This window comes from Hyperolius riggenbachi, chromosome 9 (genome assembly GCF_040937935.1).
Source record: "Hyperolius riggenbachi isolate aHypRig1 chromosome 9, aHypRig1.pri, whole genome shotgun sequence".
In the NCBI taxonomy this organism is placed as follows: domain Eukaryota; kingdom Metazoa; phylum Chordata; class Amphibia; order Anura; family Hyperoliidae; genus Hyperolius; species Hyperolius riggenbachi.
The window spans coordinates 95,673,677-95,745,765 of NC_090654.1; the positions used below are offsets into that span (position 1 = coordinate 95,673,677).

Below are 72,089 nucleotides of genomic sequence, written 5' to 3' on the forward strand. Positions count from 1 at the left end.
AAGCCTAGCACGTGCAGCTGGAAGGGGTGATCAGAACACAGGACAGCTTGAAACGGTGCCTCATGCTCCGTCACCTTCTTTCAACCAAAAAGATGGCTGTCCCCATGAAAAGGATAGTTCCCCGCATGAAATCACAAACATTTGTCTAAAGTGTAGAGAAACCGAGAGCCCAATATAGTGTAGTATGTTAAGCATAAATGAAGTAAAGGTTATCGTGAAAAAATTATACTCACAAACATTGGTTACTACAAAGGCAACCACTGTATAGGCAGGTGAGGAGATTAGACCTGTCCTCACTCAGGGATAAAAAGTCGCTCTCTGTAGATGCGAAAGGGGGTAGATCACCCCTCCACCAGGGGTGGACACGGTATAGCAGTAGGAGCCAGCAGGATAAAAGCGGATAAAAACTTTAAAATTTGCTGGGAGGAAGTGGTGGACTTACCTCCATAAAGCAGACACAAAAGACTGTCTGAATAGCAGCAATCACATTTATTAAATACTATTTAATAAATGTGATTGCTGCTATTCAGACAGTCTTTCGTGTCTGCTTTATGGAGGTAAGTCCACCACTTCCTCCCAGCAAATTTTAAAGTTTTTATCCGCTTTTATCCTGCTGGCGCCTCTGTTCTCCTACTGCTAAACATTTGTCTGTTCTTTTAAAGAGAACCCGAGGTGGGATTTAATTATGTTAGTGGGGCACAGAGGCTGGTTGTGCACACTAAACACCAGCCTTTGTTGCCCCATGGTGTGCCTCCAGGACCCCCATGCGCGCCGCTATACTTCCCGCAGTGCTAGCGACACACAGCGTGTCGCCAGCACAATGTTTACCTATGCCTGTCTGTTAGCGCCGCTTCCCCGCCTCCTCTGTATCGGCGCTACCCGCCAGTGTCCCTTCCCTCCCGCTGATTGGAGGGAAGTGACACGGGCGGGTAGCGCCGATACGGAGGAGCGGCGCTAACAGACAGGCATAGGTAAACATTGTGCTGGCGACACGCTGTGTGTCGCTAGCACTGCGGGGGGTATAGCAGCGCGCACGGGGGTCCTGGAGGCACACCATGGGGCAACAGAGGCTGGTGTTAGTGTGCACAACCAGCCTCTGTGCCCCACTAACATAATTAAATCCCACCTCGAGTTCTCTTTAAAACAGGGTGGGTAAGAGATTATATTACCTATCTATTTTAATTAACATAACTAATGTAACGTAATGACAGTATGTTTGTTTAGGCTGAAGTTCCCCTTTAACCAGACTAAGAAACAATGTAAAGCCTCAGGAACCCCTTTTCAGATGTTTTAAATGAATACGCTGATTAAAGTCTGATACTTTGAGCGTCGAATATTGAACCTTTTTACAATACGCTTAACTTCCTGAGATTTTCATTTTGGGATTCTCATAAGCTGTAAGCCATAATCATCAAAAGTATAACAAAGGCATAACATATCTCGCTTTGAAAGTAATGAGTCTATTTCATATATTAGTTTCACCTTTTAAAGGATACCTGAGCGCTCGTCAGTTGTAAAAATGGGGGGAGCAAGCATGTGTAGGAAGCAGTCCTCATGCCCACTGCTCCCCATTCTCCACAATCCTCCTCCGTTATCTTCTAAAGGCCTCCCAAAGCTACTTCCAGGTCTGCCAGGGCGGTGAGTAGTGTACAGGTGCTGGCCGGCGACGCGCGTCCTTGATCGAAGGAGCGCTCTACGCATGCGCACGACATCACAACCAATATTGCATATTTTCAGAACACTACCAGCTACAGGCGCACAAGGACACAGGTCACCAGGCAGTGCCTGCACACTACTCACTGACCCGGCTAACCTGGAGGTAGCTTCAGAGGGTCTTCAGAAGATAACAGAAGGAGACAGAGAAGAACGGAGGGAGCAGGTGGTCATGAGGACTGCTTCCTAAACATGCCTGCTCCCCCGTTTTTACAATTAACGAGCACTCGGGTACCCTTTAAGTTGAATTATTACCATAAATGAACTTTTGCACAATATTCTAATTTTCAAGTTTCACCAGTAACTACTGTATAACTCATATATACGTCCCAAATGGTGACAAAGCATTGCTTTCAACCATCTTGGTTGAAGAGTGCATAGCTGGCCATACACTATACAATTAGACATTTGATTAGACAAATAAAAGTCTAATTGGGCATAAATTGTGTTTTGGATCGAAATTACGATTGACATCACCAGAGTCCCGCTGAAAGATATTATCACAGTGAAGGTGTTGCTGATGACTAGAGATAGTCAATGAGATTCAGATAATCCTGGCTTGCATGCAGATTGGTTCTTGGTGATGTCGATCATGATACAGGTGTTACAGGTACAGCACATTTATTGTAAGGGTGCCACTTTTTTTTAAAAAGGTGGCCATACATTAGCTGACCAACCAATCGACCATCCAATTCGATTATTATAATCGAATTGGAAGAAAATTGGTGCTACATGCCCGACCGACAAAGCGTCCAATTTCAGGACAGAAATTGTCCGCATGGTCGATCGCGCATGCTGCAAGATGTTGGGCCGAAGTTGGTTGGTCGGGTGCGCGGCGGTCCGGCGGACGATTTGCGAACGAGCGACGAAACCCCCACTGCTGCAATGTATAAATGTATGTAGTGTGTGCATTTCTACATTACCTGTCCGGTGTCGGCCTCCACGCGGTTTCCGTCCATCTCGCCGGGTTTCGCATACACGCCGGCGGCGCATAGCGTCTGATGTCAGACGCTATGCGCCACTAGCATGTATGCAGCGGTTACCCGGAGAGATGGATGGACACCGTGCAGAAGCCGCTACAGGACAGGTAATGTATAAATGCACACACACTACATACATTTATACATTGGGACGGCATCAGCAGGCTCAGCCGATTCCCTGATGAAATCGGACGGGAATCAGCCTGTAGTGTATGGGCAGAATCGTCCAAGAGACAAATTTATCTCTAATCAGATTCGATTAGAGATGTATTTGTCTCTTGGTCAAATCTGCCCATAATCATCTGGTGTATTGGCCACCTTTAGTCTTCATGTATAGAGTTGAATCCCACTTTACACTTGTTAATAAAGTTTCTGCTTTCTTTACAATTCAGAAGAGTGTGTACTATTGCATTCTTTTCACCAAGCTGCTGCTGCTGTTGTAATTATGTGTGATTTTACAGCATCCTCTCTTGAGCCTGTTTGTCCTGCAGGCAGAGCATGATTTAGCATATCCTGTGTTGGTGTTAGAAATTATAAAAGGGCAAGTGTGCATTCATTGGATGCAAATTGTCAAAGCTGGTGCCTGTCCCTTCACTTCAATACAATTCTTACACAAAACAATGTTTCCATAACAAAGTCCTTTTGACCAAGAGTCCTGCTGAGAGATATTTTGGTATCACAGTGAAGGTGTTGCTGGTGACTAGAGGTAGTCAATGAGATTCCGATGATTCTGGCTTGTATGCAGATTGGATGCTGCTAGGGACAGGGAAGGGAAATGGAAAATGCGGTACATTGGCCCACTTTTAAACTGCACACAATTTTCATGCAAAGTAGAATTATTTGCATCTCACCATCTCTAGTGGTGATTTCCAAAGAAATAAATTTCAACGCGACCACTCCTGACTATGGAGGGCGCACCCAAACATGAAGATTACTGTTACATTCTTATTTATTTTGTTCCCTTTAAACTTGAAAGTAATAAAACGTTTAGACACCTTAATAAAGTGTACCTGGCATGGGGACTTATATGTAAAATATACATACCTGGGACTTCCTCCAGCCCCCTCCAGGCTTATCGCTCCCACGCCGTCCTCCGCCTCCTCGCTTGTCCGCAGTTGGCCCCAGAATGTCCTCTGGTCCAGGGCCAACTGCGCACATGCGGCCTGGCTGCGCTCACTCCCCTGTCTGCTCCCATTGCCGGGAGCATGCTGCGCCTGTGCAGAATGTTCCCAGAGCAACTGGATGGTTACCGCCAGTTGCTCTGTCCCTGTGCTTCAAATGGTTACCTCCCACATACCAAAAATATACTAAGTTAATTAATGCCCAACACGTGTGGTAGGAACAGTACATTAGACATTGATTAAGATTATAATAGGGATTTGATTCTGAGCTCCTCTGAGGACAGTTAGGGCTCAGCCCCACTATAATCGCTTTTCTGAGCGCTAGTGATTGATTAGCGCGGTAAAAATCACGTAAAAATTGCCGCATTTTTTCACGTACGTGATCGTGCGATCACCGATTTTTACAGCGATTTTAATGAAAGTGAATGGGAGCAATTTTTAAAAAGCACTAATCAATCACAAAGTTCTCAGATAAGCGCTAATAGTGAGGCTGAGCCCTTAAGGTGGCCATACATCAGGCGACTTGGCGGCAGTAGATCGCAGCTCTGTACAATGTAAATAGATGGCTGGGGGAATGTTGACAGAGCCGAGCTCCGTCACTCAAGCAGGGATGCATGCGCATCGGTGCGCGCAATCCCCTGCAAAACCCAGGACTTGACGCCTTTCGGCATTAGGCAGTCCTGAGGCTGCCACCTTCCCAACACCTATCGGCATTAGGCAGTCAGGAAGGGGTTTTAAATTTACTAAGACACGTTCTGTAAAAAATAAAGGGTCAGTAAAATACCGCATTTGATGTTTTAGACATTTTATCAAATTCACTATGGCTGTTGCCAACTGTCGCGCTGATCATTTTGGCTGCAGTAGAGCAACACACCAGGAACAAGCACGTGGCTAGTCTAGTCACACATCAGTCTGATCGGCATGCTTGTTCAGGGTCTGTAGCTAAAAGACAAGAGGCTCAGAAGGCCAGCCAGGCAATATGCATTGTTTAAAAGAAAATAAATATGTTATTCCTCTCACTTCAGGTGTGGATAAAGTTTCCGGAGCAGACATGCTCTGGTGTCTACACAGCAGAGTTCGCCACTCATCTGTTTAATTCCTGACACATATGAATTATACAGGTCTTGAGGCTAGTTAGATGCAGCTTTAGCAGGCACTGTGAGTAGCCCCAGAACCTGCATAAAAAGGCAAGATTTGGCAACCCTAGCCTACGGCACAAAGGAAATGATGGCATCAAAGCAATCTCACACAAGCAATCTTCAATGAATTAATAGGCGTGCCAGGAGGGACTTATCCTAAGTAACTTGCTATGCTACCACAGTGTTGCTAGGAACAAAGTAGTATACAATGTGCCCCTGTTCTAGTGACTGAATATCACCAGTGTTTAGTTAATAGAGATGATCATTGAGATGGAAATATGAATTGCTTGCATGCAGTTAATGAAAATCATACACAACTTGGAGTTGGGTCAATCAAATGTACTTAATGTTAAATCTGATTATCTCAATTCAGAAATGGATTAAGATGTAATGAGACCCTATGGAAGGTAGTAGATTTGGGGCCCTCTTGTGGTCTTTTTGGTAATCTGAAGTGGAGAGAAGTTAGAGAAGGTGGCAGGTGGGCCCCATGACACTCACTAGGCCCCAGGCACCTGCCTAGATGATGGATGATCCTGCTCTGCCTTAATTCCAAGTTGCATACAAGCAGCATGAAGTCTGCCACTGCGGACGATAAAGACTGCCTCAGTCAAGAATCTCAGCTGATTCCAGTGTGTGTACAGTGACCGCCCGACATCTGCTATCTTAGTAATCCCTGATGCCAGAGTGAGAAATGAGCGCATTGTTCACCCCACTCACACCGCCACCAGTAAACTGCTCCATTGTGTGCTGCTTGTTCCCCCTCGCTAGCCTAAAGGCTAGTGACAGACCTGTACAGTATCGTCTATGCACTGTCACCCAAGGGAACGAGTCCCGATCCCGGCTGGGCAAAAGCAGTCCCTTGGTGAGTGTATGTGAGGCTTAAAGTGCACCTGTAGGGGGAATAAAAAGTTCCCCTATGGGGTACTCACTTCGGGAAGGGGAAGGCTCTGGATCCTAGAGAGGCATCCCCGTCCTCCTTTCCCGGCTCGTTCCAGCACTGGGACCGAAAAAGCCAATGGTCGATGGCTGAGCTAGCACACTAGCATAAAGCCCAATTGGGTCCACAGTACAGACGTCTGCGCTTGCACAGTAGCATGGACCAGATCGGGCTTGGCTGTTTCCCGTGTTACTGTGCAGGCACATTGCGGCTGAGCTTCGATAGTCCCTACTAGTGAAGAGCTTGATGGAAGAAGAGGCTTCCTCCTTCCAAAAAAAGTGTCTATTTTTTTTCTCCCAAGTAGACTCAAAGGTTTACTTTAAAGCGGATCCGAAATGAAAAACTAACTATAACAAGTAACTTGTCTATATATCTTATCTAAAAGTTTAGATAAGTTACACAGCAAATCTATCTGCAAACAGCTTCAACAGTTTGATTATTTATTCCTGTGATACAATGAGGGCAGCCATGTTTTGTTTGTCACAAGTATATCTCTCATAGCGTGCAGGGAGGCGGGGGAGCGGCAGGAGGCACGGCCAGGGAGATATAGCTGCCCAATGGCAGCTCAGGAAACCCTGCAGGAACGCCACTTGCGGGCATTTTAAACAGGGAATTCCTCTCCCCGTGTTTACCTCCGAGATAGCAACAAATATTGTCGCTAATCTCGGGGGGCTGTAGCACGGCAGTGGGGGGGCAGAGATAGGCAGTTGGGGTACACAGAGCCATGTTATTAGGCAGAGAACATGGCTCTGTGTCCCATCTGCCCCCCGAACATCCACCTCGAGTAGTGTAGCGTAATAATTACACATGACATTTAGGGGCTACAGTATGAAAGAATGGGTATTCTTTCATACTGTAAAAGTAAACACATGCAGGTTTTCTTTATCAATGCAGAGGGCTCCATGGGATCAAAAAAAATTCAGAAGGGGTCTTCCAGGTTAAGAAAGGCTGAATTGAGCTGGCCATACACTATTCAGTTATCACATTATTTTCATCCAATATTGTGATCAATTATTTTACAACCGACTTACAAAAAAAAATTAAAAAAACATTGCGGATCTATCTTAATTGAGTTTAGCCCTTAATATGGATCTTAAACAAAACAATGATAAATGAATAGCGGGTGGCCAGCTTTAGGTGCTACATTCAACACTGAATGAAATCGAAGTCTTATAATGGCTGAATTTTCCCAGCAGATCAACTGGAAATTTCCCTTCGTTTGATAATTTCAAGCATGCCCGATCGGCTTCCAATCAAGAAAGGGAATAATTTTGTGCAGTACTAATCTCGAAATCGATCCTTTTCTCAATCGGAATAATGGACATGCTGGAAATTATCGATCAATCTGATGGGAAAATTGTGTGTACCAAGCCTAATCTTTCCTGGCAGAAGCACTGGGGAGCCACATGTGGGAGCAATACATGCATGCCATTTATATAGCTATGTAGTGCATCAGCTGCAGGATCCATGACATTAGATTAAAAAAAAAATGCAAATCTACCGGTGCAAAGCGATGAACCAAGCAAATAATACATTTTCCCTCTGACGGTGTCTTGGCTAACCCCCCGCCTCCCCCCCCCCCCACTGCCAGACTCCTCACACAGTACAATAAGCTGCTTTTCCCCAATAATGACCTCTTCACCTCGCTCTCCTCTCGCTTCTCCTCCTACTCTGACTGCATGCTGTTACAAAATGCTGCGCCTGATGTAAATGTTTCACTTTGCTTCATGAGAGAACCGGCCCTGACCCTTCGCCGACCGTGTCACGCCGATGGGTGTGGACACGGCAGCAGCCCCAGGATCACCTAATGCCAATCGGCGTAAGGTCCTTGGGGCGTGGTTTCCGGGCGATAGTGCACGGCGATGCGCGCACATCCCCGATCTGGTGGCGGAGCTCCACCTTCAGTCTCACTGAGAGACTGTTAGACGGCGAAACGTCTTTTATTGTTGTACAGCGCTGCAATGTAAGGCAGCGCTGTACGGGGGCTGTCCCCTCCAGAAGCAGGGGAGTGGTCAGCTGTCATAGGCTGAAGCCTATGACAGCTGATCACGCTGATTGGCTGGCGGGGGGGAGGGAGGGGGAGGGGGGGCTAGTATAAAAAAAAATAGCCATATTTATTTAAAAAATAAACAAACATCTGGGAGGCGATCAAGTCGCATCAACAGAAAGATCTGTTGGTGGGGAGAAAAGGAGGGGGGTCACTTGTGTGCTGAATTGGACGACCCTGCAGTGAGGCCTTAAAGCTGCAGTGGCCTATTAACTTTCCTGGCGTTCAATTGTTGCGGCCACGCATCCGCGGAAGGGAAATTTTTGTTTTAAATAGTGTATCTAGCACTAGGCTAGCTACCATGTGCCCCAAGTCCCCCGGCACCGCTCTGATCCCCCCGATCGCCGCCGGCTATATTTACCTAGCCGTGATCCCGCAAGAACCGCAACTTCCCTGAACAGCTTCTGTCGTCGCTATACCGATAATCGGACATCATGTCTGACGTCATGCGCAGTCCAGATCCTCCCCATAGCGACGCCAAGTGCGCGCTACATGATCTAAAACAATTTTTATTAAAAAAAAAACCCACCCGGGGCCATGCGATCACCTGCAGTGGTATGGACGAGCTGAGCTCATCCATACCGCTCAGGTGGTTAAGTGAGAAATGGCCTGGTCTTTGGGGGGGGGGGGGGTTAACACTGCAGAAAACAAAAGCCCCATATGCACAGATCACGCCAACACCGCCGTCCTCCACTGCCTACAGCTCCGGTACCGTGTTCCGTAAATTCCTCCAGTCACGGCCAGTCTGCGCGAGAGGAAGTGCGCTCTTTACGTATCTCTCCAGCGGGTGGAGGAAGCCCCAGGTACGTATAAAACTTTTCATTTTCCCAGTCTCTGGTTTCCTTAAGGCTACTTGCACACCAAGACGTTGCGTTAGGTGCTACGTTAAGGTCGCATAACGTGCACCTAACGCAAGGCCTGGTGCTCTTTGATGTTGACATCAGTGAGCCGCGTTTTTGCAGCTCACTCTGGCGTCCGTGATGCGTACTCTTGGACGCATGCAGCATCACGTGGTCCCGCCGGCCAATCGCCGCACAGAGCGGCCGCACCAGGAAGTAAACACTGCACGTCACAACGTGCAGTGAATATTAATTAGCCATGTGCCCGGCCGCTCTCCGCTCCTCCCCAACATGACTGCGCATGTGCAGACAGTCTAACGCGCCTTAATCCGCTCTAACGCCGTAGCATGCTGCACTTTCTTAAGAACGTGCAGTGTTACATGTAACGCAACGTGTGCTGTGTGAACAGCCCACGTGCTACATTGCTGTGCGTTGGGGGAACGTTACAGGCGCACGTTAGTGCGCCTGTAACGTCCCTGTGTGGAAGCAGCCTTAAAGTGTGGTAAACTAGTTAATTCCTGCAAAACAAACGTTTTAACACTACCAAGGTTAGCCCTTTTCAGTGTAAAACAGGCATTTTAAAAGGATCTGTTTTGTAGGGCAGTGGATTGGGATGCACCCATGGGGCATTATAGTTCCCCTGCCCAGGGATATGTAAGCTCACTGTCAACTTCTTCAGTCAAGGGCCGGGTCAACATACTTCAGACTGCTGGGGGGCCAGAATATACATGAAATGATGTAAAAATATAACATTGAGCCTAGGTATTGTCGACAGCGCCTATTAACATGGGCAGCCCTCAGGTCCCCTATTTACCAGAGCAGATGTTATGCCCCCCAACACAATATGTGCAGATGTTATGCCCCCCAACACAATATGTGCAGATAGTATGCCCCCCAACACAGCATGTGCAGATAGTATGCCCCCCAACACAATATGTGCAGATGTTATGCCCCCCAACACAATATGTGCAGATAGTATGCCCCCCAACACAGCATGTGCAGATAGTATGCCCCCCAACACAGCATGTGCAGATAGTATGCCCCCCAACACAGCATGTGCAGATAGTATGCCCCCCAACACAGCATGTGCAGATAGTATGCCCCCCAACACAGCATGTGCAGATAGTATGCCCCCCAACACAGCATGTGCAGATAGTATGCCCCCCAACACAGCATGTGCAGATAGTATGCCCCCCAACACAACATGTGCAGATAGTATGCCCCCCCCAACACGGCATGTGCAGATAGTATGCCCTCCAACACAGAGCAGATATTGTGACCCTAAGGCCCCGTTCACACTTGCGGTTTTGCTAAAACCGCACCGGATGTCCGGACCGCACCGGAGCCGGATCGGACCTGACCCGTACGGTTCCAGTCCGGATCCGGTCCGGATCCGGTCCGGTTGCATACGGTTTCCGTGCGGTATGAACACGGTTGCGGTCCGGATCCGGATTCTTAAAGAGATAACAACCTGTATAAATACCTGGGGTTCTGGGAGGTCAGCAGAAGCTCTGGGGTCATTGTTGGAGACAGCTGGACGTGTGGAGACCATCCTTGGATACAGAGACAGCAGTTGGGACCATGGATCCAGTCATTTTTTACGCTTATTACCTGGGAATTCTCTCCTTCCTGTTGTTTACCTACTACTATGTGGGGAGAAGGCGTGCTCCTCGCAGGAGATGGTGGGTGCACCCTCTACTAGCCAGGAGGCAGAGGAAGGGAGAGTTCCAGGCCCTCTACCGGGACCTCAGACGACACCCACAGAAGTTCTACAGCTACACTCGGATGTCTATTCCCCTGTAAGTATCTAGGCCTAAATACACCAACCCCCACCATCCCTAAACACCCCACCCTCACCCCCACAACACCTCATCCCTGTATACCTAGCTAAACACACCACCCTGACCCCCACACCCCTGTATACCTAGCTATACACTACACCCCCACCCTCCACAACACTCCCAAACCTCTGTAAACACACCTCCCCCATCCTCCACCCAACACCTTGTCCCACAACATAATTTACAGCTTCTTCCTTTCCATCTCCTGACAGGTTTGATACCCTTTTGGAGATGGTGAAGGATGACCTTAGGAAGAAGGATACCACGTTCAGGAGAGCAGTCACACCACAAGAACAACTACTCATCACACTGAGGTATGTAAAAACAAATTTTTTTATTGCAAAAACAACCACTTTCCAACATGGAAACATTCTTCCAACATGGAAGACAAAAAATAACATATCTATGGTATAGCCCGGTCAGTTTTAAGGAGCACCAACCACCAACTTTGTGCTGGAAGAGTTGCAGGGCATAGCTGCCCAAGTGTCTTTCGGGGACACCAGTCCCTAATATTAAAGTGCTTCAAAAACCTAACCACTGGCACAGGACCCTCTGAGCCATGGATGAAGGACACAGGTCAGTGAAAAGGCTAGGCCTCTCACCGACCAGTGTAGGTGTCCTTCATCCATGGCTCCAAGGGTCTTGTGCAAGTGATTAGGAACAAGAACAAAGTGAGGAGCAAGAGGAACCGATGGCAGAGGAGCAGGACTACAGGTAGTGTCTTTCGGGGACACCAGGCCCTAATTTTTTAGTGCTTCTAAAACCTAACCACTGGCACAGGACCCTCTGAGCCATGGATGAAGGACACAGGTCAGTGAAAAGGCTAGGCCTCTCACCGACCAGTCAAGGTGTCCTTCATCCATGGCTCCAAGGGTCTTGTGCAAGTGATTAGGAACAAGAACAAAGTGAGGAGCAAGAGGAACCGATGGCAGAGGAGCAGGACTACAGGTAGTGTCTTTCGGGGACACCAGGCCCTAAATTTTTAGTGCTTCTAAAACCTAACCACTGGCACAGGACCCTCTGAGCCATGGATGAAGGACACAGGTCAGTGAAAAGGCTAGGCCTCTCACCGACCAGTCAAGGTGTCCTTCATCCATGGCTCCAAGGGTCTTGTGCAAGTGATTAGGAACAAGAACAAAGTGAGGAGCAAGAGGAACCGATGGCAGAGGAGCAGGACTACAGGTAGTGTCTTTCGGGGACACCAGGCCCTAATTTTTTAGTGCTTCTAAAACCTAACCACTGGCACAGGACCCTCTGAGCCATGGATGAAGGACACAGGTCAGTGAAAAGGCTAGGCCTCTCACCGACCATTTAAGGTGTCCTTCACCCATGGCTCCAAGGGTCTTGTGCAAGTGGTTAGGAACAACAAAGTAAGGAACAAGAGGAATCAAAGGCACAGGTGCAGGACTACAGGTGCAGTGCAACAGGCACAAGGTTGTGACCCAGGTAGTGTCTTTCGGGGACACCAGGCCCTAAAATTGAAGTGCTTTAAAAACCTAACCACTGGCACAGGACCCTCTGAGCCATGGATGAAGGACACAGGTCAGTGAAAAGGCTAGGCCTCTCACCGACCAGTGAAGGTGTCCTTCACCCATGGCTCCAAGGGTCTTGTGCAAGTGATTAGGAACAACAAAGTAAGGAACAAGAGGAATCAAAGGCACAGGTGCAGGACTACAGGTGCAGTGCAACAGGCACAAGGTTGTGACCCAGGTAGTGTCTTTCGGGGACACCAGGCCCTAAAGTTCAAGTCCAGCAAAAACAAAAGTTCCCTGACATGGTCATCTGAACACCTCTGAACCTTGGTTGAAGGAGATGGGGCAGGGAAAAGGTTGGGCTAAAAAGCCCTGGGATGGTATCCTTCCTCCGAGGATCGGAGGTATTCAGAGGAGCATGTCCAGGAACAATTTGACTTTTTTTTTCAAATTGTATCGGCACCACTACTAGAAAAGGTGGGAGTTGCTGCCTGGAAATCTGGACTCTCTTGGGTGCTGGTCGTGGATGAGCTGGACCCTGACAGCGGTGGCCCATATTGACTGCCTCTGTAGCCGGTGTACATCTGTGATGATTGCCAGGTGGGCACCGCTGTTGGTTGTGGGGGTCTAAAAATTGGTGGTTGCAATAATGGCGTGTCCATGTGTTGTTTGATCACCTCCAGCAAAGTGGAATGGCACGCCATCATGTTTTGGGAAGGCACCTTTTCCAAATATGGTATTAGAGACATCACAGTGTGAAAACACGGGTGTGCCTGCAATTTCAGTAGTTCCTTGCTTTGTTGATGCATTTGCTGCATCATGTTCTGCAGCTGGCCCACCGACTGATGATGCTGCGCACGCAGTTGGTCGATTTCTCCTCTGTGCATCTCATGCATCATTTTAAGCTCGTCCCTGTAGTGCCCATGTACAGCGTCGAGCTCACATTGCAGTGAAGTGATGTGGGACTTGTACTGCTCCATGATATGGCCCCTGTCCTCATCTTGCAACTGCCGGGTTATGAGAGTTTGGTGGCTCTGAAGAATCCCGAGAAGTCCGGAGACAGCCCCGGACATCTCGGACTCTGTCTCTCTCCTTGTTGGGGGGAGGGTACCTCGACGCCTCACTGGTGGGGTGGTCCTCACTGGTGGTGTGGCAGCATCTTCCCGTCCTCTGGCCTGTGTCGGGGTTGCCCTGCGCGCTGGTTGTGCTGCAGTCTCTCGGTGCTCCTCACTTTGTTCTTGTTCCCCTGGATCTTCCATAGCGGTCGATTGTGGAGGTGCAGCTTCTTCCACACTCGGTCCTGCAACCTCAACATCCAAGCTCTCTTCTACCAAGTCATCATCAAAGGAGAGAGCTGGGATAGCTAAGGACTCCCTCCTCCTACTCCTCTCCTCGGGGCAATAGGTTACATCGGCGACGTCATCATCCACCAAACTCTCCTCACTGCTGAACCGTGCCTCCTGGGTCGGTTCCTCTTGCTCCAAATTGTCTTCAGTCCTGTAGATAAAAACAATATTTATTGGTGTGCCAAACAGCATGTGGCGTCAATTCACAGAGCTAGCAAACACTAGCAAACACTTTATCAACCGTTTCTACCAAACATTTGATAAAGCTTGTGAGAAAAGTTCGCTAGCCATGGGAATTGAGGCCAGTTTATAGCAATACATGGCCGAAGTCATGGTAGTTGTCTGCTAAAATGAGCTCTCAGTTCCTGCCCACAGTAGTGGTACTTACAGTCTAGGTTCCAGGCTTGCATTGATGAAAGACAATTGCTTGGCAAATTGGTAGTCTTTTTGTCGCTTTCCCCCGCCACTGCCACTTCGTTCGGCAAGTTTTTTCTTCCGTAGCCATTTCACGTATGCATCACGTATATTGCGCCACCTTGTCTTGAACCTTTCTCCTGTAACGGCATGAAAAATTGATTTCGATTATTTCTCTTGTAGGTACATCGCAACTGGACAAACATATACATCGCTACATGTCACATTTCGTATTGGGAAGAGCACGGTGGCAGGCATCGTCGTGAGGACTTCGAGGATCCTTTGGACGCGACTGAGGGCCAGATACATGCCTGTGCCGGACACCACGAAATGGGAGGAGATCGCCCAGGGCTTCTGGACCGAGTGCAAGTTTCCTAATTGTGTTGGCGCACTGGATGGGAAACACATCCGGATTCAGAAACCCGTGGGGAGTGGCAGCCATTATTTCAACTATAAAAAATACTTCAGCATTGTTCTAATGGCAGTGGCAGATGCGGACTACAAGTTTGTGTACGTGGACGTGGGGTCGTACGGTAGTTCCAATGACTCTGGAATTTTCCAGCGTACGACCCTTTGCCGGCTGATGGAGGAAGGCAGACTGCGTCTCCCCCGTGACAGACCCTGGCCTGGGACAAGGGCACCGGCCTACCCCTATGTGTTTGTGGAGGACGAGGCCTTCGCCCTGTCCGACCATGTAATGCGTCCGTACCCAGACAGGGGACTTGATGCCAGCCAGCTACACTTCAATGCTCGGTTGAGCCGTGCAAGGAGAATGGTGGAGTGCACATTTGGGATCCTGGTGTCAAAGTGGAGGGTGTTCCACACGCCCATGCTGCTGAAACCGGGCAACGCAGTTGTCGTGGTGAAGGCAGCATGCATCCTCCACAACTTTATGCGGCAGGAGGAAAGAGAGACTCCGGAACCCCCAAATGTGCTTCCACTAATGCCCCTGCGGAGGTATGCAACCAGGCCAAGGGTAGTGTCACTGCGGAACAGGGACCAACTGAGACTTTATTTTACCACGCCACCAGGACGAGGGTGAATGTTTGGTTTTTAATATGTTTTGTTGAAATGTGTTTATTTTGGAGTTTCAAGTTTTTAAGTGATTTTAAATGTCTTAATTTTTTTACAATAAATTGATGTTTAATAATTGGTCATTGTGTATGTTTTATGTGCACAGGTGGGGTACATCGCAGGTGGGTGGGAGACATCACAGGTGGGTGGGATACATCACAGGTGGGGTACAGGTGGGTGGGATACATTACAGGTGGGGTACAGGTGGGTGGGATACATCACAGGTGGGTGGGATACATCACAGGTGGGGTACAGGTGGGTGGGATACATCACAGGTGGGTGGGATACATCACAGGTGGGGTACAGGTGGGTGGGATACATCACAGGTGGGTGGGATACATCGCAGGTGGGTGGGATACATCGCAGGTGGGTGGGATACATCGCAGGTGGGTGGGATACATCGCAGGTGGGTGGGATACATCGCAGGTGGGTGGGATACATCGCAGGTGGGTGGGATACATCGCAGGTGGGTGGGATACATCGCAGGTGGGTGGGATACATCGCAGGTGGGTGGGATACATCGCAGGTGGGTGGGATACATCACAGGTGGGTGGGATACATCACAGGTGGGGTACAGGTGGGTGGGATACATCACAGGTGGGGTACAGGTGGGTGGGATACATCACAGGTGGGTGGGATACATCACAGGTGGGGTACAGGTGGGTGGGATACATCACAGGTGGGTGGGATACATCACAGGTGGGTGGGATACATCACAGGTGGGTGGGATACATCACAGGTGGGGTACAGGTGGGTGGGATACATCACAGGTGGGTGGGATACATCACAGGTGGGGTACAGGTGGGTGGGATACATCACAGGTGGGTGGGATACATCACAGGTGGGGTACAGGTGGGTGGGGAACAGGTGGGTGGGCCACGGGTGGGTGGGCAACACGTGGGTGACACAAATCCATAGCAAAAGTGGAATACATCACAAGCTAACCACAAGCCCCCCCAAAAACTTCTAGTCAACATACCCTCTGTGCCTTGCTGTCTCTTGCTCAAGTGCTCAAAGTCCTCCACATACAGCTTGGCAATTTTTTTCCACAGGCCTCTGCATTTTTTGATGTTGCTGTGGTCCGCATCCCCCTTGTCCCACAGGGCTGGTACCTGCTGCACCTGTAGGATGAGGTCTTCTGATGTGTAGGGCCTCACCCCCTCGTTATCAGACATATCGTCAGACATGTTGCTGCCAAAGAGCTCCAGCATGAAGTCACTGCTGCTCCACTCTGTGAACGCTGGTGCCATGTGGTCCCCATCCAAAATGGCCACCATACCATAGAGTCAGCATAGGAAGTGTGGTATAACATCCGGTTTTTATAGCCAGTGTGTTGTGCGCTCTCCGGTTCTCATTGGTTTCCATTGGCCGGATGCAACATTCCGGCTCCGGTCCGGATACGTCAGCCGGACCAAAAAATAGCGCATGTTTGAACGGACGCCGGAGTCCGGATCCGGTCCGGCTCCGGACGAAACGGACGCATGTGAACGGTCGCATAGACTTTCATTGCTATGCCGTGCGTCCGTTTCGTCCGGTCCGCATGCGGTCCGGCTCCGGCACGGCGATTCCGGATAGCAACCGCTAATGTGAACCGGGCCTAACATAGCAAGTCATAGGTGAGCCATAATGTCACCCAATGGCCTGACAATCAGCACATTCTGGCTTCCATGTGGATGGGTAGTGCCAGCGCTGCTATTCTATAAGCAGGCCACCAATATTTAAGGATGCAGCAGACCGCATCTATAAGTAATACATTTTGTGTGGGGAAAGCCTGTAAAAAGCCTCAGGGGTCTAAAAGCTCACAAAAAAAATAAATGTACTTTTACACCCTAAAATCCAGAAAGAATTATACTGCCAGGGAGGTTAAAAGAAGCTACTGTATATTCTGGCATATAAGACTACTTTTTAACCCATTAAAATCTTCTGAAAAGTCAGGGGTCGTCTTATACGCTGGGTGTCATTGACAGTGCAGTTTCTAGGCTAAAATGCACCCAGGGCGAGGGTGTAAAAATTGCGCCCCCCCCCCTAGGTTAGATAGGTAGGTGCCTCTCAGTATAGGTTCGATTAGGTAGGTGCCCCCTAGTATAGGCTAGATTAGACAGGTGCCCCCCAGAATAGGTTAGATTAGGTAGCTGCCCCCCAGTATAGGTTAGATAAGGTAGCTGCCCCCCCCAGTATAGGTTAGGTAGGTGCCCCCCAGTATAGGTTAGATAGGTAGCTGCCCCCCAGTATAGGTTAGATTAGGTAGCTGCCCCCCAGTGTAGGTTAGATAGGTAGCTGCCCCCCCCCCCCAGTGTTGGTTATATTAGGTAGCTGCCCCCCAGTGTAGGTTAGATAGGTAGCTGCCCCCCAGTGTAGGTTAGATAGGTAGCTGCCCCCCAGCGTAGGTTAGATTAGGTAGGTGCCCCCCAGTGTAGGTTAGATAGGTAGCTGCCCCCCAGCGTAGGTTAGATTAGGTAGCTGCCCCCAGTATAGGTTAGATAGGTAGCTGCCCCCCAGCGTAGGTTAGATTAGGTAGCTGCCCCCAGTATAGGTTAGATAGGTAGCTGCCCCCCAGTGTAGGTTAGATTAGGTAGGTGCCCCCCAGTGTAGGTTAGATAGGTAGGTGCCCCCCAGCGTAGGTTAGATTAGCAGCTGCTCCCCAGCGTAGGTTAGATTAGGTAGGTGCCCCCAGAATAGGTTAGATAGGTAGATGCCCCCAATAATGGAGGGGGGAGCCGCGGGGAGGGCAGCCCGACCTCTCCCTCCCTCTCCTCTCCCGGGCGCCCTCCGTGCTCTCCCCTCAGATGCAGAGTCCGTGAGCAGCAGGGAAGCGCTGTTTACAACTCACCGGCTGCCTGGCTCCAAGCGCTGCTCTCTCGCCGCTGGTCTACTCTCTCTGTATACATACTGATACACGCTGCTTCCGGCTACAGGAAGCAGCGTGTATCAGTACGTATACAGAGAGAGAGAGGAGACCAGCGGCGAGAGAGCAGCGCTTGGAGCCAGGCAGCCGGTGAGTTGTAAACAGCGCTTCCCTGCTGCTCACGGACTCTGCATCTGAGGGGGGAGCACGGAGGGCGCCCGGGAGAGGAGAGGGAGGGAGAGGTCGGGCTGCCCTCCCCGCGGCTCCGGCTCCCCCCTCCATTATAGCGCCCCCTCCCAACAGCGCCCCGGGCGGCGGCACGCTCCGCACGGGGCAAGAAACGGGGCTGGTCATTGATGCCAGGTGTTCAGCCCTATCCTGTTGCCGACTCTCAGATCTCACTGCTGAGGACTGTAGTGAAACGGCGCAGGTGCACATGTGCGAGATCTAAGAGGCAGAGAAGCAGGTAAATAGGATACAAGGGTGGGCCAGAAGGGTAAATGATGCATATTTTCTGGGCACAGCACAATCTATTCTTCCATACCGCTCAGATAAACAGGTAGACAAGGAGAGCTGATCAATCCAACCAGTTATTCACCTATATACTGTTATATACTGGGGACCACATACAGTACAGCTCAGTATCTGTTCATACGTAGCACCAGTATATGATTTTTAATTTTTTTTATTTATTTGGTGAACGTTGTAAGAGAGGTAGTCTTATATGGCCAGTGTATCCCAAACGCAATATTTTAACTGGGAAAGTTGGGGGGGGGGGTCATCTTATACGCTTAGTCGTCTTATACACCGGAATATACGGTACATCAAATTACAATTGTGGCCATTTAAAGGGACACAGAGCTGAAAAAACAAAAAGATTTAATACATACATTGGGTTTCCTCCAGCCCCATCTGCCTGGATCGCTGCTGGAGAGATAGGCAAACTGCGCACTTCTCTTATGTTAGACTGGCTCTGACTGACGGAAGTGCAGGGACCCAGTACCGGAGCTGCAGAGAGAGGACGGTGGCATGGGAGCGATCCAGGCAGATGGGCTGGAGGAAGCCCTAGGTAGGTATGTATAATTTTTTTTTTTTTTTTTTTAATTTGTCAGCTCTAGTACACTTTAAATGCCATAGTAAGTTAAAGAAAATGTTTTAGAAACAAATCACCATGTACTGCTACTAAATAAGGAGTACTTGAGATACTTTTTACCATACCAGGGGGTACTTGATGAGCAGTTTCAAAAAGGGAACATACCAATAAAATGTAAAATGTTGAGAAACACTGCCCAATAACATGTTAATGAAGCAAAATACAAATATCAATTTAATATATTTTGAAGCATGTAATCATTAACTCCCCCTATGCCTCAACTGCAGTGAGCATTCCATGTGCTAGATCATTAGCTCAATCGTTTCATGTATGGCCACCATCACATAAGACTTCCTCAGCCACCATTTACTGCTTCCTGGACTTGACTTGTTTCTGAAACACAAGATGGAGGACAGCTAACGAGCTCCAACACACTCTGCTTATTCTATAGGCGATACGACCAAAACTACCCCAAAATATAAACATCCCGCACAGCACAAGCCTTTCTAGCCATCTTAGAGCGTAGTAGCGTACACTTCGCCACACACAGTGCTTCCTCCCATATGAATGCCATGATGCTGCTAACGTTTCCAGGACCTGCACTTCATTTTCCCACATGAGCTTGAATTTCACCGCACCCAGCCCTTCGCCCGCCATTCACTAAGCTTGCCTGAGCTAAAATAGGGCGCGAAAGCGTCGAAAAAAACAAAGCCGTGACGCCTAAGTAGAGCGAAAGCAACTTCTGCTCTCTGACTGGCAACTCTGGCAACCAATGGCAATTAACTGCGCTCGTACTCCCAGCCAATAGCCGCCCTGTGGCTAGCGCCGCCTCCCAAGACTGTGATTGACACTCTATAGAGCTAACGGGAGCATGGGCGGGCCCCTCCGGGTCCAATAGGACGTCAGGAGGGGCGTCACCGTTTCAGAGGGATTGCCTGTGCCGTGTAATGGAGTCTCAGTCGGTGAGCGGCCATTGAAGGAGAAGGGAGCTCTGTGGAGAAGGATTGTACTTGGCCGTGAGGCGATCGTGTAGGTGTCTGCGACGCGTTATCCCCCTCCTCCGGTCTCTCTGTGGCCTGCGAGCCCGCCCGGCTGGTGTGAAGTTTCGTGCGTGACCCCTCGGAAGGTTGGCCCGGGAAAATGGAGATGAAGAAGCGCATCGCCTTGGAGTTGAGGAACAGATCTCCGGCGGAGGTGAGACCACCTGCTGTTCCCCTCACCTTCCCCACGTGTGTGTGGCGGGCAGAGGGACCCCCATGGCTGCTCGCAGCTCTCCGTTAGGCAGCGGAGTTCTCTTGCTGCCAGCAAGACTCGCAAAGTTTCCATGTGGAGGTGATGGAGGGAGGAGAGAGCGGGCAGCCCCACCTCATGGCTGCTGGGGCCACACACTGCTAACTAGGGGGCCTTATGGTGCCCACTGATGATGATACACTCTTACCAAATCTAGGCAGCAAATGGGTAAACACTGTGGCCAGACTTTGCATGGACCATTTACATAGTCCCTTCTACGACATCAAAATGGTTAGATTGTACAAAAAAGATTGTATCATCAGCGAGTGAACAAGTGATGACTCCTGGAGGGGTGATACTGTGCAATATCCAGGTTGTGGGGTAGGGGAACTTATTTCTTGGCAAGAACGGAAATAAAACAGACTCCATATTATCTTTGTTTATATATAAAACAAGGGTGGTGGGCTTTTTCTTTTGAAACTCCCTTGATTGCAGATAGGCAAGTTCAAACTCTTCTTAACAGTAAATACCAGGCTTCTGTGTGTGAGAATATTCTGTACTTGCAGTAGTCTTCCCATATTTTCCCCAAGTTTCAGATCTGTAAAGGAGGCCACTAATGATCCAATCTCGATTGTACAATCTTACCAAATCTATGAAGTAGAAGGGTAAACTGAGTGAATATATGTATGAGGGCTCATACTTTAGTCAGAGTTTTTGCGTAGACAATTTCTTACATCTTCTGTATGTGGGCTAGCTGACCGACATCGACAGGAGTCAAATCAATAATTTCCAACTAGTCAGATCTGATTTCTGATCGATTTTCCAAACACTCATCTAAAAAATTGTTCAGAAGAAAGATTGGACCTGTTGGAAATTATCGATTTGACACAAAAACTTGGAAAATTGCTTGGTGTTTATCAGTCATTACAATGACTTGGTAAGATCAGACAACTAAGATTGAACCATTAGTGGCGCCTTAAGTCTTTTAAGTAGTGGCTTCCAACGGGTGCACCTTGGCCAACATTAAATTCCTTTAATTTAGCCTGAGGTGAGGGTTATTTTTCAAGAAAAGTGTATATAATTGTGGAATATCTCAACGAGGTAGCCAATTGGAGTGCTTATTTGCTGAAATGTGAATGGCTGCTCAGGACAGCTGCTTCACTTTTGCTTCAGTTTGCACCTGTCATGATAAATCTGCCCCAATGCTTTTGAGACGCAAGAGTGGCTGTGGATACGTTAGCATGGTTAATGTGGTTAGATATGTATTGCTTGTAAGCACGTGTTTTTGTAATGGGTCATTTGCCCACGTCTCTGCACATAGCTGTAATGTATGTTTCATTCAATTGACCATTCAAGTTGTACTTGATCGTGTAGTTTAGCTCAGTGTTTCTCAACTTTATTAGAGGTACCTCCTATATGAAATGAGTTTTCTGAATACCTTCTATATTTGTTAGTAACAGCACCTCAAGTATCCCTTGACATTCATTTGTTAGTACTCCATATTTGTGTACAACTAAAATCACTGATTTGGTCTTGGTTTAAAATTTGGGGGTGTTTTTAGCCGCAAGTATCACTGTCATAGACTGATTATGACTAGTTCACGTGACCCCTAAAAGTAGTTTGACAGCGCAGGTGGGTTAGAAAGTCAGAGCCAGTGAGTGGAGAGAACAGTGCCCTTGGCCAACGCTCAGCTGAATCAATTCGATCTATGGCCAAGCAAGGTTGGGGGGCTGCTGTGCAGACACTGGATTAGCAGAGGCGGCTGTAATCAGCCACCTCATCTGCGTTTCCAGTGTGTACAGGACTTAAGTCAAGCTTGAGCACTAAAGGAGTACTTTGAGGTGTTGTACCTGGGCCCTTATAAGGGAGTACTATGGGTAGAGAAGCACACTGAAATTTGTATTGAATAGGAGAGGAGCACTGTAATGGGAGAGCCTGGGATACTGCAGTGCTGTGGGGCACCAGAAAGCCATACCATCAGTTCATCTATGGAAGCCTTTATAACATTACTGAGACAAGATAAGGGCAGTTACCTTGTACTGGAGGAGTTTAGGAACCTCTGAAATTGTTGCTTTTCTCGTGCTTAAATCTAAACTAGTTACAATCTGTGCTGAGGACCTCTCGCTGTAAATATACTTAAAATGAACCAGAGACAAAGCACCCTCATATATTTTTCCATATGTATCAGTGGAAACATTAGAGACAACACCTACCCTGCTCTTTCATCCTTCACTGCTTAGCTTGCTTGTTATCAGCCCTGATAAAATCCCTGACTGAGCATTCAGTCTGGCTTTGCTCAGGAATCATTAAAGCCGAGTCATTATAGCAGAGTCAGAAGGGGGCAGGCTTGGGCCTGAAAAGACATCAGAGAAGGCACTCTACTATGATTCCTGAGCAAAGCAGGATTTTATCAGGGCTGAGCAGTGAAGGATGAAACAGAGCAGGGTAGGTGTTTTCTCTAATGTTCCCACTGATATATGGTAAAATACATGAGGGTGCTTCGTCTCTGGGTCACTTTAAAGTAAACCTGAGAAATTACCAGAGGCTTCCTCCAGCCCCCTGTAGTCTGTTACCTCCGTCCCATCGGCCCAGTCCCATCCATTCTCTTGCATTGGGTTTGTGATCCAGCCTGGTTGCGTGTCACTTAATTTGCGAGGTCATCCCCCTATGGCTGGGAGCCGCTGGCTTCGTTGGGGGACTTACCTGGGCTGGAAGCGCGAGGTGTCCAGAAGGACAGCAAAAGGATAACTGGGCTGGAAGAAGGCCCAGCTAAGTAAATCCTTTAGTTGACCTGACAGGAAATGGGTGAACATCAAGAATAGCAAAGAAAACTAGTGAGTTACTAATACTTGAACTGACATGATAAACATGGGTACATATACTGTAGTTGAAGTCCCACTAAGGACTTTTGATAGAGGTCCCTTTTTTATTTCAGCATTTAATAACCATAACGTTTATCTGTAAGTAAGGCAATCAAGCGACAATTAAACACTTAAAAGGCAGTCCTGGCTCTCCTGAAGAGTAAACACAATGAAACACTCATTTGGCTCAGGAAACACTGACACAATGGAGCTGTGAGTTTAAACAGCTATTTCTTATTGTAATGCAGCTGAGTGAAGCAGATTTAACATCACACTGACATGACTGCTGCTTAATATTCAGTCTTAAGGGGCCCATATACCTATTGTTTTTCCCGCCGATATACAGCAGATTCGATTACTGTGATCAAATCTGCTGTGAAATCGTTGCGCAAACGCTGACAGAACGATCGATTTCCATCCGAATTCAATTGTTCCCGTCGAGCCGTACGTGCGGAAGATTTTGCTCGATCGCCGCCGGGTCGGGGGTGCGTCAATAGCGACGTTCGAATGACCGACGCTAGAGGCAATACATTACCTGCTCCACTGGCGCGAGTCCCCTGGTCTCCGCTGTCTTCTCCGCTGGGCTCCAGGTTTTGGCTGGCTTTACTTCCTGTCCCGGCAGGAAGTTTAAACTGTTGAGCACACTCTACTGTTTAAACTTCCCCCGGCAGGAAGTTCAGTGAAGCAGGAGCCAAGTGCGGAGAAGACAGCGGAGACCGGGGGACTCACGCCGGCCGGATCAGGTAATGTATGGGGGGGGGGGGGGGGGGTGGCAGCTTCACAGATGGTGAATCGATTTCATGCTGAAATCGATTCACAATCTGTTTGCAGTAAAGGCGGCCATACGATCCCTCTCTGATCACATTCGATCAGAGAGGGATCTGTTGGTCGATCTGATGGCAAATCGACCAGTGTATGGCCACCTTTAGAAATGTGGCCAATGGGACTGCAGGAAAGTTAGTTACCATCAGTACTACACACATGGTTATCTAAGACTTATTTTCAGTTCAGGTTTGCTTTGACTTCCTTTTCTCAGGAACTTGTCCTGAAACAGGTTCCAAGGATTTTTTTCCGACTGTAAAAACCTGAAAAGATGCACCTAATTCCTTTACATCAGAGGTGCCCATTGCGTAGATTGCAAAGGACTTCCAGGTAGATCCAACCCCTCCTGCCTGTGAGATGTGCATGTGCTGCAGTTGTGGCTTGCATCTGTAGGTAGATTCTACCTGGTAGATCATTTTCAATTCATAATTTTTGTAAGTAGCTTGCAAGCTAAAAAGTGGGCACCTCTGCTTTGTATACTATCCAAAACTAAAATACTTAGTTTTAGTACAGTATTTTAGTTTGTCCAGCCCCTGCATAGAAGTATCGTTGGGCATGAAACATCACTTTTATTGTGATCCCTTGCGCCCTTTTAATTTTTGTAATGGGATATAATTTATAATGTAAAGTAAACATGAGCTGAATGGGACAAAAGGATTTTTACTTAGGCCCGGTTCACATATGCGTTGGGGCAATGGGAAACTGAATGTTTCTTCACACTAGTGAAGAAACGGACCAATCCATGGGGGATGAAGGCATGGGCTGACGTGATTCTGAACGACAAGAGGGTGCAGCAGCCAGGCGGGTGGGCTAGGGAGGCTTAATCTTGTGCAACAGCCGGCGGTCGAGGCTTCGTCTTCTGCGTCATGTGACTAGCATGGCTGTGGAGTCGTTTTCATAAACTGAGTCGGATGATTTTTGTACAAAATCCACAGCCCTGTTAAGTATTAGACTAAGAAGTCAGTCGGGGCCATTTTGGGTACCTGGAGTCGGAGTTGTAGTCGGAGTCGTGGTTTTAGAAACTGAGGAGTTGGAGTCGGACAATTTTTGTACCGACTCCACAGCCCTGGTGACTAAACATGACACGCTGTGTAATCACAGCGGAAGAAGAGGAAGCCTCTAACACTGTCTGCTGCACAAGATTAAGTATGTATTTACTGAGTGAAAACTAATCAGATCAATCATTGATCAGATCAGTTTTCACTATGTGAACGGGCCACGGACTGAGCCATCCGGTGAATCGGACACCGGATCCGCTCACTGGATCAGTTTTGGCCAAAACCGCAGATGTGAACCGGGCCTTAGGGCTTTTTCCAGCCCTCTGACTACTGGCTCCCTTCTAAAAGGAACCCAAGGTGTGAGATCTATGGAAGCTGCCATATTTATTTCCTTTTAAACAATGCCGGTTGCCTGGAATTCCTGCCCATCTTTCTGGTCTGGAGAGTCTAAATAGCAACCCTGAAACAAGCATGCAGCTAATCTTGTCAGATTTGTCATAGACATCTGCTATGCATGCTTGTTTAGGATCTATGGCTTAAAGTATTAGAGGCAGAGGGTCAGCAGGACAGCCAGGCAATGTGCATTATTTAAAAGGTAATAATCATGTCAGCCTCCATATCCCTCTCACCTAGGATTCCCTTTAATGTCCCGATCCAATCCGTTGTGAAGTCTGTGATCCAGCTGGTTTGTGGGATACTGCACTCTTGTTTCCCGGGAGCATTCTGTGCAAGCTTAGTAGTTGGTCTTAAAGTGGATCCGAGGTGAACTTTTACACATTGCATAATTGTGTTCCTTTCCTATAGTTTATAGGGCATTCCTCAAGCCAAATACTTTTTTGTTTTTGTTTTAATACTCTAATTCCCTATAAACTAAAAAAGCCACACCCACAGGTTTTCAGAGAGCCTTGGCAGTAGCAAGGGCTCATGGGAGCTCAGTCTGGGCAGGAGGAGGGGGAGGTATTACTAGCTATTGATTTCAGAGGCAGAGGGGAGGAGGAGAGGGGATTAGGCTGATGGCTCAAGATACAGATAAGCCTGCCTCTGTGTAATGCAGGGCTGTGGAGTCGGTCCAAAAATCCACCGACTCCGAATCCTCAGTTTAGGATTCCTCCGACTCCAGGACTCAGACTCCTCTAATTTGCATATTACAATTTTGTTGATTAAAAGTATGTAACATGAAATTCGTCTCAACTGCCAATGCTTAGGAATTTTACAAGACAACTGAAGTGAGGATATGTAGACTACTATATTCCCTTTAGACTAAAACTAGTCCTTGGTAAGAGTACTTGTAAAAGGTACAACCGGAACAAAGAACATCTATCAAGTGTGGGTGCATGTAAGAATGTGAGGAGATTGTAAACAGACAACACCTCTGTGTTCAATGTGCACAGCGTTCTCAGTGGATTCCCTGCAGCTCTGTGAGGAGTGCATATGTAGAGTATAGTACTACTGTGTAACAAAGTAAACCTGAGACAGATGAAATTAAAGTTTTATACATACCTGGGGCTTCCTCCAGCCGCCTTCAGGATAATCAGTCCCTCGTTGTCCTCCTCCACCACCTGGATCTTCTGCTATGAGTCCAGGTACTTGAGCCAGTCAAGCGTAGTGCGCATGCACACTCTGCCGCCAGGAGCATACTACACCTGTGCAGCACTATTGTGCAGGTGCAGAATGTTCCTGGCTGTGGGAGCGGCATGCAGCCGGACAGCGCTGACTGGCTGAATTACCAGGACTCATAGCAGAAGATCCGGGTGGTGGAGGACAGCGAGGGACTGATTAGCCTGAAGGGGGCTGGAGGAAGCCCCAGGTATGTATAAAACTTTACTTTTCATCCATCTCAGTTACCCTTTAATTTGTAATCACCAAACCAAATTTTAATAACATATCAAATTATTTTATTTCATCAGCAAAGGTAGTGCATACATTTGCATAAATCAGCATCAATGCAGAATTATTTCCATCTCGTTGACCATCTCTATTAGTGACATAGCTACACATCAGGCTTTATTCTTACAGCATAGATATTTAGTATATATAAGAGTTTCTTGTGTACACATCATATATACAGTTACAATCAGATATGTATATCTGACCTTAAAAATACGGGGACTGCTTTATTGAAGCAGCACAAGTAACTAATTTTGATTGGTTTATTTCATTTTTGTGGACTAAGCACAGCTATTACTGTATATATACATTATTTTTAATGACTATTATCTGAGAAATAGAACATTTTATCATATTTTCTATTTTAATTAGTTACAAATTCATTAGGAGTCGGTGCATTTTTTCCCGACTCCAGGCACCCAAAATTGCCCGACTCCACAGCCCTGGTGTAATGTTTACAAACAACATGGCCGCTGTCATTGTATCACAGGAATAAATAATCATATTCTGTTAAAACTGTTTGCAGCTAGATTTGCTGTGTAAACCATCTAAACTTTAGAAAAGATATATAGACAAGTTACTTGTTATAGATAGTTTTTCATCTCGGATCCGCTTAAACAAACTGCATACTCGCAGTGCTCTTGACTGTGGAAGGGAGATCAGGAGGGGGGCATGTCCGGGACAGCACGTGCACAGTAGTCAGTGACTGAGCAAAGTTGCAGACTTAATGGGGCTGGCATAGTGGATCAGCCTGGGAGAACATCAAGGGAACTGACCAGACATTAGGGGACTGCAAGAAACCCAGGTAAAAGAAAATAAAAATTTAAAGTTGTGTTGGACAAACCATAGGTTATAACATGGTGACACACATATCTTTGTCACCTGATACAATTGGGTGTGATAGCTTCAGGTAACATACTGTCCTGCCTGCAATCTGACTGTCTTGCATGCCTTGGGTTAGTGAAGCGGTGTGTGCTGCCTATGAAGAGGGGAGGAAATGCTAGAAGTGATCTGCTGCAGGCAATTAGAAAAAGCAAACATACGTAACATTAGTTTGACAGATTTTTATTTCTTTATTTTGTATTTTTTTACCCAATAAATGTTAAGCACAGAAGAGTCCTGTGCAAGCATCAATCATTACATGTGACAAGTCTGATAGTCCTGTGACTCCTACTATACAGCTAATGACTTGCCTTCCTGCAGCTGATCATCGGCATAACTCTAATAAGCTAAACAGTCATGTTTAAGAACATCTGTAGTGAGAGGGATATGGAGGCTGCCATATTTATTTATTTTTAAAGTGGAACACTTGCGCTGTATTTAGAGACTTTAGCCTGTCTAAAAAATCCCTCATCTGTGACTAAGCACAAGTTGTAATTTGATCCCTTAGCTGAGTCAGTGACTGCCACAGCAGAGAGCTTATTTGTCAACAGGCTGTCTGCTTCCATGAAAGAAGAAATTAAACAAATTGCAGGATTTGTATCAGCTGTAACTAAAATGTTTTTCTTTAAAGGTTATCATGCTTTTGCTTCTCTTTTAGAGCGGAGATGAAGTTCTAAGTTCAGGTCCGCTTTAAATACCAGTTGCCTGGCTGTCCTGCTTATTCTCTGCCTCTAATGACTGGCATACACGGCACGTTTTATGCGCTGGATCAAGCCAGCGGTTAGATGCCGGCGCATCCCCGCTCGTCCGCGCGGATTGATTCGCGCTCATCCCTGCCTGCGCTTCCTTATCACCGCTCGATTCCCTGACATTGTCCGCCGGCGGGAATCGAGCGGGCGCGGGTCAAACGGTATGATCGGGCCAGCTGAATATTATCAGATGGCCGGATCAGCTGGTCGATACACGGTACAGAAACGTACTGTTTATCCCCAGCATTAAACTTTTAGCCATAGACCCTGGACAAGCATGCAGCAGATCAGGTGTTTCTGACATTATTGTGAGATCTGACCAGATTAGCTGCATGCTTGTTTCCGGTGTGATTCAGGCACTACTGCAGCCAAATAGGCCAGCAGGTCTACAGGACCTTTAGTGTTTAGTACAGACTGGTCTGTTGGACTTCATCAAGAAAGATCTAATAATGAACCATTGATGTGTAGCTTATACACATGTCAAATATACCATACTGACCTTTTGGGGTAAACAAAATGTGTGTTCTCCTTGCTGGAATCTGTTGGCAATAGTAACCTAAATTAGTTTATATCAGTTTATTCAGTCTATATTCTCTAATAAAACCCCTTTGTCTCTGCGTCCCATGTCAGTTTGTGTGTGCGTGCTACTGTGCATGTGCCGCAGGGACAGCCATTGGACAGGAGCAGGACAGGCGGCAGGGCGTGCAGCAGGGCGTGCCCGCATGAGCGGTGACTTGCGACGGTCACGGGGGGGGGGGGGGGGGGGGTTAGGCGGGGTTTATACAGACCTAGAACCAGTTTTTAAATGTGCTTAGGTCTACTAGTACAGATATAATGTTCACCTCTGCCTAGTTACAGTTACAGTGGTGGTCTCCTATGGGCTTTCTGACATGGTAAAGCATTGAACACACTTGATTTTTTTTCCAAAACTCCTGCACCAGCGTATAAAATATCTCATATGGATGTGAAATATGCAAATGGGGAAGGAGACCGTATACTAGCTGGGGATTCTGAGCAGAAAGTTCCTTTTAACATGCATTCAGACATTACACAAAATATGTAACGGAAACCTGTAATGTTGTTTAATGTAGTGGTTGATTTTATCATAGAAGTGAATGGGAACAATCAGAAAATTGATTGCAAAATTGATTGGTCAGTAAATCTGCAGAGAAACCGCATCGTGTATTCCTAACATAATACTGCTACACGGAACTGGGAAAATTGGCCAATCCATATTGATGTGTTTATGCACCCTTTAAAGGCTCTAGTAAAAACTGAAGCTGTAGGGGGCAATAATCAAATACCGTACCTCCCGTTCACCTCCGTCCCCCACCTCCCTTCTCTGGGCATTCCCGTTCTCCTGGACGAATTCAAACCCGGACAAACTGTGCCACGCATGCACAGTATGTCTGGACAGGAGCATGCGCCATCCCACAGTGTCTCCATTCAGCGCTCACGCCGGGATGCAGGGGCGAGCATGCTCCGGTCCTGTGACGTCACCACGCAGCCACAGGGGAGCAAAACTGATATACTGCGCATGCGTGACGCAGTTTGTCCGGGTTTGAAGTCGCCCAGGAGAACGGGACTGACCAGAGAAGGGAGGCAGGAGACTAAGGTGAACGGGAGGTATGGTATTTGATTATTGCCCCCTACAGCTTCAGATTTTTTTTTCCAGAGCCTTTCGGCGCTGGTATCCTTTAAAGGAGTGGTCAGGCAAATTTTAATAAAATAAACGCTACTTGCCGGGGGCTTCCTCCAGCCCCAAGCTCCCAGGACCTCCCTCGCCGCAGCTCTGCCCGCAGCAGTTTGCCGGAGCTCCGACCCGGTCCCCGACGATGACGTCAGAGCGACCTGGAGGCCGCGCTGTACTGCGCCTGCGCGTTCGGCGCTGTCAATCACCGCCACGCGGGCCAGAGCGGTTTGCGCAGGCGCAGAACTACTGCACCTGCACAGTCCGCTTGGGCCCACGTGGCGGTGATTGACAGCGCCGATCGCGCAGTACAGCGCGACCTCCAGGTCGCTCTGATGTCATCGCCGGGGACCGGGTCGAAGCTCCGGCAAACTGCTGCGGGCAGCGCTGCGGCGAGGGAGGTCCTGGGAGCTTGGGGATGGAGGAAGCCCCCGGTAAGTAGCATTTATTTTATTAAAATTTGCCTGGCAACTCCTTTAAAACCACCCTGGCGTTCTGATTAAATCGCCAGGGTGGCTGCGGGAGGGTTTTTTTTTAAATTAAAAAAAAACTATTTCATGCAGCCAACTGAAAGTTGGCTGCATGAAAGCCCACTAGAGGGCGCTCCGGAGGCGATCTTCCGATCGCCTCCGGCGCCCAGAATAAACAAGGAAGGCCGCAATGAGCGGCCTTCCTTGTTTTGCTTATATCGTCGCCATAGCGACGATCGGAGTGACGTCATCGACGTCAGCCGACGTCGTGACGTCAGCCGCCTCCGATCCAGCCCTTAGCGCTGGCCGGAACTTTTTGTTCCGGCTACGCTGGGCTCAGGCGGCTGGGGGGACCCTCTTTCGCCGCTGCTCGCGGCGAATCGCCGCAGAGCGGCGGCGATCAGGCAGCACACGCGGCTGGCAAAGTGCCGGCTGCGTGTGCTGCTTTTTATTTCATTAAAATCGGCCCAGCAGGGCCTGAGCGGCAGCCGCTGGCGGTGTTGGACGAGCTGAGCTCGTCCAGACCGCTCAGCTGGTTAAGCCTCATACACAAGTACGAAGCATGTTGGTTGGAGGAAACTGACTTCATGTTAGATGCTAGTAGAGGGAAGGTTCTGGATATACCATACAGCCTTTCTTGAACACTCTCCTCTATGTGCACCCAAAGGACGACTCGGTCAGTGAGATGCTAATAATTTTTCAGTTGATGCAAATTTTATGTTAAATGTATGCAGCTGGCATATGAACCATATGAAATCATATGCAGTAGCTGTATTTGATAAGTGACAGTCTATTTGTACAGGAGTCTGCCAACAGTGTACACTCTAGGAATCTTGCAGTCTGGATCCTGCTCAGTCGCTTGTTGTGGTTCCCAGCAGCAATCGGTCAATTGCCTCATGTTCATCCTCTGTCTCCATTCTTCATAGAACAGAACATGCTCAGCAGGGAGCCCAGCAAGCATGTTTTCACTGTTCTTTTCCAAGCTGTCGCCCAAAATGATCACAGGATAACATTTTAAGTGGCAAGTGTCAGCTTCTTCTGCTAAACCTTTCAAATTTAGAAATCCCAGGTTAGTTTAGCTGTAAAATGACTACATTTGAGCAGGTGACATGTTTGGAGGAACACATGAAAATAGCTTGTGGCTGGGAGCTTGGTTTGCAGGTCTGACTCAGAAAGATAAGGCGATTGCACTCTTATCCAGTAATATAGCATCCTTGGGCTGCTTGTGTAAAGAACACACCCTGGAGGTGGAGCCATCTGTTAGCACACTGAAAACCTGCTGCCTCCTCCCCACTTGTGCTTTGCCCAATGCTAACTGTGATAGTAACTGACAGTCATGCACAAGTTCTCAGGAGCCTCTGGCAAGAGAGAGAACATGTTACCATAGGATGTCTGCAGGCATGTTTGTGTAGGTAAAGTAGTAGCAGTCACCTGTGCTGTGAAAATGTCTCTGGATTCCGGGTTACAGCTAATTACATTTTTAAAAAGTCAGTATTGCAAAGAGCAGCAGCATGACTGTGCTTCCCTGTAGCCAACACACCGCGAGCATGTGTGGCACCACTGTCCTGATCTGTTGTTAGGGCCCGTTCAGACTGCACGCGTTTCCAGCCGCGTTTTGGAAACGCGTGCAGGAGGCAGACATGCACGACATCAGACAGTTCATAGAGTGCACTGTCTGATGTTCACACTGCATGCGTTCCGGACCTGTGCGGTCCGGGGAACGCATGCTGCACACAGATTTTGCAAAAACGCGCGGCTGTCCCATTCACTTTTCAGTGATGGGATCAGCCAGGCAACGCACACAAACGCGGATGGCGTGCGTTACGCATGCGTGGCCGTCCGCGTTTTTAATGTGAACGGGCCCTTACTGGTGCCATGGAACACAGCGGCCACTGTGAACGTGGCCTTAAACTTGTGAGCACTTGTGTTTATGGCAGTTTCTAACAAGTAAAACTACTCTTCACATTAATTCCTATGTAATGCAAAAGTGGGGGTGGTAGTTGGTCCTGCTTTACTCGTGTCTGCGTTTGAGTGTAGTAATTTTCTGAATTCTGCAGTTTTGGTGGGACATGTTCAGTATTCTCAGCCAAGCTGTGGTACAGTTATCCTAATAGAATTTCTGTGTGATCAGATGATTGTGAGGTCACACAGCATTTAACCAAAAGGTAAGGAGTAACAAGTATAAAGCTAAAGAATTAGCCCGAAGCGTTGCCGTGGAAGTGATTAGGGCTAACATATCTCATTCTCGCCAGCCATATGCTGGGTAGAATTCAGCAGTCTATAGCTAGATCTTCCGTCGCCCATAGAGGTTCAACTGATCACATGTTGCGGTGTGGCATGCATATGCTAATTTTTGGGCACCTGTAGCCAATCTGCATATGTTATATATTTGTATGTGGAAAGTGGTTTGCTACTATTGCAGGATGCAGTGTGATGAGACAAACTTTTATCAGTGATACTTAACTTAATTTCATGAACTCTAAACCCGAACATTTGCTAACATGGGAGTTTTGTTGTACTCCTCCAGGGCACAGCACTGCTTGCACAAACATGAACCGGATGAAACTTTACCTGCAGCTTCTTCACAGAAGTCTCCCATGTGTGCAAAGCTACATCTAGACAACCCAGGGGCCTTATGGAAACAAATGCTGAGAACTGGTGAAGCAAAAGTGTATTTTCACCACAGCTGGCTAATGCTTAGAGAGGAGTATTACCTTGTCAGCTATTAAGATTGCAACTATGCTTTTGGGTTGTGTGGTGGCCAGTGACACAGCCAGCACTGTACAGATAGAGGGGGAGGAAGATTCCACTTAATATTAGTAAATATTGTATGCTTATGTTGCAGATTCCTAACTGGAATCTATTGTCATACTGGCCCATATGCAATTAACTTTTTCACCAAAGTTTTCTCCTAGGAGTTAACTTTTCATCTTCTATTAAAATAACTTTTCAACAGAAAATGTACCAAAAAGTAGGTGAAAAGGTAATATCCAAATTATTTTTAATATTTTCTTACCTTTCCGTGACTTAAAATGTATTTTATTGCCAAAGTTAAAAATATCACCTAGATGAAAACACAGGAGAAAAAAATAATTGCATATGGGCCGCTGTGTGTGGTAGACAGATTCCTTTCTGAATTACCTGTCTGCTAGGAATCAATCGTTAAGCCACATTGGATGGCAATCTATATAAGGCTGGATTCGCAGTAATCAGTTGCAGAACACGTGTTGAGTGTGGACTGCAATAGAGCCTGGACATAGACTTTGAAGAGGAGCTGTCAGCCATACTAGCTCAGGAAAAAACACTTATATAAGTAGACAAATACTTGCTCTACTTTCATAACATATGTATAGCAATGTCCACATTTTGATTTTAGTGACTTTTCTATAGTAAAAAAAAATCCTTAGGATTCTCCATTTCAACTGTCTGTCTTGAAGCCTATCCTGGTGTCATTTCCCTCTTTACTCTCCTTTGCCTGATTGTGTATGCTTTGCCCACCCTCCTCCTAGTCTTCAGGCACTCCCACGCAGCTCTGCAATAGAAAGTGCATTGTCTCAGCATGAGAAATATTGGCCAATCAGAGACAGAGGTGTGGGAAGGTAAAACAGGAGGGAAAGAGGCTTCAGCCAATCAGGCTGCATTAGTTAAGTCTGAGGGGAAATAAAGAAGCAAAAAAGACAACCCAGCATGCCCTGCAACTTCCTTTGTGCAGCAAAGTACCAAATAAGTCCGGTAAACTGGGGAATGATCATTTATCAACAAGAAAAGTATAAAAGTAAAGCATACTTATTACTTGTTTACCAGATAGAAATAAAGAATTGATTTTATGCCCGACAGTTACACTTGTTTAATACAAAGCCTGCTTGCAGCAAGTTAGAATAACGTCATCTGTTACAATGCAGTACTGTGATCGGGCTCATGGAATTGTATTGGTAGTGAGCTGACATGCAGAATTATGTAGCGCGCTGAGCACTGTGAACTAGCCCTTAGCGTATGGTCAGCTTAATTGCATTAAAATTTGCAAATACAGTATATTTTCAGTTTGCAGCAGTGGTTTTCTACCATTTGCTTGGAAAATCAACCTAATGCAATGTGACATTTGCACACAACTCAATGCATCTACATGATCTTTGATTTATAGTTATCAGTTACAGGGATTATCAATGAGTTCAGATTAGAGTCACTCAGTGGTGTAGTTTTCCTCCCACAGTGGCCCCCTAATGCTGGGTACACACTGCGTTCCCGCACTCGATGCCCCACTCTATTCCCGGCCACTCCATTATTTCCGAGCGCATTTCGATGATTGTTAGGTCGATTTGGCATACTTTACACAAGAATCAACCTAACGATCCATCGAAACGCGAATCGGACCTTTCTGAAATAATCGAGCTTCCGGGAATTGAGTGCGGGAACGCACAGTGTACCCCCAGCATAAAGCTAGCGAAGCTGCCTTTGCAGCAGCTGAGTTCCCTCCAGCAGGTATGTGGTTAATGAGACATTTTGGTGGTGGTTAAGCAGTCTCTTTGTTGGAAAATTGAAGGCTTTAATGAAAGCCGCAGCCATGCAGCATGTGTTGCTGTTTTTTCTGGCAGTGTGGTTTGAGGTATAGTAATCTTTTAATAATGCCCCTGCTTGCTTGGACAGCTGCTGTTGAAGTGATCATCTTGCAGCCCCCGCGTGCCGGCTGTCAGCGTCCACCAGTACAGGCAACTTGTTGCTCTTAGCAGATGTTTCAGGATATAGGTCATTTGATAACACAGACCTATGACGCCTTCAGTTGCCATCACTATTTGAGATCACAGCCACACACCAACTTCATAAATATTTCCGAGTTAGCATTAATTTAATACGCGAGTTTGTAGTGGTGACCAAGAGACAGATAATTTTGATCTTGAGGATAGTTGGAAGACAAATGTTTTCTGAAGTAGGTGATATGGCATCGACAGTCCAGATCCACGCATGATGGTGTATGAAAAGGAGCATTCAGCATAGGGCTAGCCACCTTTGTGTTGAGTATGTCTGTAGTTACCTTTCTGTTTCATTAAACCAAACAAAAAAAAAAACACTATTGTGTGTTTTGCATGTTTTGATGCATTTTTTTATTGTGAAACGTCAACTTTTTAAAATAACTTTTTAGCACTTTACAATTGAAAAGTACCAAAAAAGTAGGTGAAAAGTACTGTCAAATTGTTTAGTATTTTTTGATTGCTGTAGTTTAAAATGTGTGAAAATGACACCTAGGAAAAAACTTAATAGAATTGCGTATGGGCCAAAAAGTTGATAAACACATTGTCATACAGTTAAAAAAAGTTATAGTAACTCATTGGCATCAATCCACAATGTTGACTTAGGCCTGGTGCACACCAGAGGAGTTTTTCTGAGCGTTTTGAGTTTTTAAATCTGCTGCTAATGTTATCCTATGTCTGTGCACACTGGAGCAATGAGGTTTTGTAAAAAAAAAAACATAGCATTACATTGGAAAGAGCTTTTAGAGGTTTCAAAAGCTCTTCCCAATGTAATGCTATGGGGTTTTTTACAAAACCTCATTGCTCCTGTGTGCACAGACACATAGGCTATTATTAGCAGCAGATTTAAAAACTCAAATGCTCAGAAAACCTCCTCTGGTGTGCACCAGGCCTAAGACTGGATAAATATGGTGAACAAATCCTTACTTTCTATTGTCAATATCTACTTTTTGTAGATCATCTTAATAAGTTTGACAAGATTTGGTAGAAATTATGTGAGGTAATGTTGGATGCATCTATTGAGATTAGGTGGGAATAAAAAGGCACTCTCTTGCGTTGCCTTTCCATGTTGGATTAACCACTTGTGGACCACAGTTTTATACTTCCTAGTGAGGCCATTTTTTAGCAGTTCAGCACTTCACAACTTAAACAGTTTATTGCTCAGCCACACAACTTGGCACACAAATTAATTCTACCTCCTTTTCTTCCCACTAATAGAGCAGCCCTTTGGTGCTCTCTCTAATTGCTGCTGCGACTTCCTTTTTTTTTTTATCAAAAAATCTGTTTAAAAAAACTTATTTCCTTTATTTTCCCCCTTAAATTGACCCTAGACTGCAATCCATACACTACATATTACATACATGGGCATCAGCCTATGATGTGGATTAGATTGTGAACCATTAGGAGGGACAGTTAAGTGACAAGGCTGTCCCCTGTACAGTGCTGTGCTAGATCACAGCACTGTACACGTTTGTTACAAAAAACTAGTCTGCCAACTCGGATCATGGCTAGTAGGCTGATGACAGAACCCCGCTTTGTTTACAGCAGGGAATGTGAGCAAGCGCTCTTTCCCTACAAATCTCGCTCCTTGTGAGATCAAGCGCCCTGGTGTGATTGAGGAACAAGAGAGCTACTCTGCGTTAGGTGGTCGCAGAGAGGTTAGATAGCATTTTATAGATATCTATCTCCATCTTCCACAGATAAGCTGAAGTGATAGCAAGTTGCGGAAAACGTGTGATTTCCATGTAATGCCTAGTAAACACCATACAATTTTCTGTTAGATTTACCTGCCAGATAAAGTTCAACATGTTGGAAATGTATCTATCTGCCGAGCAATTAGGCATTGTTCTACTCAGCAGGAGATAAACAGAAGACCATGCACCAGAGATAATGACCAGTCTCTACAGAAAATTGTATGGTGTATTCCCAGCATAATGCCTAGTACACACCATACAATTTTCTATTAGATTCCATCATACAATTTTCTGTTAGATTATTTTCTGTAGAGATTGGTCATTATCTCTGGTGCATTGTTTTCTGGTTATCTCCTGCTAAGTTGAACAATGCCTAATTGCTAGGCAGATAGATTTACCTGCCAGATAGATAATTTCCAACATGTTGGAAATTATCTAACCATCTAACAGAAAATTGTATGGTGTGTACCTAGCATAAGATCACGTAAGTAAAATGTCTAGATGAGTTGGACCTATGGATGTACCAGAAGTGAAACATGGTTAAAGGACGCCTGAAGAGAGAGCGATATGGAGGCTGCCATGTTTATTTCCTTGTAAGCAATACTACTTGCATGGCTATCCTGCTGATCCTCTGCCTCTAATACTTTCAGCCGTAGACCCTGAACAAGCATGCAGCAGATCAGGTGTTTCTGACATTGTCAGACCTGACAAGATTAGCTGCATGCTTGTTTCTGGTGTTATTCAGACACTTCTGCAGCCAAACAGACCAGCAGGGCTGCCAGGCAACTGGTATTGTTTATAGGGAAATAAACATGGCAGCCTCCATAGTCTTCTCACTTCAGTTGTTCTTTACAGGAGTATAACGAGTTATCCAGCATGTTTACTGTATAATGGGATTTATGCTTTTCCTTTTCGTCAGGTGTTACGGTCATTTAACCGTTTAGCAGCCAATTTATTTAGAGGCTTGCAAGTGCTCCAGGCCATCTTGTTTTAGCACTTTTTTTTTCTTAGTCACATTTCTTTGCTTCTCATTAGCAACGCTGTAATGTGTATTCAAGCAACGCTGTAATGTGTATTCACGGCCACTTGTCACTAGAGGGCAATGTGAGACTGATAGAAGTTCTGCTTTCAGTTTCCATAGCCTCTGCTGGCTGAGGTCAAAAGCAGTGCACTTATCTCAAACGCGATAATTCCTTTGAAACTGCTAATGGGTTAATAATCTGGTGTTTCTTTAAATTCTGTAAATTTCATTTGAACAAGCTTAGATGGCACCTGCACACAATCTGGATTCTCAGCAGATTAAACAATAACACTTGCCTGGCATACTGCTGATTGCATGCATTAGTAGTGTCTGAATCACACACATGAAACCAGGGCTGTGGAGTCGAGTTGGAGTCTGAGACATTTTTGGTACCTGGAGTCGGTGGTTTCATAAAATGAGTTGGATTATTTTTGTACAGACTCCACAGCCCTGCATGAAACAAGCATGCAGTCAAACATCTTATCTGCATGCTTGTTCAGGTGTTACTAAAAGTATTAGAGGCAGAGGATCAGCAGGACAGCCAAGCTATTTGCATTGTTTAAAATTAAATCTGACAGCCGCCATATCCCTCTGGCCTTCAGTTCTCCCTACTGCTGTCTCCTAGAAGTCATTGCATGAGACCTCCAGGAGCCAATGAGGAGCCTGGACAGAAGAGCCAGCAGGGAGTTATGGTTAGAACGCCTGGGGAGTATAAATGAGGTAGTGGGGGTGGACCTCCCCATTGTTAGTGAGATGTAGTGCAGTAGGGGTGTTGGTGCAGTGTTTATATGTAGAAAAATGTGTGGAATGAATAGTTTGCTTATTGAGTGATGCTTTCTTGAAGTTTCTACATTGGCACTAAGCACTACAGCTCCTAGGTAGTATAGAGTAACTTATTGGATGAATGTCAGATATGCTGCGTTTTCTGCTGCAGTGTTGTCTTGTAGGTGCTAGAATCCTGTGTGGTCTCTAAACAGTTGTTTTGGCAGACTATATGAATGGCGGCTGAAGTAGTTGAGCTAACACAGTGCTTAGTAGTCCTGCATTTTGTTATCATAGATTGTGCTCTGGAAAAGGAACGTACAGGTAGTTATTGCAAACTTCAAAATAAAAGCCAGTTGTGTACATGTTGACCTTCCACTTGTTAATATGAAGTATTAATTCCTCTTGTTGAACAGGTAGCTGAGCTGGTATTAGACAATTGCCGGTCAAGTGATGGAGAAATTGAAGGTCTGAACGATAGTTTCAAGGAGCTAGAATTCCTCAGTATGGCCAATGTCGAGCTGTCGTCTCTGGCAAAACTTCCACAGCTGTCCAAGCTCCGAAAAGTAAGTCACTTTTTTTTTTTTTTTTCCATCGTGCTCCTATCCAAGAATGTGTAACTTTTTTTGATTGGTGCTGCGCTATTTTCATGCATTTGTGCACCTATTTTGGAGAACAATTTCATAGCTGCCTTTTTGTTTGGTAGCTCAATTAGGATTTTTTTATGCAGTCATTTTAATAAAATTTAGACAAAAAATTCAGTACACTTTTTTAAAAGTACTGTACATATGCATCTATTGCATTGCATACACAGACTGTTTTTTTTTTTTTTTTTTCCTTTATTCCATTGCTCCAAATCGTTACTGTTACCTAATTGTACTACCAGTCTAATTTGCGCTGGTACATAAACTTGTTGCTTAATGAGTGACTTTGTGTACTTTGCAGTTGGAGCTCAGCGATAACAGTATCTCTGGAGGCCTGGAGGTATTAGCGGAAAGGTGTCCCAACCTCACTTACCTCAACTTAAGTGGTAACAAGATTAAGGATCTGAGTACAGTGGAAGCCCTTGTAAGTAATAATTCTGTTGTAGTGTCATCTGTGCAGCTTTTCTTTTTACTGTAAAGTATGCTTTCTGGGTGGGGATGGTCCAGTCTGTAGCTATCACTACATGGGGCTGAAGTAGAATGCTATACATGCTGTTTTGCCTCAATGTTTAGGTAACAACCATGCACAAATAGTGAGTTGAACAAATGCCTGAAAAATGTATCTCAAAAGAAGAAAACTTGTTACGTGGGTTGCACTGCTTTGTGAATGGGATGTTTATTCCCCACAACGACTTGTTTTCGGCGACTGTCGCCAGGAGCGGGATAGAGGGCGAGCGCAGCTAGGGCCGTGCAGGCACAGTGGAAATTGACTGGCTGAGTCGCCGAAAAAAGTTAGTCGCTGGTGACGACGACCGGAGGATCGGTTTGTCATGGCACAGGCGGCTGCGGTTTCCTTTAAATGTCCTTATCCCCCCTTTCCCCAGTGGTTTTATTATTAAACTTGCACTTCTGCTTGAAGTGACAAATAAGCTCAAGATTGATATTTAAAGTAAGATGAGAAAAATTGCTTTAAACTAATGCTGGGAAAACACCATGAGTTTGTTTTTGTGGGGGGTTAGGCAGATGGATCCATAGATAATTACCAAGAGGTCCAATCTGACTGTTTTTCTGATCGATTTTTCTCAGAAGTGAATGGAAATTGATCAGCCAGTAAATCTTCTGAAAGACTCATCATGTATTCCCTGCATAAGCAACAATAATCTTATGTTTTTGGCAGTGTTGTATTTTAATTCAGTTGTGTGGATCCAAAAGTAGCCCTGTCATTTTCCTTACAGGAACTTTGTTAGGGAAATATTAAAATTTTAAAATATATGTGAATTTATGCAATTAAGTAAGTTTCTTCCAGAGTAAAATGAGCCATAAAATACTTTTCTCCTATGTTGCTGTCACTTACAGTAGGTAGTAGAAATCTGATAGAACGGACAGGTATTGGACTAAACCATCTCCTCATGGGGGGTTTACAGGGATGGCTTTATTTTCAAAATGCACTCAGTGAATGGCAATTGCTCCCTCCAATGCAAAAAAATGTGTACGATGAGCAGAGAGGTTGGCCAACATCTTTGTATAAATTCTTTTCAGTGAGTGTCTTTATAAAGAATAAAGGCCATGCTGAGAATCCCCTATGGAGAGATGGACTAGCCCAAAACCTGTCGGTAATGTCAGAATTGTACTACTTACTGTAAGTGACAGCAACATAGGAGAGAAGTAATTTATGGCTCATTTTACTCAGGAAGAAATGTACTTCTTATTTGTATGTGTTTAAATTTTAAGATTTTCGAGAAAGTTCCTCTTTAAAGTGAGTGTTTACCATTTCAAAAATAAAAAAGTCGGATACTCACCTAAGGAGAGGGAAGGCTCGGTCCTAATGAGCCTTCCCTCTCCTCTCCCGGTGCCCGGTCCCGCGCAGGATCCCCCGTGGCAGTATTCGACCAGTTCGGTCAAATACTGCCACTTCCGCATGCCGAAGGGAGCTTTCGGAAGCCTTCAGGAGCACTCGGGCTCCCGAAGACGGGCCGCTCCATACTACGCATGCGCGAGCGCCCTCTATGACGCACTCGCGCGTGCGTAGTATGGAGCGGCCCGTCTTCGGAAGCCCGAGTGCTCCCGAAGACCTCCGAAGTCCCTGCTGCGGCGGACGCGACCTGTGAGCCAGCGCAGCACTGAGGGCACCGGGAGAGGGAAGGCTCATTAGGACCGAGCATTCCCTCTCCTTAGGTGAGTAACTGACTTAATTTTTAGATTGGTACCCATTGGCTTTAAGGCAATGAAGCATGGCCTGTATAGGCCTGATATGTTGCAAGTTTAGCAAACCTGGTGAATGGCTTAACAGTTGACTCTTCCTTTGCAGGTAAACTTAAAAAGTTTGAAGAGTCTGGACCTTTTTAATTGTGAGCTCACCAACTTAGAAGATTATCGAGACAACATTTTTAATAAACTTCCACAAATCACGTACTTGGATGGCTTTGATCAAGAGGATAACGAGGCCCCTGATTCCGAGGAGGATGAAGATGAAGGTATGTTCAGAATCAGGAGCATCATGATGAAGTTTAATTCTGAGTCTGTGGCAGTGTATTAGGGACCGGAATTGGACACACTGGAGAAATAGCCCTCCATTTTGCTTTAAAGAGACTCCGTAACAAAAATTGCATCCTGTTTTTTATCATCCTACAAGTTCCAAAAGCTATTCTAATGTGTTCTGGCTTACTGCAGCACTTTATACTATCACTGTCTCTAATAAATCAATGTATCTTTCCCCTGTCAGACTTGTCGGCCTGTGTCTGGAAGGCTGCCAAGTTCTTCAGTGTTGTGGTTCTGCTATGAACTCACCCTTCCAGGCCCCTCTATGCACACTGCCTGAGTGTTATTTAGGATTAGAGCAGCTTCTCTCTTCTCTCTTATCTTTTACAAGCTGGATAAATCGTCCTCTGAACTGGCTGGGCTTTCACATACTGAAGAATTACAGACAAGGGCAAAGCTGTTTGCAGGAAGAAACAAGCAGCCTGAAACTTCAGTGCATGAGAACAGGGGAAAGAAACACACAAATGATCTCTTGAGATTCAAAAGGAAGGCTGTATACAGGCTGCTTGTGTATGGATGTATTTTCTATGTGTGGACATACTGTACATCAACCTACTTCCTGTTTTGGTGGCCATTTTGTTTGTTTTTATAAACAAACTTTTTAAAACTGTTTTTAACCACTTTTAATGCGGCGAAATTGTGTCAGAGGGTAATAGATGTCCCCTAACGCACTGGTATGTTTACTTTTGTGCGATTTTAACAATACAGATTCTCTTTAACCCTTTGGGGACCTGCTGCCTAACCCCCCCTTAAAGAGAACCAGAGATGAACATAATAAATGTATACATACCTACGGCTTCCTCCAGCCCCATCAGCATGGATCGCTCCCACTCCGCCGCCTCTATCGCCGGTAACAGGTCCCGTACCTTTGGCCAGTCGCCGCAGGCACAGTGCGCTCCTTACGTGCTGTGCATGCGTAAAGCAGGCGCCGGCGAGACAGAGGGGGAGTACCTGTGGATGCGTACAACTGGCCGCGCCTGCTTAAGTGACCGGGCCCAGTACCGGGGATAGAGGCGGAGGATGGCAGTGTGGGAGCAATCCATGCTGATGGGGCTGGAAGAAGCCCCATGTATTTATAAATCTAGTGTTTTTGTTCTCTTTAAGGACCAGGCATTTTTGCTGAAGGGGGGGGGGGGGTGCGTTCAGGGGGTCAGGCAGCCGGATCCCCTCTGTGGCATGCTGGGCTTTGTGTTTCCCCCTGTATGCAACAGCCATTACTCGCCTCCCAGGCTCCAGCAATGCGCCACTGTGGACCCCTCTGCTCTGGCCGGCATCCCCGCACGTAGTGCCGCTCAGTTCCGGGTTGCAGCTTGATGACGTCATCAAGCCAGGACCCGGCACTGATGTCAGAGAGAGCGAAGATGCCGGCCAGATCGGTGGGGAGTGCCGATCGGCGTGCGAAGGGCATAGCCACATCAGGCTAGAACAGCCACAAGTGCAGCGTAGGATCCAATACAGGCGGTCCTCAAAAGGTTAATGCAGTACTGTTGGGCATCATAACTGTATAGTGGTGGAAAGTATGTACATATTATACATAGAGGCCACTGTCACTGAGGCACTGGGAAGTCCCAAAATTTGATTGCACTTTCTGGTTTGCAAGGCCATGCAATGCCTCCTCCCGTCCACCTGATGTAGTTATCTGAACCTCTGCCCCATACCAGGCAGCTATAAGATGGAGTTGGCAGTTTAGCCAGTCTAATTTTCATTATAGCAACTCATCTGGTTTACATATACTTATATGAAGCACTTGTCTCCCATGTTATTGTCGCTTACAGTAGGTAGTACAAATCTGACTGGTTTTGGCCTACTCCATCCCCTTATGGGGGATTCAACCCTGGAAAGGATCTACACAAGGATGTCAGCCAGCCTACCTGCTCATCGGCACACTATTTTTGCAGTAGGATTAACTGTAGTTCAAGTGCTTTTGAAAATAAAATGCAATATTCATTACTTTTCTTATTTCTATTGCTTATAGTAGGCAGTAGAAAAGTGGGAGCCATAATGGGCCTCTATTGTGAAAAACTGAAATGTTTACATATACAATGGGTCTCCAATATTAACATTTTTAATATCGGAGACCTATAGTCTATGTAAACATACATTACAGTTTTTCACAATAGTGGCCCATTAAGACTCCCACTTATGTTGTAACAACCCAGCTAATAGATGAGCGAGGAAGCGATGGAATTGTTTAGCACAGGGAAGATTGGACTTTGTTTTGACCTTGTGCTCTTGTGGTTTTTTCTTTTTTTTTTTTTTTGTGCAGAGGATTATCCAGAGGATGATGAAGATGAAGCTGGCCCTCCTGGGGAGTATGAGGAGGAAGACGAAGAAGAGGGTGAATCTGACTTGGGAGAGGAGGAGGAGGAGGAAGTCGGCCTTTCATACTTAATGAAAGGAGATATACATGTAAGGTGTTTTTTTTTTTGGTTTTTTTTTGTGTGTGTCTTGTAAAATCAAAGCAGGTCCATCTCTAAAATCTTCTTTCACTCAAATTAATTGGGCAGTCATTTATTGGCACATTTGCTATGCAATAATTTGTCTGTCATAAACTAAGTCAGACTAATTTTTGCACAGCAACAACGGTTCTGCTTTGGTGCTATTTGATTAAATTGCGTGCCCAAATACATAAAAAATTATCTGTACCCAACCGATTACTAATTTGTGGAAATTACACAGTTGCTGGTAGCGGTTTGTTTTGGTAGACAGGAAGAGGTGGGACAGTATACACGGTACATTAGAAACACAAACCGCACTCTCTCAAGCAGTCCAAGCTATTTTTGCCAATATCCACGAGTCCCAACGAGTATAAACGCAATGTTCAGTATTCCAACCTGAAAAGATGGTACACATGTTGAAAATCGGTATGGTGCATCCAAAATCAAAGGAGGCTTACCAGGGGTATCGCTCCTCCACATCAGGTCATTATGATCCCCAGCATCACTGGCATTATGATCTCTTCACTCCAGGTTAGAATTCAATCTCTGAGAGGCCATCTTAGTGGAAAATAAATCCACAAATAGCAGCACATCTTGGTACTGCATATGCAGTAAATCTCTGATCTTGGACAAAAAGTACGCAAGGGGTGCAATATCTGCCTTATATTGGCACTTAGGGATGTAAAGCAGGAAGCCAGGTAAAAGTAAATAAAGGGCTCAAACTTCTAATTTATAAGTTGGTGTATAAAGTCAGCGCAGGTCTATAGTAATACAGCTTTCGTCATTTTCTGGTATACAGGATCTTCGAACAAAAAGGTAAAGAAGCAAGGCTTACCAGATTCCAACAACCCACATTATAAGGTTGTAAACGAGATTGATAGATGGTCCGCAGAACTTTCAAATGGTGTCGTTTCACCAGCGATGTTGCACACCACAGATTCCTCCGGAAATAGTAGATATCCTGAGGTCGCAGAGACTCGCCAAAGGGGAGTCCAGTAGGACAGTGACATGAAAGAGATGTACGGCACATCTAAGTGTAAACCGTCTTTATTACATAACAAGTAAAACAATTTACAAACAAGGATAAAAGAAACTCACATACGGGGCCCATGCAGTGGGAACCCCGAAAAAGTAGCGTGCATAAAATGGTCAATAGAAGACCTCAAATAAAATGGTGCCGCCTGTCGCCTTCCCTTGTGTGGACTTTTGGGCATTGTCCTTCTCGGCTGCAGTCGCCTTCTGCCTTGGCGCTGACACTTGTTTTTTATATAAGTTGGTGTAGTTTAATAAATTTGTTCTTGAGCTCTTGATGCAATCCGCCTACTTCTACCCTCTTCAGTACACTTCATAAATGTTTGTATCTGTATTCCACCCTAGGATGAAGAGGATGATGATGATTATGTTGAAGATGGTGGTGATGGAGAAGAGGAGGAAGAGGAAGGTATGTTGTAATTCATCTAATAAGGGTTAAGAGCTTTGTCACTCAGGTGTCACTGGCAAGTAGTTTCTTTTGATGGCAACTCCATTAGGATGTATTACAGTCTAGCCACAAAAGGTATCTGTTGCCACTGTGTTGGTGGAATACACAGATTATAATTACTGCCTTACATCTGATATTTTTAAATACATTTGTCACCATGTCCAGAAAGGAAAGATGATCAATTGAAATCAGCACAGCATTCCGAAGCTTCAGGAGCAGAACTCAAATTTAAACTTATTGGGGGGGGGGGGGGGGGGGGAGAGGGTATACTCACCCTTGCCCGCCACCTCTGCACTGCAATCCTTGTCACATTCTTTCTGTGTGATACTTCCTGTGCAGTATTGTGGAAATTAAAGGTGCGTACTCACGCACTACTGGTTAGAACGACTGGTCCATCAGACCCTCCCGCTGGGCGGGCGTTCTACTGACAATAATGCATGTGTACAGTCTATCAGCGGATGATAAGGCTGTCTAACAGACTGTACACACGCACTACGGTCGGGAGAACATCCGCCCAGCGGGAGGGTCTGGTGGACCCGTCCTAACCAGTAGTGCGTGTGTACGCACCTTAAGAGGCAGCAATGACTGAGCTACCCAAGCTTATTGTGAAAGCTACCTGGAGAGATTTCGGTGCTGGTTAAACTAGCCATGCATCTATCAATGATAGGCATATTCAACAGACGAATCTCTCTAATTGATTCTGATTAGAGAGAGATCTGTCGGCTGCCCATACACTGCAGGCCGATTCCCAATCGATCCGGAATCGGCCTTGTGGCTCCAGCATCCCGACGCTTTCCCCTAATGTTAAGTATCCTTCCAGTGCCTGTCCACAACCTCCGCTTGTCCACCACTGCTTCCAAAATTCCTCCGAGGTTGCTTAGTAACGCGGCCACGTGTATGGCAACCGTGTGGCGCATATGTATGTAGAGCAGAGGAATCATGGAGGCTGCGGACAGGTAATGTATAATGTGCATCGGGGGGCACTTAACATTGCGGGTGCAGCGCTGGGGGTTTTGTCACGTTCGTCGATTGTTCCCAAATTGCACTCCGTCGCCGTCACGTACCCGATCGAGCAAGTCGGCTCAACAGCTTGCAGCATGCGCAATCTAATTATGCCTCCAATTTCGTCCTGTAATTGGTCGTAATCACTAGGGTGACAGTTTGGGGACCCAATGCTCTACAGATGCATTGCTCTGCCGTTGCCTAGCAATACATCTGTACAGCTCTGCGGTCTGAATTGTTGCCCTAGCAGTTGCATCTGATCACTTCAGATGCACAGGCTGGCGATAATGGTCCAGCTAGTAATTAAATAAGGCATACCTAGCATTTTAATTAGGGACCAAATCATATATTTTTATAGGATATATTACAATCTCGCAACAAAAAAAATTGTATGGTGTGTGTGGCCACCTTTAGACTTGCAAACATCTCGTGTAAATCAATGATTATGGATGAAATTGATTTAACTTTCATTTTTCTTCTGCAGAAGAGGCGGAAGCTGTAGAGCGGGGCGAGAAGAGGAAGCGAGATGCAGAGGATGAAGGAGATGAAGATGAGGATTGAAGCACTGTTTGTGGGATGCGAGGACCAGTGTCTTTCTGAGCCCCTGGGGTTGATGCTAGAGCGATAATGCAGATGTGTATGTCTGTACCTGTAAAATAGTTGTCCCTACAGAATTTAACATGTAATTTTTTTATAGGAAAAGGTGTGGTTTTTCAATTTTTGTGCCCTTTTTATCATTCCAATTTAAGACTGTAAGATCCTTATTAGCAATCTTCCTTAGAATAAACATCATTCTGAATACCCCTTCCACTTCCCATTCCCCTTTTCCCCTTCCTTCACTGCCTTTTTAAATTCCAGAGGCATGGCAAACTCCTTTGGGGATGAATTGGCTTATTGTGAATATGGATATTAAATCATGTTTTTTATGAGACAAATATTGGCTTTGTGATGAAAGTGTGTTCTGATTGGTAAAGGAAAAAGTTTGGAATAGTAACCTTGTCATAAGACAGAGGCCTGGCTGACCTGGTCCTGAAAACACTGGTTGCCTGCCTGTGATGCCAATCCTCTGGCTATGATGATTTCTGGGTTACTCATCTGAAATATACAGATAACGTTTGTTTGTTTTTAAAGCTTAGAAAATTGCAGCTTCTATTATTTTAACAGATGTTTTTAAAGTGACCCTGTAGCAAAAAGTGCACCTAGAGAGTACTTGCCACAGGAGGGGGGAAACCTCTGGATCGTAAAGAGGATTCTTAGCAGAGGTGCTCCAGCGGTGGGACCCCCGAAGTTTTGCTTGTTGGCGCTGCACGCATGCACCCAATAAAGCGGAGAGCCGCAAGTGTGCCAGGCCACTTATTGATTGGGGGTGCCAGGGCTGGCTGAGGAAGGGGGAGGGAGGCCTCATTAGGATTCAGAGGCTATCTCAGCCTAACGGGGGGGGGGGGGGGGGTTGACATTACAGCCAGGTGAGCTTGCGAACAGTTGTAATCATATCAATAAGTGACCTGGACGTCGGTAACTCAGCTGGATAGAAGATTCTCACATATCAGTGTACAGATTAGTTTTTACCAGCCAATTTAACCATGTTAAATATTGCTAATTTTGCAAAAAAAATTATTTGACAGTAACTGAAAAATGATTAATTTGCAACAGTGCCCCTTTAACGTTGGTGTACATTTTCAAATATACAAATTTGTTAAATAGCTGTACTTGCCTGTACGTTTTTTCTACACAGAAGCAATTTTCTGTAATGCAGGCCTTCAGCAGGCTGTGCCAGCATAGTGACTGATGCAAGCCCCTGCTCCCCTCCTTCACATTAAACTGAATGTAGATGAGGTGGGTAGTGAACTGTGCAGCAATAGAAACAAATGTGCAAACTATTTCTCTAATAGTCTGCCTCTGTGTCCAGCCCTTGCCACCACCTTCAGTCACATTTTATCTTGGAATGCTGGGAAATGTAGTCTGGTGTGTATTTGTCGTAGTTGCGGAGTCATGTGGTCACTCCTGATTTATACACCCATTGGCCAAATCAATAGGTCAGGAAGCTAGTTGTAGTACACTGGCAAGCATGATGTTTGCAGTTCACGTATCAACCTGACTTCTGTAGCGAGACGTGTTAGGACATTTTGTTTGGATCCTTATTGCACATTCTCTGTGTTATAATTAGGGGGCATAACATGTAAACAGAGGTTTCCCTCTCTTCAGTGCTACATATTCCCCTTCCTGGGTTAGTCTTCTGCCCAAATGTGAAACACCTCACAGGATGCATAATGTTCTGGGATAGCCATAAATGATGCAGTCTGTGCAAGTATACCTGTATGTCTCGCATGAAGGAATTTTCAGCAATTTCCTTAAGTAGGCCTTAGTGAACGACTGTGCCTGTTTTTAAAAACCGATTGAGTTATGCTATTCACAAATTCAGACAGTCTTGCCAATAGCTGAACTACAGCAGTTACTCTTTAGCGCCACAGAAAGGCAGATCCTGCCACAGAAGTATTTGAGTTTAGTGAAAGTTCTGTCCCTACCTAACAGGATAGTTTGTGACAACCATCTTTTGCATTTTGAACTTGATTGGATATCCGCTGACCATGACTAACTGGATGTATGTAGATACGTCCGCAAATCACAATGCAGTATATGGCTTAACAGGCACTATTGGTAATATACAGGAGTAGAAAGTCCCAGATAAAGTCATGGATCATGAAGTAAATAATCGTGTAGTAAATAGATTATGTAGTAAATACAAAAATGGGATGTATGTGAGCAAATACTTGTCTGTGGCCATCAGTACCTCTCCTGTGAATGAAACAAGCTATTTTATGCTGGGAACATACAATGACATTTTCCGTCTGATCAACTGATGATCGGATGGGAATTTGTACCGCGTGCATGTCCAGTCTGCTCCTGAACGATAAAGGTATCGATTTTTCCAATGATAACTTCGCAAAATTGATTCCTTTCTCGATCTGAAACAGATTGAACATGTTAGAAATAATCATCCGATTCACGTCGATCGGATGGGAAATTGCATAGTGTTCCCAGCATTGCTTTTTTTTTTTTTATTATTATTATGGCCTTTCCATTACATATTGTCCATGTACTCACTGAAAAATGCAATACTTGTAGGTCAGTTTTTGGTGCACAAATTCAATATTCTCTCAACCTGTTAGTATTATGGAATTACCGGTAAATCTGTTCATGCTATGCAGTTCTACAGTATAACCACTGGATGGCAGCGTTTGGGTTCAGCACAGCCATTGCCTGTCTCATATTTCTGTCTGCAGATTACTGGAATACAGATTTGATCAAGAAATACAAAACTAGTCAAGGTTTCCCTCCCTTTCCTGTCCATTACATTTTGTACTAAAATCCAGGACATGCTCATAGTCTCTACTGGTGTTAGCGCACAGATGCATGGCTGCTGTATGCTTCTTAAATCCAACTTAGGCCTGGTGTGCGATCTATATATAAATATATACATATACCAAAAAACAAACTATAACTTATGTTGTAACATGTAAGCCATTTTAATGCATCTTGGAAAGAAAACTTTCTAGAGACTCATAATGTCAGCCTTCAAATTTACTGTTTCCTTTTTTTCTTTTTGGAAATCTATAAGGGTGGGTTTTTATATTTGCAGAGGGGATTTGTCCTATTTGAGATACTCTTTTATGGCAGTATGTATATAGTGTGATCAGTTACTTTTGAATTCTCTTAAATGTGCAACTTTGTTTTTGAAATAAAGCCATAACAGTGTTAAATAGTCCAAGATGTAGTCATTTCACCCTTCGTGTATGCGGTTTTCATCAGCAGGTTTGTTCATTTACAATCTGTGTAGAGCTCTTCCATAACGTTTAGCAGCCAGTTTTTTTAATTAAATGCACCTACAGTACATATCCACCACATTAATACTGAAAAGGATTATATGGCAGATACCACATGAAATGGCACCAATACAGCCCTTTTATTTATTATTTTTTTAAAGGGAATCTAATAAATATAAAAAAAAACTCTGGGGGTCTCTAGATCCTAATGAGGCACCTCCAACACGACCCCCCGGTCCTCTTCCCCGTTGGGGAACCAGCGCTGGCAGCCCCCAGAAGCCAACCCAACACCTTGTGCTGCAATATTTACTGCGCTCCCGTGCAGTCACAGTATCCGCTTTCTGATCAGGCTCGCGTAGAGTTAGCCAAGCCCGATCAGGTCTAATATACTGTGCAGACGTGAGTTGTCTGCGCACTAGATCGGGCTTGGCCATTTCCATCTGAGCCAGTCTGTAAGCTGAGGCTGAGCAGGAGTGCAGATTGCAAATTACTGCCTGCACACCGCTTGTCTGGAGGTTTTCGGGGGAGCCAGCGCTGGATCCCCAAGGCTCAAGAGGAAAGGAAAAATCATTCCTGAGGCCTCAGGAATAGTTCCTGAGGCTTCCCGTTCCTCCCAAGGTAAGTACCCCATTGGGGAACTTTTTTTTTTTTTCTTACAGATCCACTTGAAAAGCTAACATGAAGAGAAAAGTTTTAAACTGTAACCAAGAATAGAACTTCATCCAATCAGTAGCCGATACCCCTTTACATGAGAAATCTATTTCTTTTCACAAACAGATCTGGGGGCTCTGTATGGCTGATATTGTGGTGAAACCCCTCCCACAGGAAACTGTGAAGACCATGGTCCTGTCAGTTTCCTGTCTGAACATCGTATTGTGGGAAATTGCTTTTTTGGCAGTTGGAAACAGCTGTAAACAGCTAGCAGCAGCTACTTCCACTGACATCACCTGCCAGCAGTAAAAATGTCACCATGTCATAATTGTCAGAATGTAAATCAGGGAGAGAAAATATTTTACAATGGGCAAACTCTGACTAAATCATTTATATATAATTGTAAAAATGAAGCACTTTTTATCACCTTATTTTCACTGGAGTTCCTTTTAGTGGGAATTCTGGATGCTCCAGATGCTGTCCACCACTGCTAGACAGGACCCTCTTCACCTCTGTGGTCGTGCGCCTTTTTGTTAAAGGATACTGCAGCCGAAAGGCTGCAGAGAGATAAAACCTGCATTGTGTAGGTAAAGAAAAGTACATACCGCTCCCTGCCGTCGGGTACCGCTCGTCAGCCACAGCTCCCGGTACTGGCTGACTCTCCTGACCCGGACATACTGCGCCGCACATGCGCAGTATGTCCTGTAATCTTCGCTTCTGGCGTCGCATCATGACGCCAGAAGTACGGACACTCCCCCGCCTCCTGCGTGTGCGCTCCAACGGCTCCACTATAAAGCTAGCATGTAGCTTTATAGTGAAGCCGCTGGAGCGCACACGCAGGAGGCAGGGGAGTGTCCGTACTTCTGGCGTCATGATGCGACGCCAGAAGCGAAGATTGCAGGACATACTGCGCATGTGCGGTGCAGTATGTCCGGGTCAGGAGAGTCGGCCAGTACCGAGAGCTGTGGCTGACGAGCGGTACCCGACGGCAGGGAGCGGTATGTACTTTTCTTTACCTACACAATGCAGGTTTTATCTCTCTGCAGCCTTTCGGCTGCAGTATCCTTTAAGCATGACCACACTGAGCATTATCAATAGCTTTAGATTGGGACCCTGTGCTGGAATGGTGGACCACAGGACAATCGGGGAAATCCTCTGGACTATCCAGAAGCTTCTCTCTTCTTAAAGATTCCACAAAAGGCATTAAAAAATACTATATATACTTTTTGGATTTAAAGGATGACCATCTAGGTTTGAAGTTTTGACTCTTGGTGCATTGGCATATTTAGTGTTTGTTAATCGCTCATGCGGACCAATCTTGAATTGCTGAAATTTTGTTTCCTGCACTGAAGTGTTTTCCTCACACAGGAGTTTTCACTGTCGGGCATACTGCTTGCTGGCCCCAGGAGTCCCCCATGCATAATAAATGTGATCCAATGGCTTTAAAACCTACAGCCAGCACTAGGCTAGCTAGTACAAGTGTCCGATCCCCGCCGCTCCCCCATTTATACATTGCTCAGCCTGGATCCAGCGATCGTGCAGCCTCCCTGCACAGCTTCGGTCTCTATAGGGAGGATTGGGTTTGTGCATGTCGTGAGATCCTCCCCATAGTGAAGACCGGAGCTGTGCAGGGAGGCTGCGCGATTGCTGGATCCAGGCTGGGTAATGTATAAATGGAGGAGCGGCACTGATCGGGGGGTGCTAGACACTTGTACTAGCTAGCCTAGTGCTAGCTAAAGGTTTTAAAGCCATTTGATCACAATAATTATACTAGGGGACACAAACTGACAAACGCTCAGGAGGTTAAGCGCTGGCGATTTTAGAAATCTTCCAAAAAGCGCTTGTACACTCATTTCTTATGAGTGTTCACATGTGAGTGTTTCAGTTTTTCTTTGATATTGCAAATGCACTACATGTACCTTTTTTTTTTTTTTTTTTTTTTTTTTTGCGCTTTGGCTTAATGGAAGGTATAGGGAAATTGCTTGAAAAAGCGGTTTCTATAGCGATTTCTGAGCGCTTTTGTGAATAAATACATTGTATTTATTCATTTCCGGCTACAAGAGTTGACTTCCCGACGTCAGGAAATGAAAATCTTAATCGCTCAGCAAAAGCGCTTTAAAAAAAGCTCAATAAATCGCTCAGCGCTTGTGATGGCGATTTATGTGAACAGGGCCTAAGAGCTGTTGCTCACCAAGAGAGCTTCTGAGTAAGGATGAACAGAAATTATGCCTATGCGCAGGCCTGGATTTACCTCACAGGAGCCCATAGGCACATACAGTATATCCTAGCACCTTCGACTTTGAACCTGCAAACCACCACCACTAAACTACACTGCAAGTGTTCTGTCTGTCCCAGCTGTCTCTTTTCCCTTTCTTCCCTTGCCCTTCATAGGTAGCTACAGGTTTTCCTTACTATTAGGTAGCTAGAGGAACCTCAGTACCTACATTAAAAATTACAGTTTGCTTTAAACCTAATAAGATGCCAATATATAAAATCACCCATGATAAAGTGATTTTCTCACCCCCAGGGTCTGTATTCCACATATAATCTTGAAATCCCTGCCCCCAGTGTGAAGTTGGGCTTGGGGCATTTTTTTTCTTTCCAAACTATAGGTACAAGGGATGCTGGGGCAATTAATGTCATAACTCCACCCCTCATGTCCATGTGATCTAAGCAAACGGACAACTGAAATAAGAATTATAGCAAACAGACATAAGATGGGCTTCTGCGGGTTTCCATGTCTCCTCTGCACTACAGTTTGTGAAAAGAGAAGTAAATTGATCCAGGCAGGCATAGGGCAGGGGAGTTAACTAGGCTGCAGAGGAGGGCACAAGGCTTTCAGCTTTAGGAGGAATAAGGAAGTGCTACATACAGAAATAAATGTGAGTCTGTTCTATTAAATATGATGTGCCAGATGTAAATTTTATGTTCATCTAACTACACAGTGCCTACACTACATATATGTATTGCCATTCATACCTTTTTTTTTTGGCTGGAGGTAGTCTTTAAGGAGAATAGTGTATACAAGTAAAAAAAAGTGTTCAAAAAGACCTTGAAGTTTAACCGATGAAGCTTACAGTGTCGAAAATCGAATGCATCCGAGCAAAGTTCTGCTACACAAAAACACTCCAATCACTTGAAGAATCACTTGTTTGCTGACATGTACAGCCCTGCATTGAGGCCTTAAAGCTGCAGTGGTTTATTTAGGGAAAAATGGCCTGGTCTTTAGGGGGGGGTTAACACTGGTCCTCAAGTGGCTAAGGCCTTTTTGCACCGACAGTTGATAGGTAGTGAAATGCATCCCTCTCAAACTTACGACTGCTTGCTGCTGCTTGGCAACTGCTCACTGCTACCTGGCAACTGCTTGCTGAGCACACAGTTCAACTGCCCGTGGAAAAGAGGCCTAAAAGGCAAATGCCGTCTTGGAGTGTGCATTTGTTTCCTGTTTTTTCACATATACATGATGCCTGTTATGGCAAACAATCTTGTCATGATTGTATCAGGTAACAGTAAGGACACTTGTACCGATCTGCCTAGCAGCATGTTCTCTTAGGAGGTGCCATGCAATGGTACAATCTACAATAACAGTTAACCAAACATTTTACAGCTTGGCGGAACCTAAAACGATCACAATGGGCTCTATTCACAAAACCATGTGCGGTAACACTTTTTTTAGATGAAAAATTACCTCCAGTGATAATTCAGTGAAAATAGTGAGTGTTCACAAAAAAATGTACCGAGTGTGATACATGTTTGATAAAAGTGCGGTAAAACAGGTGATAAAACTGTCAGTAATATGTACGGAAATAAAGCTTTTTTGACCACTGTAGGGCAGCCCATATACTTACCACACAGACGACTCAGGAAAGCCTGTCACATTTCAAGTGGGACCTCAACTCTTGTGCAGGACAGAAGGAAAACATAGAAATGCACCCTGTATGTATATAATTTAGCCTGTCTAATTCCCCCTAATCTGTGAATAATCTCAACTGTAATTTTAGCTGTCAGCTGGCTGCCTCAGCAGAGCAGCTAATGTATAAACACAGGATGTTAACCCTATGTCTGCTTCCATGAAAGCAGGAAGTACATACACTGGAGATTTTTTGCTGGATTTATATCAGCTGTAACAAAGAAATGTTTTTCTTTAAACGTAATTATGCTGTTGCTTTTTTTTTAGAGCAGAAAGGAATTTCCTGCTCGGCATCTATTAAATCTAAAAGACTGTACAAGGTCTGAAAGTGCGCCTTGAGATTAGACACACTCGTCTTTTCTGCCTTCTATGTAAAATTGACATTAACTCAAGCAAACAAAGCTCAAAAGGCTCCATCCCGAAGGCCAAAAGCAGAGAAGTGATAATTATCACCTACCATTTGTAGGTGATAAAAAATAAAAAAAAATCCTTAACACCAACTTTTCAATTGAGAATCTCAAATTGGAGATAAATGTTGAAGTAATTACCACACTTTTACCGCATGAGGTAATTTAGGGAGAAAAAAAATTGTGAATTTGAAAATGGAGATATTTTGGTCGGTGTTTATCACTACCTAATTTAACTCATGCAGTAACTCATTGAGAATAGAGCCCATTGGCAACAATACAATCTGTCACATATACATAGCTATTTTTACAATGCCACCACCCTATGCAGACTACATAATGTTCACTACTATGGCCTCAATTCACTGAGCAGTTTAGACTAGTCTACAGATGGTTTGGTCAGTTGCATCAAAGGGAAATTCACTATTACCAAATGTTTTAGACCTGTTTTTAGATCTGGTCTAAAACATTTGGTAATTAGGTAGGTAAAACGGGAAATGATCAAAAGATGCAATTCACAAACAAGTAGCTAACTACATCACTGACGTAACCGACATCCTTTTCCTTTGATGAGCTCTCCTCTACAATTAAACTCCGGCATATTTAATTCAAAAGGTTCCATCCTCACATCTAAAATACCTCACAGACAGTTAAGGAGTTGTGGGCCCCAATGCAAGTTTTACAATAGGGCCCCCCAAGCACTCTATACGTAACAATTGATACGGCGCACCAAAACCTGCCAATGGCCACTACAGTGTCAGAGGTGCAAGAAGGGGATGGGAAACAGTTTGTTAATAATTACCACTATTCAAAGTATCTATAGAAGTGATTATTAAGAGCAAAGGACCAATAGAGAGGTAATACTGTAGTTGAGGGTGAGCCCTTTGGGGCCCCTCTGGCCCAAGGGCCCCGATGCGGTCGCTACCTCTGCAACCCCTATTGCTACGCCCCTGCTCACAGAATTGCTTTACCTACAGAAATCAGCTGGTCTAATCTCTGTCAAATAAGTGGGCGTGGTTACTCCTTGTTTGCCTTTGTGAATTGTGTAATTACTGAATGTTAGTCCAGGTCTAAAATATTACACCAAACCATCAGTAGACTAGTCTAAACTGCTTAGTGAATTTAGGCCATAAGTCTCCATGTTTAATGAGCTAGGCCTCTCACATGGACAGCTGAACTGCACACCTGCCACATAGTTCAGCTGTTTATCTGCACAGCAAAGAGCGCCGTCTCCTTGCTATGTAATGCAACCAAATGGCATTTCTAGTACATGCGGAGGACAGGCCCCCCACCCCACTGCCTTGAGCAGATCTACAGGAAGAGCTTGGCAGGTGGTGATCACTGATGGTGTGAAAGAGACAAACCTAGACATCTCCTATTCCCACACGTGCAACTTAAGTCAATGAAAGCAGCAGCACAAGTAGTTATGTCATACTATTACTGTTTAACCACATAACGACCGCCCCCAGCCGATGGGCGGCGGCAAAGTCTGGGCCCAAACGACCGCAATACGCCCATCGGCGGGGGCGGCTGCGGGAGTGGCTATGCGGCGATCGCGTCATTCGTGACGCGATCAGCCGCCGGGGACTGGCTCCGCCCCCCGTTCGCCGTAACCCGCCGGCCGTTCGGAAGCGCCGGCGGGTTACTGGCATCCGGATCGCCGCTGCAACAGTGTATAATAGGCTTTGTAATGTATACAAAGCCTATTATACTGGCTGCCTCCTGCCCTGGTGGTCCCAGTGTCCGAGGGACCACCAGGGCAGGCTGCAGCCACCCTAGTCTGCACCAAACACACTGATTTCCCCCCCCCCTGCCCCCTGATCGCCCACAGCACCCCTCAGACCCCCCCCTGCCCACCCCCCAGACCACTGTTTGCACCCAGTCACCCTCCTAATCACCCATCAATCACTCCCTGTCACTATCTGTCAACGCTATTTTTTTTTTAAGTCCCTAATCTGCCCCCTACTCCCTCCTGATCACCCCCCCACCCCTCAGATTCTCCCCAGACCCCCCCCCCCCCCGTGTACTGTATGCATCTATCCCCCCTGATCACCTGTCAATCACCTGTCAATCACCTGTCAATCACCCGTCAATCACCCCCTGTCACTGCCACCCATCAATCAGCCCCTGATCTGCCCCTTGCGGGCAATCTGATCACCCCCCCACACCAATAGATCGCCCGCAGATCCGACATCAGATCACCTCCCAAATCCATTGTTTACATCTATTCTCTCCTCTAAACACCCACTAATTACCCATCAATCACCCCCTATCACCACCTGTCACTGTTACCCATCAGATTAGACCCTAATCTGCCCCTTGCGGGCACCCAATCACCTGCCCACACGCTCAGATTGCCCTCAGACCCCCCCCTTATCAATTCGCCCGTGCAATATTTACATCTGTTCTCCCCTGTAATAACCCACTGATTACCTGTCAATCACCCATCAATCACCCCCTGTCACTGCCACCCATCAATCACCCCCTGTCACTGCCACCCATCAATCAGCCCCTAACCTGCCCCTTGCGGGCAATCTGATCACCCACCCACACCAATAGATCGCCCGCAGATCCGACATCAGATCACCTCCCAAATCCATTGTTTACATCTATTCTCTCCTCTAAACACCCACTAATTACCCATCAATCACCCCCTATCACCACCTGTCACTGTTACCCATCAGATTAGACCCTAATCTGCCCCTTGCGGGCACCCAATCACCTGCCCACACGCTCAGATTGCCCTCAGACCCCCCCCTTATCAATTCGCCCGTGCAATATTTACATCTGTTCTCCCCTGTAATAACCCACTGATTACCTGTCAATCACCCATCAATCACCCCCTGTCACTGCCACCCATCAATCACCCCCTGTCACTGCCACCCATCAATCAGCCCCTAACCTGCCCCTTGCGGGCAATCTGATCACCCACCCACACCAATAGATCGCCCGCAGATCCGACATCAGATCACCTCCCAAATCCATTGTTTACATCTATTCTCTCCTCTAAACACCCACTAATTACCCATCAATCACCCCCTATCACCACCTGTCACTGTTACCCATCAGATTAGACCCTAATCTGCCCCTTGCGGGCACCCAATCACCCGCCCACACCTCAGAACGCCCTCAGACCCCAGCCCTGATCACCTCGCCAGTGCATTGCTTGCATCTATTTCCCCCCTCTAATCACACCTTGAGACACCCATCAATCACCTCCTGTCACCCCCTAGCACACCTACCCATCAGATCAGGCCCTAATTTGCCCCGTGTGGGCTCCTGATCACTCGGCCAAACCCTCAGATCCCCCTCAGACCCCCTTCCGATCACCTCCCCAGTGCATTGATTGCATCTATTTTCCCCTCTAACCGCCCCCTGAGACACCCATCAATCACCTCCTGTCACCCCCCTAGCACTCCTATCCATCAGATCAGGCCCAATACATCCTGTCATCTAAGAGGCCACCCTGCTTATGACCGATTCCACAAAATTTGCCCCCTCATAGACCACCTGTCATCAAAATTTGCAGATGCTTATACCCCTGAACAGTCATTTTGAGAAATTTGGTTTCCAGACTACTCACAGTTTTGGGCCCGTAAAATGCCAGGGCAGTATAGGAACCCCACAAGTGACCCCATTTTAGAAAGAAGACACCCCAAGGTATTCTGTTAGGTGTATGATGAGTTCATAGAATATTTTATTTTTTGTCAAAAGTTAGCGGAAATTGGATTGTTATTGTTTTTTTCACAAAGTGTCATTTTTCACTAACTTGTGAGAAAAAATAAAATCTTCTATGAACTCACCATACCCCTAACGGAATACCTTGGGGTGTCTTCTTTCTAAAATGGGGTCACTTGTGGGGTTCCTATACTGCCCTGGCATTTTAGGGGCCCTAAACCGTGAGGAGTAGTCTAGAAAACAAATGCCTCAAAATGACCTGTGAATAGGACGTTGGGCCCCTTAGCGCACCTAGGCTGCAAAAAAGTGTCACACATGTGGTATCGCCGTACTCAGAAGAAGTAGTATAATGTGTTTTGGGGTGTATTTTTATACATACCCATGCTGGGTGGGAGAAATCTCTCTGTAAATGGACAATTGTGTGTAAAAAAAATCAAATAATTGTCATTTACAGAGATATTTCTCCCACCCAGCATGGGTATGTGTAAAAATACACCCCAAAACACATTATACTACTTCTCCTGAGTACGGCGGTACCACATGTGTGGCACTTTTTTGCACCCTAAGTGCGCTAAGGGGCCCAAAGTCCAATGAGTACCTTTAGGATTTCACAGGTCATTTTGCCACATTTGGTTTCAAGACTACTCCTCACGGTTTAGGGCCCCTAAAATGCCAGGGCAGTATAGGAACCCCACAAATGACTCCATTTTAGAAAGAAGACACCCCAAGGTATTCCGTTAGGAGAATGGCGAGTTCATAGAAGATTTTATTTTTTGTCACAAGTTAGCGGAAAATGACACTTTGTGAAAAAAAACAATTACAATCAATTTCCGCTAACTTGTGACAAAAAAAAAAAATCTTCTATGAACTCACCATACATCTAACGGAATACCTTGGGGTGTCTTCTTTCTAAAATGGGGTAATTTGTGGGGTTCCTATACTGTCCTGGCATTTTAGGGGCCCTAAACCGTGAGGAGTAGTCTTGAAACGAAATTTCTCAAAATGACCTGTGAAATCCTAAAGGTACTCATTGGACTTTGGGCCCCTTAGCGCAGTTAGGGTGCAAAAAAGTGCCACACATGTGGTATCGCCGTACTCAGGAGAAGTAGTATAATGTGTTTTGGGGTGTATTTTTCCACATACCCATGCTGAGTGGGAGAAATATCTCTATAAATAGACAATTGTGTGTAAAAAAAATAAAAAAATTGTCATTTACGGAGATATTTCTCCCACCCAGCATGTGTATGTGTAAAAATACACCCCAAAACACATTATACTACTTTTCCTGAGTACGGCAATACCACATGTGTGGCACTTTTTTGCGGCCTAACTGCGCTAAGGGGCCCAAAGTCCAATGAGCATCTTTAGGCTTTACAGGGGTGCTTACAATTAGGCACCCCCCAAATGCCAGGACAGTAAACACACCCCACAAATGACCCCATTCTGGAAAGTAGACACTTCAAGGTATTCAGAGAGGAGCATAGTGAGTCCGTGGCAGATTTCATTTTTTTTTGTCGCAAGTTAGAAGAAATGGAAACTTTTTTTTTTTTTTTTTTTTGTCACAAACTGTCATTTTCCGCTAACTTGTGACAAAAAATAAAATCTTCTATGAACTCACCATGCCTCTCACTGAATACTTTGGGATGTCTTCTTTCCAAAATGGGGTCATTTGGGGGGTATTTGTACTATCCTGGAATTTTAGCCCCTCATGAAACATGACAGGTGCGCAGAAAAGTCAGAGATGCTTGAAAATGGGAAAATTCACTTTTGGCACCATAGTTTGTAAACGCTATAACTTTTACCCAATCCAATAAATATACACTGAATGTTTTTTTTTTTATCAAAGACATGTAGCAGAATAACTTTCGCGCTCAAATGTATAGGAAATTTTACTTTATTTGAAAAATGTCAGCACAGAAAGTTAAAAAAGTCATTTTTTTGACAAAATTCATGTCTTTTTTGATGAATATAATAAAAAGTAAAACTCGCAGCAGCAATCAAATAGCATCAAAAGAAAGCTGTATTAGTGACAAGAAAAGGAGGTAAAATTCATTTAGGTGGTAGATTTTATGACCGAGCAATAAACCGTGAAAGCTGCAGTGGTCTGAATGGAGAAAAAGGCTCTGGTCCTTAAGGGGCGAAAAGACTGTGGTCCCGAAGTGGTTAAAGTAGAATAGTGGCATTTTTGGCTTGCATTGAAAATTCCTGCAGATTGTATGTTGCTTGGAACAGGGCAAATTAAATGCAGAGAGAGATCTGTTCTGTTGCCTGCCTGCACACCACAGACTGATTCCTGATTCCAGCATGAAATCTAACTGGAATTAGCCTAGTGATGCTGCCTGCAACCCCCTCCCCAAACTATGCCTGTGCTCTGAAAGGTCTCGCTTGTCCGTCTAGTGCTACATGGTGCAGGCACTCGTTGTGAAGGCGGATCATGTCGGGAGTCGCGCCAGTGGACAGGTGATAATTTACAGAGCACAGGCACCAGAGAGGACATATTGCACTTGGGACAGTGGCCAAGGGTCTGTCGCGTACTTCAGTTATCGTGATATCAAACTGCGTTACCACAATGCACCACCAATCTTATTTTATTTTTTTATTGAAAGGGACTGACTGGGATTCTAGAGGGATGTGTTCTGTTTCAAACAGTCTTGATAATATCTCCTGTCTCTTGTGCTGCATAGGTATCTGGGCAGCTTTAAAACTTTTATGTCCCTTTAAGCAATACCAGGTGCCTGGCTATCCTGCTGATCCTCTGCCTCTAATAATACTTAGTCATAGACCCTGAACAAGCATGCAGCAGATCAGGTGTTTCTGACATTGTCAGATCTGACATGATTACTTGCCAGCTTGTTTCTGGTGTTACTCAGACACCTCTGTAGCCAAAAAGAACAACAGGGATGCAGGCAACTGGTATTGTTTAACCACTTAAGGACTGCAGTCGTAACCGGCCGCCTAACCCTCTTTAAGGACCAGGCATTTTGCGGTGGGGGGGTGTGCGTTTCAGGGGGTCAGGCGACCGGATCCCCTCTGTGGCTGGCTGTGCAGTGTTCCCCCCCCCCCCTTTTTCCAGCAGCCATCACTCACCTTCCAGGCTCCAGCGATGAGCCGCAGTAGCCCCCTCTTCTTCGGCTGGCATCTCCGCTCCTAATGCCGCTCAGTTCCGGGTAGCAGCTTGATGACGACATCAAGCCGGGACCCGGAACTAAGCGACATTAGAAGCGGAGATGCCGGCCAGAGCAGAGGGGGCGCCGAACGTCACTGGAACGGCAGGGAGGTGAGTGGGTCCTCTTCGTTTCCCCCCTGCCGCCGCCGCTGTCAAAGTGATCAGCAGCCATACGCGATGGCTGCTGATCACTCGGGGAAGATGTTAGCTGTCATATGGGTGCGCACGATCGCGTCGGGAGCGGAAACAGCGGACCGGCGTAGATCCTACGCCGCATCAGGCTAGAACATGCACGTGGTCCTGAAAAGGTTAAAGGAGTTCTTTTGCGAAAAAAGTAGGCAGTTAAAAAATGTGACAGATGACAGGTTTTGGGCCAGTCCATCTTTTTAAGGGGGATTCTAAGGGCTTTCTTTGTTTTCAACAGCATTTCCTGAACAGTTGCAAAATTTATATATGACAGTCACTGCGCTCTTGACATCAGAAAACAGGCATCCACCTTGCCCCCCTATATGAAACCACTCACCAGCAGTTGTGGTCTGCAGGCAGACCAATCAGCGCTTTCGGGGTGTATGGCCCCCCCGTCGCCTCTCTGGCTCTGCTGCCTCTGGCGTAGTCCGTAAATGATGCGGATCCGTAGTGGTCTCCTGGTCCGGTGTTGGTGTCAGCTTGTTAAGAGAAAAAACACACAGGAAGACCCGCTTCCAATAGTGTGATTCCGTTTATTTAAAAAAGGGGGATATATAAAAATAGTTGACTGAGGGGCACTGAGCGATACACTAGGTGGTAGATGGAGTCACCTTCTGTGTGGCCACCAGATGCTAGTGAACTCCTCTCCGTGCCGCTACCGTGCGTCCCGTGGGATTAAAAACTTGCTAAGTACGCCAGGATCTATCACACCGCTATAGTCACTGTCTCCAGCGTCTATGCGTGCCTGCGTACTAGCTTGCGTAATACGTCACTCCGTTGGCTCTGCAAACAGTAGTCTGAGTAGGTGAACAGGGAGGGGAAGGGTCTGAGGGTTGCTGTGGGCGATCAGAGGGGGCAGGATCAGTGTGCTTTTGTGCTTACTACAAGGGCTGCCTCCTCCCCTGGTGGTCGCTCGATCACTGGGACCACCAGGGGAGGAGGCAGCCAGTAAAATACACTTTGTATACATAACTAAGTGTATTATACACTTTTGAATGCGGTGACCGCAGGGTTAACAACCCGCCGGTGCTGCTAATTGGCTGGCGGGTGGGCGGAGCCTAATGCCGGCGGATGCGCCCACATCCCCGGCTGATCAGTCTCCCAGGTGCCGCCGCCGATCGGCGTTACGCGGTCCTGGGGGTGCCACTTTGCCGCCGCCAATTGGTAGTGGGCGGTCGGCAAGTGGTTAAAAGGAAATAAATATGGCAGCCTCTATATACTTCTCACTTCAGTTGTCCTTTAAGGACACCTGAAGTGACAGGTATATGGAGGCTGCCATAATTATTCCCTTTTAAACAATACTAGTTTCCTGGCAGTCCTGCTGATACTCTGCCTCTAATACTTTTAGCCATAGACCCTGAACATGCATGCAGATCAGGTTTCTAATATTTTTGTCAAATTTGCCAAAATTGGCTGCATGCTTGTTTCTGGTATGATTCAGAAAGTACCGGAGCCAAATAGATCAGCAGGACTGCCAGGAAATTAGTAATGTTTAAAGAGAAATAAATATGGAAGCCTCTATGTACCTGACAATTCAGGTGTCCTTTAAAACGGACCTGAGCTCGGAACGTTCTCTCTGCTCTAAAAGACAAGCAACAGCATAATAACCGTTAAACAAAAAAAATTCTGTATTACAGCTTGTACAATTCCCAAAATAAATCTGCACTATTTCTACTTCCTGATTTACTGAAGCAGACATATTGTTAACATCCTGTGCTTTCAAATGAGCTTATCTGCCATGTCATGTGACACAAGGGAGAGATCAAATTACAACTTGTGGTTAAACAAATGATGGGGAATTAAACTGGCTAAACTCTCTAAATACATGCAGGGTGCATTTCTCTATGTTTTCTTTCTGTCCTGTGCAAGAGTTCAGGTCCACTTTAAGCTTCATACTCAAAATCTTCTACAAGATGATGTTCATCCTGCTTTATGGAATTGGATTTTAAGGTTTCCTGTTACTTCTCTTCCTCAATGTTTAGGTCAGAAATGCCTGGTTAGTTCAGTGTCTTAGTGGCAGTGACACTACAAGCCAGAATAGTGTGAAAAGATTTTAACCACTTTGCCTCCCCTTTATGGACCAGAGCAGTTTTAACGTTTTAGCTATGCCCCTATTTAATCAGCAATAACTTTATCCCTACTTATGCCACCTAAATGATCTATATATCGTTTTTTTCAAGACAAGCTAGACTTTCATTGGGTGGTATTTTGTCCCAAGAAGAATTTTGTTTTGTACGCCTTTTAATGGGAAAAAGAGGGGGAAAAAATTTATTATTTCTTATATAGTTACATCGTTATTTGGGTTGAAAAAAGACATATGTCGATCAAGCTCAACCAGAAAATAAAGTACAACACCAGCCTGCTCCCTTACATATCCCTGTTGATCCAGTGGAAGGTGAAAAAGCCTTGCAAAGCATAGTTCATTTAACCCTGAAAAGGGAAAAAATTCCTTCCCAACTCCAGATGGCAATCATGCAAAATCCCTGGGTCAACACCACCGGGAATTGCCTAGTAATAGCCATGGATGTCTTTCAATGCAAGGAAAGAATCCAAGCCCCCTTTAGGGCAGAATCGCGCGATTCCCACTAACCGCAAACCGCTAGATGTTTTTAAAACCGCTAGTCCTATTGTTTCCTATGGCAGTGTTCTCACTCGTGGGCAATTTGCGACTGGCCTCTTGCCGTTGTAGTCCCCTGATGGGCCTCTTGCCGTGTTAGTCCCCCGATAGGCCTCTTGCCGTGTTAGACCCCTGATGGGCCTCTTGCCATTGTAGTGCCCCGATGGGCCTCTTGCTGTTGTAGTCCCCCGATGGGCCTCTTACCGTGTTAGTCCCCCGATGTGTCATTTGCCATCTTAATCCCCAACGGGTCTCTTGCCGTTTTAGTCACCCGATGGGCCTCTTGAGATGTTAGTCCCCTGACGGGTCTTTTGCCGTGTTAGTCCCCCAATGGGCCTCTTGCCATTGTAGTCCCCCGATGGGCCTCTTGACGTTGTAGTCCCCCTATGGACCACTTGCCATTGTAGTCCCTCGATGGGCCTCTTGCCATTGTAGTCCCATGATAGGCCTCTTGCCGCCTCTGTCAAGACCCCAGAAAGAACATAGATGCATGGTCCCTACCCTGCTGAGTTGTCAGCTAAACCCTCCCCTTTCCTGTGAACCAGTTCATAACACCATCCTAGTATATGTTGGCACAACCCACCCCATGCTAACTAAACAAGAGAAGAATCTTCCAATGTAAAACACAATCTTCTCTAGGGAACCTACCCTCCACCCCTTTTATTGCCTATAATAGTTGAAAGGGTTTTGTCATTGTAGACCTAACCAGTTGGAAGGCGTACAAACTCCAGAAAACTCCAAAAAAATCCGCTCGCCTAAGAGAAACCTCCCACCCCACCAGTATGCTATAGATGTGGTCTCAACTTCACTTCTGACTTGAACCCACACGACGCCTTCTCTTCCCCTGACAATCACACATACCAAGAAGAGTACCACTTCTGGCTGCGGAGATACCGTTCTTGATTTGTGAGACAAATGGACTGCGCAGTAGAGATCAAAGTCTCAGCTAAGTCAAGACACCAGCAATAGCATAGATCAATGGCCCTACACTGCTGAATTATCAGCAAAAAAAAACCTCCCAGATTAAGACACTCCCCAGAGAACAATTTCATCCCCCCAACATGCTGTACGTTGGCTTCCCACCTAGTGCTAACCTAACATGAGAAGAATCTTCCACTGGGAATCAATCTTCTCAGGGACCCCACCCGCACCTTCGGTTCTCTATATACAGTACATATTAGTAAAATTAAACCTACAGATATTAGGGACTAATTTTTTTTATTTGGCCGCAAGATGTCCCCACGCATTTTTTTCTATTGCATACAATAAGTATGCAAATAGGATGTGTTACATCAGAAGTGATGCAGGCATCTCATTGATGCCGGTGATCACAGGGACCTAGAGGGGAGATGAATGAATAGGACTAAAGTTCCCATTCATTAACCTATCGATCGGTGGTGGAGGCGGTGGCAGGAATGAGAGGGAGGGAACGCAGCTGCACGGTCACTAATAAAGCTGAGAATAATCACTGTTTTTGAACAAAAACAGTGATCGTTCTCGCTTCTGTCCCCTGCCACCAATCCCTCCCAGCTCACGTCCGTGTGGCTGACAAGGTTAAAGGTTATGTCCGAGGAAAAAAAATGAGATCTATTGACCTGAGGCTTCCTCCAGCCCCTGGCAGCCGATCTGTCCCTTGCCGCAGCTCCAGTGTCCCGGGATCCCCTACGTTGCATATGCCAACCTCGCTAGATCTTATGCTCACATGGCCTGGAGTGTTCTGCACAGGCACAGTACTTCTGCAGAACACGCCAGGCCATGTGATCGCGAGCAGCGCGGCCGAGTGCGCACGCAGAAGATCCCGACCTGGTGAGGTTGGCCTCTCCAATGGAGGGGATCCTGGGACACTGGAGCTCAGGTGAGGGACAGATCGGCTGCCAGGGGCTGGGGGAAGCCCCAGGTAAGTAGATCTCATTTTTTTTTCTTTTTAGTAGTGTCTGAATCACACAAGTATGCAGCTAATCTAGTCAGACTTTAGCCAGAAACATCTTATCTGCATGCTTTTTCGGGCAAAGGATCAGCAGGACTGCCAGGCAACTGGTATTGATTAAAATGAAATAAATATAGCAGCTTCCATATACCTCTCACGTCTGGCGTAATTTAAGGCTCTGATTTGCTGGTGACGATCATGTTACTTTTGTTTCCTGTGTTGACTGGAGCAGGAAGTGATCAAAGCAAGTCCGAGCATTGCAATTCTATTATGTGTTCAAGTTTCTTCTGATCCATTAGAACAACTCTACATATGTCTGTAGGAATCTTATATTGCAAACTCTCAAAGAGGAACTTTAACCCAGGATTGAACTTCATTCCAATCAGTAACAGATAACCCCTTTCCCACGAGAGATCTTTACTTTTTCTTGAATGGATCATCAGGGAGCTCTGTATGGCTGATAATGTGGTGAAACCCCTCCCACATTGTGATGTCATGGCCATGGTCCTGACAGTTTGCTGTCTGAGAACTTTGTTGCATTATTGGGAAATGATGGCTGTTTCCAGCTGCCAAGAAAGCAATATCTCCCTCCCTGTGCATAGAACTCTCAGTAAGGCCTGGTGCACACCAAAAACCGCTAGCAGATCCGCAAAATGCTAGCAGATTTTGAAACGCCTTTTCTTCTTTTTCTGTAGCGTTTCAGCTAGCATTTTGCGGTTTTGTGAAGCGTTTTTGGTCTAGTAGATTTCATGTATTGTTACAGTAAGGCCTCGTTCACATCAGGGCCGTTTCTGTGCGCTTTCCACAGCGCACTGCCCTGTGCGATCAGCAAGGTATTGATTTTTCCATGTAACTAAATGTAGCTGGTTCACATCTATGCGCTGCGCTGAGCAGCGTTACAGAAACGTAGTGTTGCATGCATTTCTGTGCGTTCAGCTGTAAAGAGCGCAGCAATGCAAGTGAATGGGTCCGCTTTTTTAGCGCATAGAAGCGCGTACAAGCGCATAGAAGCGCATGCGTTTTTTACCCCGAATTGGAGAAAAAAATACATTTACATACAAAAACAAAGTTTTATTGACAACTGCTGCTGCTACAGTAAGCAAAACGTGCTTTAAAGAAGCGCAACGCATAGAAACGCGGACTAAAGCGCGCACAAGCGCATGCGGTTTTTACCATGCGCTTTAACACGTTTTTCAGCGCAGCAGATGTGAACGAGGCCTAAAGCTGTTACTGAACAGCTACTGTAACAAAAAACGCCTGGCAAACTGCTCTGAAGTGCCGTTTTTCAGAGCGGTTTGCGTTTTTCCTATACTTAACATTGAGGCACAAACGCATCCGCAATCCAAAATCCGCAGCAGCCCGGGAGTATGCGTTTCTGCAAAACGCCTCCCGCTCTAGTGTGCACCAGCCCATTGAAATACATTACCCTAGCGGATCCGCACCCGCAAGCGGAACGCAAACCGCAGCATAACCGCTCTGGTGTGCACTAGGCCTAAACGAACATTCAGTACAGATCACCTGGCAGAACTAAAGATGTCACCATCTGTGAAAAATTTCAGAAGGTAAATTAGGGAGAGGAAAGATATTACAATGAGCAAACACTGACTAATTAATCTATTAAAAAAAATCTATTAATCTTGTTAAAAAAATAAGCAATTTTATTAAAGTGTAACTGACGGGCATAAAATAAAAAATCAATTCTTTATTTGTATCTGGTAAACAAGTAATAGGGCTGCTAACCAGGCAATCCAAAAGTTAAAATCACTATTACTTTTCTTGTTTATAAATGATCATTCCCCAGTTTACCTGACTCTTATTTGGTACATTGCTGCAAAAAAGAAGTTGAAGTTCATGCTGGGTTGTCTTTTTTTTGCTTCTTTATTTCCCCTCAGATTTAACTAATGTACAGAAGCAAAAAAGGACAACACAGCATGCCATGCAACTTCCTTTTTGTCAGGTAAACTGGTGAATGATCATTTATAAACAAGAAAAGTAATAGAGATTTTAACTTTTGGATTGCCTGATAAGCATCCTTATTACTTGTTTACCAGATAAAAATCAAGAATAGATTTTTGATTTTATTCCCGACAGTAACACTTTAACCATGTTATTTTCACTAGAGTTCCTCTTTAAGGGGATAATAACTTACCTGAATAGTGTTCTGCATGAAGTAAATCCTGTAGAATTTGTTGATGGTATAAAATTCCAAAATGTCAGTGAGATTAAAAAAACAACATCCTATGCAACTCTGGCCATCGAGAAAACTTTAATAGGAAAAAACTGGTTAATGCACAGCAGATGGCGCCAAAGTATAAGAAAAATTGACTCTCATCACGGAAGTGACAACAGGTAGTACTAGTACTGCATAACCGAAAATGTGTACACAGGGGAACATAGAGCTGCTACTGATATCCATGTGAAAGAAACTGAATTCCAATTTCTCGATTCTCATGCTGTTAGTGGTGAGTGGCTGACCCAGAATAAATATAAAGATTTTAGTTGCTCAGCACAACAGCCAGGCAACAATTATTTTAAAAGGGGCAGGGCACAAATGGCATCTTCCCAAAATAGCCCAGCTCATTTTAATAATTTCTGTGCATTCACACACATGAAAATAAATCACAGTACTCACACTAATCCCCTTCCTTACCAGGCCATTTCTTATGGTTCTCTGATGCGTACGTATATGTACGCCGCTGGTGAGATGGGCCAAGGGCTAGCCGAATGATGGCTCTCCCTGCTGCTGCTCAAGTACCCGGTGGCGTAAAATACTATTCCCCCTCCTAGTCATCACAACTCGGAGAGAGGTGTAATTTGGGGTCCCGGGAACGCTGGTACCCAGAATTACCCTTACACGCCCCGCACACTATAACATTACCACTATGGCGCCGCCTAGTTTCGGTGCTAATCGCTGTGCGCCGAAACCACCTGCTTTGTCTCTGATGACTAAGTTTAAATATATCATACAATTTACAGAAACCCAAATAAGTTCAGTGTTTTTGTTTTGTTTTTTTCAGGACAAATAGGGCTTTCTTTTATTCTTTTATTCTGGAATATTCCTGTGTTTTAAGAGAAAGTATGCTGAAAAATAACCGGAAATGAACATTTTGAATTTCATCATATAATCATCATCATCATCTTTCATCATATAAACTTACAAAAATGAAATTACATATTTTCAGTGCAGAAATGTCAAATATTACTATTATTTTCACTACATTGCAGGGACCAGGAATAGTGACATGATTTAGGCCTGTTACACATCTAACAACTACTAACGTAGTTAACGTTTTACTAGCCTGCGGCTGTCGTCGGGAACCTGCGGTGCGACGCTGAGTAGCGGCGGTAGTATCAATTGACGGGGAAACGTGGATTCCTAAAGATAAAATGCACCAGGATGCGTTGTATTGCAACACATCGAAACACAGCGTCGGGTGTGAAAGGTAAAATGAAAGTGTATGGACTTTCCTTTTACCTTAGTTAACACAAAGTATAGACTTTGCGTTAAAACGCTGAAAAGGGGCTCTGGTGTGAAAGAGCCCTTAGCCTTTCAGAGAACAAAAATTAGAAACCTGCCATCTTGTGCTGTATTTGCAGAAGTTCCGAGGTACTAAAACAGTAAAAAAAAAACGTACTAAAATGACACTATTCAATAGCTTCTGAGGTATCCAACCATGCATTTACTGAATATTTGAGTTAGCTGGATTTTGGGGGAAAATTTGATGTAATGTCTGATTTTTTTATTTTATTTTATTTTTATTTATTTTTTGTAAAAAAAAATAAATGTAACTATTGATTTTACTTCAGATGTGTCACTTTTTTTTGTTGTTTCCGAGACACAGCATTGAATATTTAACGACTATTGGAGTGACAAATGGCAGTTACTTGTTTTACTATTGATCTGTTAGATGCAGGAGAGTTGTCCACATTGACTTGGCAGCTTTATCAGAGAACTTATTATCCATAGGGTACGTCTTGTTTTGCTTTTTACTTCTGAATAAACCAATACCCCAGATTTGTGGTCAGTTAGGGACCAGGAAACATAATACTATTTGACTGCATAGAAATGTGCTGCATAGAAATGTTCCTCCCCTAAAAATGGTTATTAAAAGTTTCACCTGCAGCCTTCTCAGGTCAATGAGCTCTCTTGGCTTCCCAGATTGTTATTTTATCTCTGAATGCATAAGATAAAGCTCTAAACAGCTCCTGCATGCAAGCCACAATGATAGAAAGCTATGCAAACTAAAAAATAGCCATGTTGTGCTTACAGATTTGACTGGATGCTACATAATAATGCAAGATGACAGCTTCCAGTACCAGCTATATGTGATGTGGAATTCAGATTTTCATTAGTATTTCATTAGACTGGATTTTCATTAATACCATCTTTTCCACCATATAAGACTCACTTTTACTCCACAAAAAATGGGGAGAAAAAGTCGCTGCATCTTATACAGCAAAGGCAGGGAATCCCTGACTTACGAACACCTGCCGATATGAACCGCCGACCCTGCCTGTGCGTCCGCTCCCTCCACGTGTCTCCGCTCCCCCCCCCCCCCCCCCTTGACCTGTCTAAAGTATCAACCCGAAGGAAAAAGTGAATATATCCTTTTCACTCCCATAACAGGTTTTATTTAACCTCACACAAATAAACGTGTGGTATGCAGAAAGATGTGCCCACCTTATGTACTATGTGAACTGGCGTACGTACAGTATGTGCTGTATATAATTAGTGCATTCACTCAGAAGTGCCCACAATTATTTTTGGCTATTATGCACATCCTCCTGGGGACCCAGACATCAGGGGGCAGTAATATGCTAACAGCGACTTTCCTCATGCTAGGTACACACGATGCATGTGTACCTAGCATAAGAAAGTCATATTGTGCTTTTCAAAGAAGCCATAAAAAAAAAAAAAATTCTAATCTAGGGCTAATTTCTAGATTTAA

General features: G+C 45.5%; 1 protein-coding gene across 1 annotated transcript; it reads left to right on the forward strand.

Moving 5' to 3' along the window:
- The first annotated feature begins 19,772 nt into the window (after window positions 1-19,772).
- Window positions 19,773-50,535, forward strand: ANP32E (acidic nuclear phosphoprotein 32 family member E). The gene is made up of 7 exons (XM_068253227.1): window positions 19,773-20,055; window positions 39,089-39,238; window positions 39,618-39,740; window positions 41,625-41,790; window positions 44,121-44,263; window positions 45,670-45,733; window positions 47,259-50,535. Exons 1-7 carry the CDS (start codon window positions 20,002-20,004, stop codon window positions 47,333-47,335), a joined length of 777 nt encoding a protein of 258 aa, XP_068109328.1. The 5' UTR covers window positions 19,773-20,001; the 3' UTR covers window positions 47,336-50,535.
- Window positions 50,536-72,089: the final 21,554 nt, after the last annotated feature.

Bases quoted from the DNA above. Each gene is read 5' to 3' on its own strand.
- ANP32E (XM_068253227.1), top strand. From the start codon at position 20,002: ATGGAGATGAAGAAGCGCATCGCCTTGGAGTTGAGGAACAGATCTCCG. The intron at 39,239-39,617 runs GTAAGTCACTTT...TGTACTTTGCAG, and splicing joins AGCTGTCCAAGCTCCGAAAA to TTGGAGCTCAGCGATAACAG. The intron at 41,791-44,120 runs GTATGTTCAGAA...TTTTTTGTGCAG, and splicing joins CGAGGAGGATGAAGATGAAG to AGGATTATCCAGAGGATGAT.